We start from the raw sequence: 72,089 nt of genomic DNA on the forward strand, positions 1-72,089 counted from the left end.
GTAGAGTGACCCAGGGGTCCCTGTAATGCTAATTCCCATTGTCCGTAGGGTGACCCCTTTCACTACTTTTGTCAAGCAATGAACGCAGGCAGTTATCAAGTTGTTCTGTGATAGGAGGTAAGCAAGTTGTTAGGTTAGCTTGGATGTCGTGCATTAGTTTGGTTCTGTTTATCATACGGAGATTTTTCTTAGTAGCACATAAAGGTGGAGGGTTGGGGACTGATACATCAAGATGGCATATAATGCAGAGGTGATCTAATGCAAGGTCATGGGATACCAGGGAGGACCGTAGAATGTTATCATCAGGTGTATGAAGAATCCAGTCTAAAATGTAACCATGTTTATGGGATGGTTGGTTAAATGATTGTTTGAGGTTGAAAACATTAATGGAATCTATGAGTTTTGATGTATTTGGGTTTCCGGGACAGTCAAAGTGACAGTTGAAATTTCCAAGAATAATCAGGTTGCCGCCTATCGAATTTCCATAGTCCAGGAGATTCGGAAACTGCTCCAAAAAGAGAGAGTCAGCCAGCTTGTTTTTTCTACTAGGAGGAGGGCGGTATAGGCAGAAAAAAATGGACTGACCTTTGCTCCAGTGTGAGTGTGGTTTGGACTAGTTCAAACGATGTGTGGTCGAAATTGAATGGTGTGGTGTGGTTAAGACGTTTTTTTCATGGAGTTCTTTGTGATGACAGCAATTCCACCACCGCGAGAATTACGGGGGAACGACTTGATGGAGTAACCAGTGGGTGTTAGATCCACACACTTGGGCTCATCGCCTGATGTTTTTAGCCATGTTTCTGTCAGGAAAAAGATGTCAATATTCTGTTCGTTGATAAAATTATATATTTCTGTGCGCTTTTCTGGTGGTCCTACTTAATGGGCATTGAATAATGCAATATGCAGAGGTATCTCTTGGATAGTTGACATAAAGGTTGACGAATTAATTGGGATTTGAATTAGGTTATCTAAATTAACGGTCGAACTTGTTTTAATTTGTTGAGCCGAATTAAGGGAGATAACCGGAATTCTTCTTCCTGTTCTACGCCGGCATGCTTTGAAACAACGTTTCTTTTTCCGCTTCTGTTTACATTTAGGTAATGATGAATGTAGTCCTAGTTCGTTTAGTCTAGAGCACAATGTAGTGTGGAGAGCCAAGGAGTGATCATTTAAAGCAATTAATGGGGGTCCATCGTAGCATAAACGGGTTGACTGGCGAGTATCACGTGATGGCGGTTTGTTCAAAAACAGTGGAGCAAGACAGCTGAGAAAAAGTCTAATTGTTCTCATTTCCAAAATAAAGAGATGAAGAAACACATAAGAATTTAAAGCCAATACATAATGAACATAATAACGAAGATGAAAACAGGCAACAAGCACATATATCGTGAAAACGGCACTAAAAAACGGAACAGCAGCTTCAAGCCGGTTAAGCGATAGCGGTCATCTTGTTTCTTATCATCTTAATGACTAATTGTGGAAAGAACATATTTATACTGAATTCGATGCACACTAAATGCAATATCTTTTCTTATAACATCGTTATTATCTGTCGAACTGTTATGATCAACAGGTTTACAACAGAAACTGGTCACTCGCGAAGAGGACAAGGTGATTGTCATATATCCTTTTGATGAATTAAACCTATGGTTAGAGTTACTGCTTGATGTCTCTTGAGACTACTACTGTCTCTCTGGTTCATGACAGCAACACACACAAAGGCGTATAATAGAAACAATACCTTACTTAAACAGGATAATACATTTTGATGATAAACATAGATATATCATCATGGGTGACTGTGCAGTCGTGGACCTCTAGGATGAAATGTCTCTGAGTGTATGCAGGTTCTGTGGTGTTTTACAATATGGACAATAAAGTTAATGTGTTTCAAATCAGCTATTTTATTTCGAATGAATTGAAAGTAGAAATTGCATTTTCTTTGAAAAAGAAGAAAGGAATCAAACTTTAAATGAGATCTGATTTTTCATTTTAATGCAGTTTGCGTACGGTCGGTGATGCTACGTGTTTACATTGTCAAACAAAAAGTACTGTCATTATAAAGACAACCCTACATTTTTATTTTTATTTATTCATCTCATGTCTGCCTGATCTGAGTAAATTAATTTCGAGGTAAGTTTTCTTCTGATTCAGTTAGCAATCTTATCACTTTTGTAGTACGTTTCCTCGCGAATCAGTAAGCAATGTTATCACGTTTTGAGGTACGTTTCCTGTGACTCAATAAGCTATCTAATCACGGAGTTAAGGTTTCTTGTGATTCATGATGATTTACTTTGATGTATTATGTGGTATCATCTGCATCTTAATCTACTCTCATTTGTCATGGATATTCCATAGTCTGCTAAGAGTTTAAATTCTACACTAGACAGATTTCCATGTCCATCACATACTCACTGAGGTGCACTGTAATAATGTGCATTGTTACACAGACGTTCCTAAATTGCTATAAAAAATTGCACCTAGCATCACCTCATCTTTTATCCCTCAAAGTCGTCTTTCTGGTTCTTTCAATGCTGCTAATGTATTTAAATACTCGTGCATTTGTGTGTGTGTGTGTGCGTGTATATATATATATATATATATATATATATATATATATATATATATATATATATATATATATAGTGTGTGTGTGTGTGTCCAGGATATATTTCTATTTGTGTTCACATTAATCCTAAAAATATGAACTATTTTGTTCCAACGTGATGGTACTTTCTATCCCTATATTAATTAGGACTACTATAGTAATATATAATTAACATGCCAGTTTGGTTAATTTGGAGGTTGTTGTTTTTTTTTTTAAATTTAAATATCTATAGAAGCATACAGGTTCCTTTCACATTCATTAAAACAAAGGCGATACAAATACATGCTTTATTTTATTTTTCTTTAACATTTCACGTATATGAAGCAAAGATTTCTTTAAACTTTAGATAAAAATAATCTAAAGTCGACTACGTTTTGAATTTGACATTATGCATATTAATGCCTATGTAAGAAAGTCTTAAGAGCATAAATTTACCTTAAGACAGAGTCATCTCCCTTGACCAATTTCGCTTGATTTCTTGCAGTATTATTTATCATGTGTAAGTAGGTTTAATTTCTTAGCTTGTATGCGGCAATTGTCTTCGTAGTCTGGCTGGTCCATATGCGTGAGCTCTATAAGAATTACCTTTCCTGATGTCCTGATGTCCCTCTGTCTCTTCGTTCATACTTCTTGCATCCCTTACCATCGTTAGGTATTGTTTGGCAGATTGAATTACTATCACACGTAGATGCGCATTTAAATGTTCCTTGTTTTTAAGTCCAACCTGAAGGAAGTGATTGACATTGATATAGGACGTTTACAACTACAGTAAATCCTTGTAAGCAGCATTGCTCAAGAACCATTCAAACTATTCTGATGGAATTTTGAAATTTATTATTAATTTTGCCTTATCTATTTTGGATACAGTTAAAACCTCTGACAATTAACTTCATATTTTAACAGGCAATGTTCCTGGTAACCGGCAAAGCTAGAGAACTATTTAATATACTCCGAAGTAATTTGGCATGAATATTGACTCACATACAGTTTACATGTGTCTTTTTGATGGTTTAGTTTCGTCTGTGCCATTTAGTATATGCTCCTGTCGGGTATATTCTTGTATTTAAATGGAAATTTGGAATGCTGTTTGCATCTAGCATTGCTCAAAAACCATTCAAAATATTCTGATCGAATTTGGTACTACATCGTCTCTTAGGCTTAGATGTGCATTTTACAGGTTTTGTCTTCTCTGCATTAATTGAAACTCATATCTGTGTATGGGACGTTCCTTGAGATCAGTACCTCTTATTCTCCATTTTGGACAGAGTTATGACCCACCTTGTTGTCTTTATATTTACAGGAGGCCATGCTTTTTATGAGGCTTTAGTGTAGTTGGACTTAAATCATTCCACGTCATCATGTAGAAAACTCATGACGCCTGAACGCCCATAATCTTCAATTTTGGTTTTCCAAAAGATGCACTTTTGTTTATCGCACTAAAGAGCAAAGTGAACTGGGCAGGGTCTTTTGTAATGCACCCATCGTTAATATCGCTTGATTAATTCGTGAATTATTATTCTAGTTTGATCCAGTAACATCTAGAATAGTGATAGATAGAGAAAACTGTATTTCAAATTACTCGAAATTGTTTCCCATATTTGTCTTCACAGTTCAGACTGGTCCAGTGATTTTTAATTTGATTTTCAATTTTCTCGTATTGAAATGCACGCACTAAATACGATCATGCGCTCTCAGTATACTTTGTACTTGCATTATATGGATTCTTCGTCTTAGCTGCAGATGGATCATACACCAGTGAGAATTTTGTAATGTTCACAACTTTCATTTTTTTCTTCCTTATATTTTTTTTTCATTTTGTGCTTAATTTAATTTGTTTCAAAGTGAATCTTGCATTTGAAAACAAATTTACTTCAACCATGGACTTGGTCAGAGTAAAACTACAACGATTTTGGTATATGCTGTAAAACAAATTCAAGCCGAGTGGGATTGAATCTAATGGAAACACCAAACACAATTACATCTTTTAGATTTTTATGTATAATGCTTTTGTAAATTATGAATGAATCCGACACATCGCGTATGCTCATAATTATCGACAATGGATATAACAAAATGATACACTCAAAGTTCAATAATGGATATAAGAACATGATATAGTTCCTAAACAGAACTGATCATCGCAAGGACTTTCAACAGATGAACACAGTTAATCCCGTATGTCAACGGATATGATCAACGTATAAAACCATCATCAAATATGATCAATATATAGTATTATAAAGAAGTATTGTTGACATGTGGATGCATAAATAGGATATGATCGATGTATAATATTTATGAATTAGTTTGATTGATGTATGATTTTTCAACTTTATCACGTGGCGTTTATTTGACGATCACGCGATGTTTCCGGTTTCACAATTCGAATATCATTCTTCGTATTTGCAAACTTGATAAGTAAAAAGGTATGGAGGTGAATCAACCCCATATTTCAATTATGTAGTTTATATACGTATAGGATGTATATTATGATTTACATTATTAAAATTTGTCTATTTTGTATTTATGTCGGAAGTATTTCTGAGCTGTATTTTTACACTGCCAATATATCTTACTAATATTGTTAAGTGTCTTATTTGTGTTACTTGCATACTACAATGACACGTCTTCATATACCATGTGGGTGATTTATGACATGTCTTTTATCTTCCATGTCGGTGATTTATATTATATTTTCATATTTCCTGTTAGTAATTTATGCGAATTCTTTATGTATTGCGTTCAAGTTCTTAATTGTGTCTTCACAACTGTAAAATTCATCTTTGCGAATAACAGATTTTATTTGATAACTCTCTTAAAAAGAATAGAGTTCAATTGATAACAATTTGCAATTAATATATTTCATTCGATAACACACTGTGCAAGAGATTTTATTTGACAACACACTTTGCAGTGAACATATTTCATTTGATGACACACTGTGCAATGAACAGATTTCATTTGATAACATTGACGTCAAGCTGGTTACCTATTCCTTATTCCCGATTGAATAATTCGATCACATTTGTCTGTACGAGTTTAAGTCACTCGTTTAAGTAATAAAAGTCACTGATTTTAACTGTTGATATCTTTTATACGTTGTTCGAGTAATGAAGAACAACGTGTACATGTAATAAATGGTTCGCATGTTAATTATATTAATGCTGTGCGTTAATGTCAGGAGTATTATCAATGATTTAGTACCTAGTTAAACCTGATAGTCTAATCGCAGGTGGCTTGCTGGTTCGGCTGTCATTGTATTAGGATGTCGCTTGTGTAGATCCGGACAGTCTCGCTGTTATACCAAATAATCAGTATGAACTAAACGGGCAAGTAAGATACGTGATTCAGTTCAAGAAAATAACTATTCTCCTGTATAGAGTTGGAGAAAACATCATCTGCTGGCTTGTATTTTTCCCTGTGTTGGGAGACATAATTCAGTATTGTGTGAACACGTATTTGCTCCCCGTGTGCGTGCAGATTTCCATCACGTGTGGACAGACATAATTCAGTCCTGTGTAGATATATATTGTATAATCTGTGTCGTTGCATGTATCTATACTACGTGGAACTGCATAATTCAGTCCCATGGGGACCAGTATTGTTTCTGTTTTGGGTGCATACATCTGTCCTGTGTAGACGACTATTACACGACTGTCCTGTTATAGCCATTTTTATTCACTATGTGCGTGAAGACTAGGGTTTGGAGCAAGATGAATTTTCGTAAACATATAACCTTAAATATTATTGCCTTTGAAGGACTGACTCGTACCAATAAAACTTAGTTTGAATTATGTGGTGATTTGATATAATAGTTGTTTATTGAATAAAGAGTAAAAAGTTGTTGCAGATTAAATATTAATAACATGTTTGTATGAAGTTGTTGCAAAATCTCTCGTACACATCCATAGACAGGCCTATCCTAAACTGCAATGGTCAAAATGTAAGAATGAAAATCAGTGTATTAAAAATGTTGAAATTTAATGTAAGATACAGGTAAAACAGCATAGGCAAACCTTTCGTTAAAATGAAGCATATCTGATAAACACACATCATGATAATGAATAATAATGACAGTACTGCATAGCGACATCTAAATCAAACATTCAGTACTTCTTTAATTGACATACTTGTGACTAATTCAACGAAGAAGCATGTGGCAACACAACAGGAAACAAATGATTTCGCAGATGGCAACACAACAGGAAACACGTGATTTCATGCTATTTCTTTATTGTCAGTGCATTTTAGTATTTCTTCCGCCATCTTGGATTTATCCAAGGTATCGGTCATTCAACGGTGCATGATAGGTCTCATGTGCGGAACATCATGGGAGGCCAAGATACCAGACTAGAAGTTATGAATGCTCGAACATTTTTTCATTCGTAACCTCTCGGTCAGTCTTCCAGTCCATTCAAACATCGAAATGGCTGAAGTAGTCTAAATACATATTGGATTTCTTATTTTTTGTGCAGAGAAATTTCTGGCGAACAAAATGTATATTTTTTCTGTAAATTACTTCTCCGGCATATTTGCTAGTCATGTTTTTGTGTCGAATAGACGACCGAGTTAGTTCCGAATTTATGAGAACATGAAAAAGCTGCTGGTCTCTCACACAAAAGACTCGACAACCGAAGTATTCCAATCAGCATAGGCAATTTTTCATTTGCAATAACATAAGATAGCATATTTTTAAGAAAACGTTTACTTAGTTCAGTTTTGCTACCAGGACATAGATTAGACTGACCTTGGCAATGAATCATAACAAGTAAAGTAAACGGGTCAAGTGTTTGGATATTTTTTGTAAGACTCTTGAGATACATACTTTTCCACCAATCTGGTTGACATTGGGATAATATCCAAAATTTGGATAGCAAATCGCCAGATAGCAGAGGCGTTTACTTAATGACGACAGTGCAGGGTGTACGTAAGATGTAATAAAAGGTTGTGTTATGTATATTTGATTTAATTATATCTGATATAATCTATATATTTATTTCAATTTAATTGTTTGTTTGTCAGTTTTAATTCTTTTTATTTTTTATTACATGCTATTATAATGTAAATTTATTCACTGGAGATGATGCTTTTTCCGGAAAATAGTTTGACCTTGACTGTTCTTTTTATAAACAACAGGTGTTGATCTAGATCCTGACCTTTATTCAAAATTAGTAGCAAACACGTAAATAAGTTCTATTTTTATTTTAAAATGATTGGTTGTTGTCGAGGTCATGACGGAACTACGTGTTTAAGATGTAAACATTTTTTTCTTAGAGTAAAATGATTGGTTTTCGTCAGGGCCACACTGGGTGTACGTGATATTTAACAATTGCCTAATTTCTATGCGGTTCTGGAACATGATCACGTGATCCCCTTTTTGCGTTTTAGAGTACGATATAACCTTTGTTTTGAAGAGATATTCTTAGTTAGCTGGGCTCTTACACTGGAGTTGCATGTTGTGCTGTTTAGAGTTATTACAAATTACTTGGATTGGAGTTACTTTAAGTTAGATTCAAAAGGATGAGTTCTTTTTTCCTGGAAAATAAATGTGCTCATGTGAAATTGTTGAACAGTGATAGTTTTTATAAAAATGTATTTGGATTTCCAAAACCGGAGTGATAATTCTTGTTTCTACAAGACTTCAACGCTACAGGCTACATCATACGTCATCGTCTACCATCTTGGATTCTTCGTCGTGATTCGAACTTGAAATCAGTAGAACATTTTGTTATTAGGACTTCTAAAATTTTATTCGTGGATTATTCTTGGATTATTTATGGATTTGATTCTATAAAACCGTAACTTCATATTGTTTCACTTCAACAGAATTTTTCCTGGGAAATAAATTATTGTATTTTTCAAAGCTTGTTGTTTTCACTCTTTCTTGTGTTACTGTTTATTCGAGCCTAAACACGTAACAGTTGCATTATTACAATAGACAGTTGATTATTAACTGATCCACGGATCCGACCTGCAACGTAAAATTTAATAAATAATTATTATATTCATCTTGAAATAAGATGTTTCTTTTTTAAGGAGTCTTCATTTCTACAAAAATAAGTACTACTTCCTCTGCATGTGATGAACGATTCTTCCCCTTCACGATTTAATAGTCCCACAGAACTGCATTTATGATTTTGTTAATCCTGTTTTCCGGTTTTTTTTGTGTGGTTTTTTATAAGAATTTTTTTTTTTTTTTTTTTTGGGGGGGGGGAGGAATGTATATTTTGTTTTGTTTGGGTTTTTTTTTTTTTCTGTATGGCAAAATCGATCTTTCAAATTCACGATAAAATCCCCAAAAGTTTGCAGGGGAAGTGAAAAAGAAATTTTGTAAAAAGCTCAACACTCCCAGTTCGTCCAGGTTATAAATCTCTCTCTCTCTCTCTCTCTCTCTCTCTCTCTTAACCAAACATTCAGTCGAATACCTATGAAACTGATTACGTACATACCTTGACAGGCGATCATACGATACATTAAGAAAAAAGAACAGACATTTGGTAAACGTTTATGGTGCAATGATAAATGTTGAATACATGACAAGGAAGTACAGTCTAGTTACTTTCCATTCTTTCTTCACAGTAATAAAATAAATTTACAAAATCGCACGTCTGACTCAGTAATATGATAAACATATGGAGCACAAACTTGTTGTATGTTTAAAATTAAACTGCATGTTTAGCCAGACATTTATTGCAGATGGTATACCGAATTGTCAAAAATATAAGATATCCGAAACACGAGTTTTCTCTTTTACTCGTATGGCTTCAGATGATTAAGAACAAGGAAACTGAAATATACTAAGGTAAGCATTTAGTTGTAAGGAGTCTGCGTGTGTACGTAGACAGAGCAATGACAACGAATACGACTCAGATCAGTACATTTTGCATTAAATATTACACCATTTGACAACATTACAAATATACAGCCTTGTGGACCCCACTTAATTTCCAGGATATACATACTGTGTCTACCTGAAGGTAGAATAAAGTTCCTCTCAGATGTCAGCTGGAAAAAATTAAATAAAGAAACAAAAAAAAAATTTGGTTCCACTGGGGCTCGAACCCAGGACCTTCTGCGTGTAAAGCAGACGTGATAACCACTACACTATGGAACCATTCATTATTTTAGGTCCTAAATAAATTATATCAACATTTATTCGTATGTTTTCTCACTGAATAATTGAACACAAGCATTAGCAATAAGAAATATTATTACAACTTTTCAGGTAAGTTTACAAACAATGCAGTTTTATCAAACCAATCAAGCAAGTTTGTTTTTTTTTTCTTTTTCTCCAGACTGGTTTTATATAGTCTGGCTGACAAACTGACAAGTCAAAATCATAGGCCGGTAAGTGGTCGTTTATTGTCTTGATTATAGTTTCATCAAATAGCAGAGTGCATAATAGTCCTACATGTAAGACATAGCACATTTTGATTTTGTTTAGGTGCTATGTCTTACTATCCAAATAAAGGCCTTGTATAGTGTGTTCCGATGTCGTTAACATCGGAATAAGTAATCAAAGTTTCAGGAATATCTCACACACTTGGCAGCCTATATCGACATTTTCCCACTAATTTATGTGTAATTAATATACTTACTGTGCTATCTTTATCCTGGTGGAATGAAAATATGACACTAGCAAATGGATGCATTTTCACGTTCCGTTGACATACATTTGAATTTGTTGCAATGCGACGGTAGTCGAGGCATGTCGAAGTAAGTTCAAGTAGGTTCATGTTGGGGATCTGTTTCTTGAACGAAACGAACTGTTACTTAAAGTTCCAATAGGCATAATATATTTTTTATTCGTTTCGTTAAAAAATAATATTTCAACTTAACCCAATTTCGGCATTTGATCGCTTTCCAGCCAACTGAAATGTAGGCCAAAGAAACTTGAAAACGGGTCCATTTCTTTTGTGAGAATTTGAATTTATTAGAGAAAAGGCATCAGAGTAAGTAAAGTCTGACTAAAACATTATAACTTTACTTTGTAGAAAAGCGTCGTTATTTTAGTTGTCAGTTGTGTGAAATATTCCTGAAAATTTGACTTTCGTAACGATGTTAGTCGACATCAAAACACACTACACAGCGCCGTTAGTTAGGCTGTAAGACCCTGAAGCCCACAACATAAATATCAGCGTCAGGTCTTACAAGTAGGACTAAGTAAGTAAGGGTGAACAAAAGGAGCAGGGGACACTAATGGGCGGGGTAACTCTGTGGTCCCACGAGCAACTGAAGCGTAACGCAGTTGTCAGCAAATTGCCTCAGCGGTCGTTAATGTGCATCTTACATGTAATATATTTAGGAACCACACTTAATAACATCAGGCATCTTTCAAAACCGATCTCTTCCATTTGGGATTGTGGGCTAAATTATAAGATTTACTGACCAATTTTTTTAGTATAGGGGGCAGGGTCCAGTTTTTATGTACAAATTTAATGCCGCAATCAGCGACATACTATAAAAAAAATCAAATATACAAGTGAGGTGAAAAAGGTCCATATTTTTAGATACCTATATTAAAACAAAGCATAAGAATATTATCGACTTGAACATAGCAGAAGAAGTTTATGCACACCAACCCCATTTTTGACTGCATGTGGTGCTCACAGTGCAAACACATGCCCATTCTCTGGATAAAAATTTTAAAAAACATTGTCTACTAAACAGCTTGTTGCAATTCAGAATAGTTGTCATCCAAGCCGTTTTTGAGATATTTTACTTTCCTTGAACCCACGTGTCTACTGCTATGGGAGGCTAGCTCTTCTTCCTAGTGGACTATTAGTATTTCACTATTAAGAAGAGCAACTATGGAAGGTGTACATGCCTGACATCAGTTTCAAGAACAACACAAGCCCGAAACACCTAGTTCACAATATATCCATATCTATAAATAGTAAACAATAATAGCTGAAAAATTCACACCATAGCCTTAAGTTAAGAAATTTGCCAGGGGCCTTTTACAAAACTGTACACTGCCACCTTAACGACGTGCAAAATCTTCGGACCTCCGAAGATGAAGATCTGACAACGGAAATGCTGCAATGAGCATGGGCAATGTTACGTTTTGCAGAACATTAACAGTTTCACGAGTACTTTTACTTAGTTCAGATTACAATTAAGACATATATTTGACTGACCTAAGAAAGTCATCAGGACAAAACAAAATAAACTAGAAATAAATGAGAAAAGCGTCTGGAAAAATTAGTTTAGACTTAATATATAACGTATCTCTCAAGCTGGTCAGCGTAGAGATAATATTCAAAACTGCAAATTATATTTTAAGATAACATTGGTACATACTTAGCGGCCATGGTGCATGTAGTGTTCAGCACGATGTCAATTAGCCCAGCCTCCACTGGGCACTTGCCAGTGATGTGTCGTGAAGGATACTGAGTTGCAGTTAATGTTTAATTGTATAGTAGATTTGGAACAAACTGAACGTAAGCTCCTTTGACTGTGATTCCTTATTTACAGTCCCTTTAGGGTTCGTTACATTTATAGAACATTAAAATGGCAACGGCGATGAGATTACATCGGATTAAACAAAACATACATTAACAGTTAACAATCATTACATGCACTAGCGCTTTACATCTGACGATCTCTGGATAAACATATTGTGACAATGGCAGCAACAAGCCTTCACGATTTTGCGATAATTCAGAATCACAGGAGAGATCTACATCGGAATTAAATGGAAACATTATATCATGAAGATAGACGATTTGTTCGTTGCTACGAACATTTAAAGCAAGAGAGGAAAAATATCCCTTGCTTCGCTATGCGTAAATGAAGTGTTTGAACTTTACAATTCAGGGGCGCCTGAGCAGTTTTGAGATTGGGTCGGCGACGGACAGGAGGTGGGGGTAAGTGCGGGGGGGGGGGGGGGGGAGGGGGTGTATGCTGGTGGAGGGATCAACCCCTGTGGAATTTTATAAATTATCACATGAAATGGAGCATTTCATAGCATTCTAAGCATATTCGAATTCAACTTAATCGGTTCATTTTCTTTATTTGATTTAATACATAAAGCCATGAAACATTGATTTAAAACTCTAATTAAAACAATACATTTACGTTAGTACATTAGCATTTCACTTTTGATTCATTTACAATAACACCAACGTCCATATTGCCCGTAGCCTGTCTGTACATGTATATCGTTATAAATGCGTTAAATCGTTCCTGAATCATGCTGTTGCGTAGATATGTTTTTGTTCTTCGTAACACGGAAAACGATCTTTCACTTGTGGCATTTGTAGCTGGCATTAATAAGATCAGTTTCAGCAAAGTCACTACTTCTGAGAAGAGTTGGCGAGAGGCTGGTTTCATCTCTTGTATCATTTGAACAATATTCTACATAGTGAGTCTATTCACATCCTTAACTTCACTTTTGAAGTGAACTTTCAATTACTGTAGCGTTGTTTGCAAGTTTGATCTTATCAAACTTGTTTTTGTAGAAGGCAACGATTTAGTCTATATCAGTGGCGTCACCTGTGTTGGTGGCACCCAGTGCGGTAACTCATGGGGTCACCCCCATGGACTTCCTTCCTGCACAGAAATTGAAAACTTTTATAGATATTCATGTGCGGTAACTCATGGTGTCACCCCCATGGACCTCCTTCCCGCATAAAAATTCGAAAAATTTATAGACAGTCATTTTGGTGTCACCCCCCTCTGATGGTGTAACCCGGTGCGGTCCGCACCCCACCCCCACCCCCCGCACCCCCAGTGACGTCACTGGTCCATATCGTAATTGAACGTTGCATCGTCGGTAACACATTTCAAAAGCAAGTTTTGTATTTATTTTTCTCATAATTTAAACCTATTATAATAGATAAAAAATTATGGACGTTTGCCAGGATAAAATTATAAAAACCAGGAATGGAGTTTAAAACCGTCAGCTTTAAATGAACGGTGATCTGTATTATTTTTCCCAAAAGAGCACTTCGGGAAATTGAAGTTGAGCGGTTTGTTCTTTTTATGTGGGGGCCCTTCGCAAGCTCCTAGCTATGTTAGCTAGTAACCGTTGAGGAGTTCCCTATTACGGCCGAAATTTATAAAGGCTTTCATATGTTGATGCGTCCCCTAATGTCTGAGGTGTTGTTTTACAAAGAAAATCAAAAAGAATTTAGATACAATTTACTTAAATGCATTTTTAATTGTGGTTTATCTATTTTGCTGAATTTTTTATTGGCCAGTAGTTGTCAGGAAACCTGGTCTCAGGTTCCCCAAATTTCCTTCCCCTGTTCAAATTGTTTGAAACTGAAGAGGTCGTACTCCCTTCCACAGGCACATGCCATAGGCCGGTTTCCTTCTTCTGATTTTCCCTGGTTTAGTGATCTTGACCGAAAGCTCTGCCTACTGTGCTATATGTTGTATGCTGTAATCTGTGTAATGACTGGCCTTTAAGCCAAATTCAGATAGGGATTTCCTTTTTGTATATATTTAAAATTTGAGGATAATAGGCCGGAACTTTTTCTTAGTCATACTCATGTGGTTGTTTTGATTTCTTCTCATTTATCTCTATGTACATTTTGTTTTTCCAGTTTATTTGTTTATTTGTTTTATTCATTTTTGCTCCTTTAATTGAATGACAATTTTCTGTGAAAGAAGACAAAATCAGGCAAAGAAAAATAAAATAAAAATTAAAGTAAAGCCTACCATGTGTCTTTGTTATGAGCATGCACTGTACGTATGTTATTGTCTCTCAGTTCACCCATAGTGATCTCTTGTTCCCATACGCTCCTCTCAAAATATAGGCACGAAGGAAGGTTAGTGATCTAATCAAATAGGCAAAAGGATATAAGAGGAAAGAAAAGAGGACAAACACTATTTTCTCTCCATTATATAGTGAGAGTTTGATTTGGGAGAGAATATGCTTAAAAATTTTAAGCTTATTTTCTTGTCTCTCTGTTTTCAGTTTATGTGTGGTTACTATGTGGGAAACGTTTATTCTTTTGTTATTGTATATCTGGCCCCTTGATCTGCGTGTTTTAGTGTCCACATACAGCGGGTTTAGGTTTTCTCCCGCTCCTTCATAAGCCAGTCGTTTGTTGTTGGTTTTTTTTGGGTGATAATTAGGTGTTATACTATAGATATAAGGCGTAAAGGAAGATATCATGCTTCAGTATTTTTATTTATATATATTTTCTTATTTCTTTATTCTTCTAGTGGCTATCTGAATAGTCCTCCACCACAGATCTGGACATGTAAGAGACGGGTCCCCAGCCCCCGCTCAGGCTGGAACCACCCCCTAAGTAGGGTGGTGTACTGGATCCCATTTCCTACAGAGGTCTTATATCAGTGGTGGAGTCGTTCATGATCATATTGTCTTAGTTCGGTCTCTTTTTTCAAGTATTATTACTTGTCCACAGCTTAGCACAGTTTGGGATACGAAGTCAGTTGTTTGTTGGGGCAAGTCTTTATTACGTCGTCTATCTGGATATAAAAGATTGTGTTTATGCTCTCTTCCTTACGAATTTTTAGTGAGTCTCTCTCTCTCTGCTTTGTTTTTGGAACTTTGCGTCATGACATGTCTTTTTGTCAATTCCTCCACTTTGCACAGCGGACATTTCGGCATTCTTTTAATCATATGACGATTTCCCCCGTTAGCCAAGCATCATGTAGTTACTTTAGAAGCATCTCATCATGGCCCAGTTCTTCCAGCTTCTTTCCATAATACTTGGCTGTAACTCCATTGAACTTTAATAATTGTGTTTTTTGTAAGATCGTCTCTTATTATATCGTATAAATTTGTATCACATTTCTCCTCGCTTACATTTTTATTCTTTCTGACTTTCATAACTATTTGCTTGATACATTGGAATCGTCTGGGTAATTCAAGTAATTTGGTTAGATTGTCGTTCTTATATATAGTCGGTCTATTTTTTTTAGGATAAAAGCTATCCAGTATACATATAATGCTTCCCATGCATGTTTGGGATCGCAATTTAATTTCTTTCTTCTATTTATGATATTGTCATTTTTTATACATCATATATTCGTAATATGTATCCCTCCCTGTTCCGTTTCCCCAAATAAATATTCTTCGGGTAGGCAATGCTGTTTACTTCCGCCCCCCACCCAAAGATAGCTTAATATTTACTTATCCAATTGGTCAAGCCACTTATCCTCAAGGTTAATTCGGACTACCCATGTAAACATAGTCAGTGCAATTTAAAGAATGAATCATCATTTTAGATTTCAATGCAAGATCAAATTAATGTAGTCTTTTATGTCAGAATGGTACTAATTTTCTTTTATCTCCAAGACAAAGGGCACGTGAGCGCCAGTTTAATAGAACAATGATGTCTTCACTCCCTTACCTATCGTCGGTCAATCTATTCGTGTACATTGCTCACTTCCAATTACCCAATAACTGGTGATGCATTGTTTAACACGTCGCATGCACTGGCCGTTTTCCAGTAACGACCGTCATCACCAAACTGACAAATAACATGTCATATTTGTGCATATTTCCTGTTGATTTGTACCAGATAATTAGTGGATTTTAAGGATAGATTTTTTTCTTGCCGAACTTGTGTGGCGGCGACTGCCGCCCCAGTTCCGACGCCTCTGCAATTCTTTATCAAACGACGAAATGGAGGGCTACGACGCAGTGAGAACAGTCCTTAATGAGTAATTCAATGCAAAACGAATGGAAAACACAGAAAGTACCCAAGAAAAATATGTAAAACTCTTGAAGGGAACATGTATGACTTCAGAAGGTCTGCAAAACATCGTTTATTCCCAGGATTTCCAATCAATGGAACACTTATTAGAGGCACAACAAAAACAAGAAAAAAAAATATACGGAAATTAGGAACGTAAGTGTTATATATTTTTCCTGATAGCAATTTTTTCTGGCTTCATCTGAGAAGTGCACACGATGGGAAATTGCATGATAATGATAATTAGTTAGTTAATGTTCAACTTTTATCAACCTGCAAATCGACATAAAAGAAATGGCATACACCTATAGGTCATATATATCTAGGTATAAATATAAGACTTTGATCTTTCGTAATCACCATCTATTTGCACTTTACCATCTTTGTCCAGGTCGGTTGGCATCCGTTTTAGCCTCGAGAGACGATGGAAGTGCCCCCATGAGAGATGTCCCGGTTGGTGGTTGTGCAGCATCTGCTGTGGTTATGGAGCCCAACACGGGAGTGGCAGTCCTTGCTGCACTTGCTGCACATGAAGGTTGAGTCTGGTGTGGGTTGGAACTGCTTCTTCTTCCTTTGAGATTGCTTTTCATCAGCTAGCAAGCGTAGCTTGTCCTCGCCGACTTTCAGACCAGTCATCAGAGCGTGTCACCACTGGACCTGTCTAGAGCAAGCTCTTTCCAGGTGTTGACACCAATGTCAAGGATTTTCATGTCGCGTTTGCAGACATCCTTGAAGCAGATATGTGACTGTCCGATCGACCTTTTGTCAGAGGCAAGTTTCGAATAAAGAAGGTCTTTGGGGATCCGTCCGTCATCCATCCGACATACAGGGACCAGCTATCTGATGCGACGTTGGCGGAGTAGTGTGACGATGCTGGGATCATGGCACGTTCAAGCACCTCGTTGTTTGTCTTTCGATCTCTCCAGGTGATCCCGAGTATGCGTGTGAGACATCGCATGTGAAAGGCGCTCAGTCTTTTTTCTTGTGAGGCGTACAGGGTCCATGTTTCACTGATGTAGCATAGAGCGTGAGGTTTTTGGTGATGGTAGAGCCGAGGTACGTGAACTGAATGACTGCCTCAAGTTCGTAGTTGTTGATGATAATGCTTGGGGGTCCGCGTCCTGAGCCATCACGTTGGTTTTCTTGAGGCTGATGATCAACCTATTTCCAAGTAGTATTCAATATTTTCTTCGGTATGTCATTGGTATCATTATATTCCACTTCTTATTCCACTTTCAAGCATTAAGGACATGTCATGGTCTGTTCAAAGTTCATGTTCTGCACCTATCCCAGGTACACTGTACAAATATGCATGGTCTAGCTTGCAAATGTTTGTTCTGGGGTATTTATGTAAGAAATTCTTGGCTGACCATCTCTATGGAAATCCCACTTTCTTACAGCCGATCTTTATCTAAACAGTACGATAGAACATAGTACTCCGTAAATGACTATTTCCTTAGGTTCTTTTACTAATATTTACTACTATTGTGTCACACGGTTCTCTGAGAATTTCTCTCACATGGCATCAGTTCCACCATGAAGTATTCCTTACGTACAACGTGTGTTCATACGTTCACATGGACAATTTGACTTGTATTCTGCGCGAAGATTTTAAACATTATGATGATTGCAGAGCTGATGTGCATTTATGTTGCTGGTAGACTGTATTTGATCAAGGTTAAGAAGATGGCTTTCTATAGACAATGTGATTGTCTACATTTATTAAAGATGTTAATATATTGTTTGATGCCATTATCAGTTTATTTAATTTGTTTGGTTCATCTAAATTTCATATTATCTTTTAAACATCTCAAAAGATCTACAAGCTGATTTTGGGTTCATTAAAACAATAGCCAAACCAATAGATGCTTTATTTTGATTTGTTTTACATTTTAAATTTTCTCCCGCGTTTCTTAGATTTGTTGAAAATTCTAGTCATAAATAATCTACATCGACTGCGTTTATAATTGGCATTATGAATACTACTGTCTTGGTAAGTAAATCTTAATTTGGGTAGCAGCACCCTAAAAGATTTATCTCCGTTGACCAATTTCGCTTGCTTTTTATAGCATTATTTATGATGCGTAGAATGGTTTGATATTCTTCGTTTCTGCTGGTAACTGCTTGTAATCACCAAAGCGCTGCAGCCTTTTTCATAATTGGATGCAATTTGGCAGATGGGATGCACGTTACATATATATGTGCCTTGAAAGGGTTCTTTCTTTTATCCAGGTCTAACCTGGACAGAGTCATTGCTCTCGATGTGTGAATTTGTACATCGTCACCGCAGCAGATCCTTGTCACCATCCGACATATTCTGACGGGATTTAATATGGATATTGCCTCTTAGACTTAGATTTACCATTTTGGGTTTTGCCTTGTCAACTCCATTTTGAATACAGTTATGACCCCGGATGGTTAACTTCATATTCCGAAACACTTTGATGTGAACATTGCCTTACACATAATTACATATGCGACTTCTGGTGCTTAGCCTCGTTTATACCATTTTGGATATGCCCCTCGTGGCGCATCTTCTTGTCTTCATGTGGAAACTTGGAATGTTGTTTTCAATCAGTATATCTCAAATACCGTTAATAATATTCTGATTGAATTCGACAAGTTTTGTACCGTCTGCGTTAATTTATATGTCAGCATTTATATTTCTCCATGGGATGCTGTTTATAATCAACACAGCTCAAGAACCATTCGACATATTATGTAAATTGATGTGAACTTTGTTGTACAGCCTTGTGTGACTTGTCAACTCTGTTTTATAGGCTTGTGTGACTTGTCAACTCTGTTACGTGGTTAGGCTCTAATAAACAGTAACTAAAAAAAAAGAGAGTGAAAACAACAAGCTTTGAAAAAAGTAACAAAAAATTTACTTTCCTGGAAAAACAATGTAAAAAATAGAACCTACAGTTTTAAGGCTCAAATCCAAAATTATTCCAAGAATAATCCAAGAATTAAATTTTAGAAGTCCTAGTAATGAAATATTCTAATGAATTCAAGTTAGAGTCCCGACGAAAAATCTAAAATGGAAGGCGATGACGTATGAAATAAAAAATAAAAAGATTTTAAAACTTACAAACAATTAAATTATCAAATATACATAACAACTCCACCATGGAAAGAGGTGTCTCTTTTTGTCTTTATATGTACATGGGATCTTGGTTTTATTGATGAGACTTGGTGGAGTTAGACATTAATCATTATACGTCATCATTTAGTCATGATCTGTGAATTCCCATCTTCTCCTAACTCTGGTTTCCCAAACACGTTTTCTGTGTTCTGCACTACAAAACAAACTGATTGAGAGAGGCCCCACACGTTTTCCTTTGCTCGGCACTACAGAGCAAACTGATTGAGAGGGCCCCACACGTTTTCCTGTGTTTGGCACTACAGCGAAAACTGATTTGATATAGAACACAATTAACTTTACTTTATGTTCTCTACATTTGTTTCTCAATACTGACCTTTCCACTGTGTGACAATCAATGCAAATCATATGTTAATCTAAAATACCTTCAAAGATGACTTCACGGTGAAGTTCTTGTCAAAGGTTGACCTGCATTGTTTTGTGAGTCTGGACTGTCAACAGAGCAGCATGTAAACAGAATACAGATTTCACTCCTGGATCATCACCAAGGCCTTATTATTCATTGTGCTCTGTCGCCGAAATACACAAGGAAAACAACATCCTGAGCTCATATTCTCAAGAATAAACAATTACCTTTAAATCCATACCAAAAAATGCATAAATAGAACTCTTCTATCACCAAAAAATGAGAGGAAAAAATGTTCTAAAAATAGACTAGAACTAGATTCGTGGGTACTGAACTGGAAGTATTAATTGTGACCTGATTCCGATTGAGAGAGGCCCCACACGTTTTCCTTTGCTCGGCACTACAGAGCAAACTGATGGAGAGGGCCCCACACGTTTTCCAGTGTTCGGCACTACAGAGCAAACTGATTGAGAGAGGCCCACACGCTTTCCTGTGTTCGGCTCTACAGAGCAAACTGATTGAGAGGGAGTGCACTCATTGCTAACAGCTCTTAATTAATTACATTAAAGTTTGACTGGTCCAAGTAACATTTAGTGTACCTGATACAAAGAGAACTATGATTCAGATTTATTGAAATTTCTCCCAGGTTTGATTTACAATCTACTGTTTAAGTACTGTTCGATTTAGTTTTCAATGGTCTCGTATCGTAATGCACGCACAAAATTATCAAGTATTCTCAATATACTAAGTAATTGTATATGTGTGTGTGTGTGTGTGTGTGTTTGTGTGTGTGTGTGTGAGAGAGAGAGAGAGAGAGAGAGCGTGTACAACCTCTAATTGGTTCACTCTCCGTTTCGCAAAATAAGCCTTCCTGGAAAATCGCAAAATAACCAAGTTTGAGACAGCACCCTCTCTGCTGCTATAAATCAAACCATTATTATATTAATAATGGCACACATCGGAAAACCATATTCCGCTAGATTAGCACGAGAGCGTCTAGGAGCAATCAAAAAATTTCTTCCTGTTCGTGATTCTGTAAGACAAAAACTTCAAGAACGTCCAGAAGCACAAGCTGAATTTGCTACGGGTACATAACAGTTATTTAAGCCCATTAGTAGTGAAGTGGGGCACCCTACGTACAATGGGAATTAGCATTACAGGGACCCCTGGGTCACTCTACGTACAATGGAAATTTAACATGGCGAAAAATCGTGGGTCACTCTACGTACAAGGGGAATTTAACATGGGAATAAATCGTGGGTCACTCTACGTACAAGGGGAATTTAACATGGGAATAAATCGTGGGTCAATCTAGCGTCAAGGGAAATTGAATATAGGATTTTTTTTAAAAAATAAAAAAAAAATAAAAAAATTTTTTTAAAAAGGGGTAGGCAATTCAAAAGACTATCTCTTTTCGAGAAATATGGCTGGCCCTGAAAAGGGCCTTTGGGTTTTATGTTAATGTATTCATTAACATAAATGGCACCGCATTGGTCTTCTTCTTGTTCTTAGGCTACGTCTCACTGTTGGTCCGTACATCAGCACTCTTTTTAGGCATCCTTGTCTTTCGACGTAGATCCTACGTATCCACAGGCTGGTGTTTGTCCTGTGGACAACGGTCCACTTCGATCGGACATACATGAGCAAGTCTGTCCGAAACATCATGGAAGACACAAGGGTGGATGACTCAACTGTAGTCCACATCTTGAAGCGACGAGAACAGGTGAATCAATGCAGTCAACGGCGCTTATTTATAGGGACAGAAAGGATTGAAACGGATTGAGTTCATTTACCAATCCGAACACGCGTTACAGAATTCAGTCAGCTCGCATCCAATCCGAAGAGAGCAGTCTGTGACGTCACGTAGTCAGTATAGATTCGCTAGCGCTTGTGTGCAGTCAATCTATGCGACAGTGATTCAACATGACGGAAACTCAGAAAACGATCCAGTAGGGTGCACCAGCAGGGGAGACTGCCCAAGGGAACCCGGACTTACTTTCAGAAGAGGTGAATTGGGATTTTGTGGATTTTCTCTCCTCGCAAGAATTTGTTCCGGAACCTTCGTTACTTTCTTCATTACCGCAAGTGGAGAATTTTAGACAGAGACAGAAAGAAGAATTGGAGAAATTTATACAACGACAAAAGGAAGCGGAACAGACTTTTCTCCTACAGCAACAGCAACAAGAAGAAGAGGTAAGAAAAAAACAACAGCAACAACAGCAAGAAGAAGTAGCAGCAAAGAAACAAGAGGGTGAAAATCAAACGGTCACGGTACTGTTGGACATTTTAGCGGAGTTAAGAAGTCTGAAACAAATGTATCAGACTTCTTTATCACGACCGAAGAGAATACGACCTTCCCGAGCTAAACACGTCAACCCTGTGACTAAGCCTACCGTACCACCCTTAGTGATTTCAACCCAATCATTATCATCATCAACATTACGCAGTCCAGAAGTAGGCCTTGGCCGTGGCAAAGGCTTAAGGCAGTTAAAATTGATTGCTTAAACTCACCCCTACACCATGAAGAAAAAGGCCCTTTTCAGGGCCACCCACATTTCTCGAAAAGAAATACAATTTCAATTTGCCAATAACTCAAAAAAAAACTCACCCATGTTACCCTTTTAATACGTGTCTGTGTATGAGTGCGTGAGTGTAGCTTCTTATTTTAAAATCACAACTCAAAGACACTTACCTTATATCATTCATTTATTCTTTTCTCCATTTTTTTACAATCCAATTCACAATTTATAACACAACACTTTAATAAAAAGTTCATTAATTTCTTCTTTTCTCCTTCTTTAGTCTCTCTGTTTTTTGAATTTCTTCACCGTCACACTCTTTTCCTCTTCTTCCTCCTCGCTTTCTTCCCTTCTTCTTTTTTTCTCCTGTTTCTTTTTCTTCACCTGTCTTCTTTCTTCCTCAGAAGAATCCCTCTCTTCTTCTGAAGAATTCCTCTCTTCTTCTGACTCCTCTTGTTTCTTTTTTGGGCAATCTGGAGACCAATGTCCTTTTTCTTTACAATAATAACAGGTATCTTGACTTTTGTCTCTTTTATCCCCTGTTTTTTTTCTTTTTTGACGGTCTGGACACTCTGAAGACCAATGCCCTTTCTTCTGACAGATATAGCAAGTATCTTGACTTTTATCTCTAAAGGAAGGAGAGTAGTCCGTAGGCTGGTCTGAAGAGAATTTTCTAATGACCCCTCGCAAAGCTCTGACGAAACGTTCCATCTGGTCAGTCTCTTCCATCGTTGTGCTCGGCTCGAGAGTGAAATGAATAGTGAAAGGACAAGACACACACCCTTTTATATACGCTGGTCTGCTATGACTATAAAGTAGTTTATGGTGTTTGAACTTGAGTCATTTGACTTTTTGCTTTCAAGATGAAACGATCCCATTCATTCGAGAAGAAAGAAGAAGAAAGTAAGAGGCAGAAACTTGATCTATCGCCTCGTACATGGGCTGAGATCTTGGCACAAATTCATGCCAGTGATTTTGAAGAGGACATGAGTGAACCAGAATCCGAACCCTCTAAACCAAGTTCATCACCCTTAGTTAACCCTGAAAATTACTATTCCATTCGAGAGACGGAAAAGCGCTCCTCTAGAAAATTTAGAACCACGGCTTACAAATACACGGTGAAGTTTAAAGATTTCAAGGCTGAAGTGCCGTTAGAGAAAGCAGAAGGGTTCATCACTGAGGTGTGGGATTCTTTGCTCACTGCACTCAAGCGACAATGTCAACCCAAAGAAGACGATCGCTTGAGACTTTCCATACAACACGACGGTTTGAAATCCCCTGTTTGGATCGAGTTTAGCACCCCTGCAGAATTGACTGCTTCCAAAGTCATGGACAAGATTCAACACGTACAACAATCTAATGATCAGTTTGACATCACCGATGGAAAAGCCACACTGGACATGACCCACGTCTCTCCTCCTCAAGGGACTGGACGCAAAAAGATGTTATTGGTGGACGACCTTCGCAACACCAAAACGAGTCTCGTCCGAATTAACAACCCTCATGACCAGATGTGTTTAGCCCGTGCCATCGTGGTGGGACGAACCTATGCCAACAAGAACGACACGGTAGAATGGAAAAGAACCTGGAACACTATTCAACGTTCCGACCGAGCCAAACAACGAAACGAAGCAGAACTCCTGTTACAACAAGCCGGACTGCCCAAAGACACACCCTGTGGCATTCCCGAGATGCAAAAATTGCAAGATGTCCTAGCTCCACGATACACCTTGAAAGTGCACCCTCAAGAAATGCGCGGACCTCTATTGTTTCGAGGCCAAGATTTTAAGGACGGAAAATACATTCACCTTTATCATCACGATGACCATTTCGATACCATTACCAGTATCACTGGATTCCTGAGATATGTTTATTATTGTGAGAAATGTGACTATGGTTATAATAATCGAGAGCAACACAAACATTGTGGATGGAAATGCTCAGGATGTTTGGCCTCTCCACCCTGTCTGAGCGAAGAACCAGTGCCTTGTTCAACTTGTCTGCGCACGTTTGTCAGCCCTACCTGTTACCAACAACATCTGAAGACGCAAGGTTCACAGAAGAAATGCGCTTGTCAACTGCTGAGATTGTGCCCTACGTGTGGACAAGGCATACTTACCAATAATGCCAAGGCACACGTATGTCGAGGAAAGAAAAAATGTCACATTTGTCACCACATCGTGGACTTGGAACACCAATGCTACGTGCAAAAATACCAACCCTCACCAGAGAAAGAGGACGGTCACAAGAAGAAAGGCAATTTCATCTTTTTCGATTTCGAATGCATGCAAGAGACCGGCATTCACATTCCTAATTTTTGCGTGGCTCATCGAGCGTGCGAGAAGTGCATTCAAGAACCTATCTTCAGTCATTGCCCTCACTGCAGCAAGATTCCTGGAGGACGTGAAAAAATCTTTCGGGGACCGAACACGTTAGCCGATTTTGCACAATGGGTCTTAGACCCCATCGACAAGACGTGGAGCCAAGAGGACATCGAACGTTACGGAGATTGTCATCGTCATGCCACGGTGATGGCTCACAATTTCTCCGGATACGATGGACAGTTTCTTTTGAGGTACTATACGGAACAAGGCACCGAGCGTCCTAAAGTGACTTTGAACGGAGCCAAAATCATTTTCATGCAAGTGGGACAAGTACAGTTTAAAGATTCGATGAGCTATTTGGCCATGCCTTTGAGTCGAATGCCTAAAACGTTTGGAATGACAGAAATGGCTAAAGGGTACTTTCCACACTTTTTCAATACGGAAGCCAATCAACACGCCGTTCTACCCCATTTACCTGAGGCTCACTATTACGACCCCGACAACATGCGTACCGAACAACGAGAAGCTTTCTACGCTTGGTACCAGGCTCACGCTTCGGACCCTTTCGACTTTCAGGAAGAAATGCTAAAGTATTGTCGTTCCGACGTGGACATTTTACGGCGTTGCTGTGGGAAATTTCGAGAACTGTTCATGGAACACGGAGGGGTCGATCCTTTGAAAGAAGCTTGCACCATTGCCAAAGCGTGTTCCTTAGTGTATCGACAACGATTCATGCCTGAAAACACCGTGGCTGTCATCAGTCCTCAAACGACCCACTTTGTCAAACGTCAATACTCGGTCAAAGCCCTACGTTGGTTACATTACTTGTGCGACAAGGAAGACAAGTGGATTCAGCATGCCCGCAACGGAGGGGGCGAAAAGACCATCGGAACATATTCGGTAGATGGCTGGGACTTAGAAAACCCCAAGATCGTGTACGAGTTTAACGGTTGCTTATTTCACGGATGTCCCGTCTGTTACCCTGACCGTGGTACTAAAAATCAGTTTTTGCAACGAACCATGGAAGACTTGTACCAGGACACTTGTCAGCGACGCCTAAAGTTAGAACAGGAAGGATACCAAGTGGTGGAAATGTGGGAACACGAGTACGATCACCGTATGAAAACCGATCCCGAGTTTAAACGTCTCGTGGAAAGTTACCAGTTCATGGACCCGCTGAACCCGAGGGATAGTTTGTACGGAGGAAGGACCAATGCCACCTGTTTGCTGTACCAAGCCGACGAAGAGAAAGGAGAAGAAATCAAATACTTGGACGTGTGTTCGCTGTATCCCTACGTGTGCAAATATTGTCGTTTTCCCGTAGGGCACCCACAATTGCTGACGGAACACATCGACCTGAAAAACATTCGACAATACGAAGGCTTGATCAAGTGCAAAGTTTTGCCTCCCACCAACCTCTACCATCCCGTCTTACCTCACCATTGTCAAGGCAAACTGATGTTTCCCTTGTGCCGTACTTGTGCCGAAACGTGCAACCAAGACCAACCTTGTCATCACACCCAGGAAGAACGGGCCTTGACGGGAACCTGGGTCAGCGTAGAATTGTTCAAAGCTCTGGACATGGGATACCAACTGTTAGAAGTGTACGAAATTTGTCACTTTCCCAAGACACAACAATACCACAAGGGTGACCCTACTCAGAAAGGCATTTTCGCCGACTACGTGGATGCCTTTTTGAAACTGAAGCAAGAAGCCAGCGGCTATCCTTCCTGGTGTCACACTCCCGAAGACCAAATACAATTCAAAGAGAAATACCGGGAACAAGAAGGCATCACTTTAGACCACATCGAGAAAAACGAAGGCAGGCGATCGTTTGCCAAAGTGATGTTAAATTGCTTGTGGGGTAAAATGGCACAACGACCGTGTTTACCCAAGACGGAATATTTGACAGAACCTTCCCGCTACTTCCAGATGATTCATGATAAAACCAAATACATGAAACACGTGGACGTCGTTCGAGAGAATTTAATCTTGGTCAATTACGAAGAAGATCTGGACTTTGTACAAGACGACCCTTTTGGAAATGTCATCATTGCGGCTTACGTGACAGCCCATGCTCGCTTAAAATTGTACGAAGCTTTAGAACTGTTAGAAGAACGCGTCCTGTACTTTGACACGGACAGTTGCATTTACATCCATCACCCGATTCAACATCACCCTAACATCGAAGGAGACCGTTTAGGAGCCTGGACAGACGAACATCCCGACGACAAGATTCTAAGTTTCGTCAGTGGCGGTCCCAAAAATTACGGCTACGAATACCGTGACAAACAAGGAGAAGTGCACACGACGTGCAAAGTGAAAGGACTGACTCTGAATTATCGTACCAGTCGAGTGGTCAACTTTGGGGTATTGAAAGAAGCCTTGCAATCGGGAGAGGATGGAAACTTTAAAGTGACCACCTACCAACCGAACAAGATTGTACGTTTACCCACTCACCACATCGTCAGTCGGCCCTTGGAAAAAGTCTATCAAATCGTGTACCAGAAGCGAGTTCGACTTCCCAATCATTTCACCTTACCGTATGGACACGTTGGTATAAAACATTGGTTGTAAGAGGATAGTTACCCCACCAGAAAGATGACTTCGCCACAGCAAGAATCGAGTGAGAAACCCGATGAGAACTCCAAGTTCAAACCCTACCATTTTCCAGTCTTCTTACCTGACTATTGTGATTGTGCCCGTCGATTGGACACGTTTCAGAAATGGCCTACGAATAGGGAAGGATTACCTTCTTCGCATGTTTTAGCTAGAACAGGATTTGTCTACTTGGGACCTGAGTCAGGATTGGGATACGAGGTACAGTGTTTCGCTTGCGGACTGAAGTTACGAATGGATCTATGTATCTATAAAGATTCAGCTATTCTGGAGCATACTCGATGGTCTCCGCACTGCCCTTACCTTTCTATGGCCTTTCCACCCATCACACTACGGTACAATGTTGACGGTACCTTAGAGACGGTACCTTCCAGAACAGGACATAAAAAACGTAAAAAAGGAAAGATGTACAAGTTGGAGACTGCATTGAGACTAGTATAAAAAAGGGGCTATGGTCAAGATCGATAGTTCATTGTGACTACCAAGACCGAGCGAACAAGATGAATACTTTGAAAAAGACATCGTTTCAGTTTGGGGATTGTAAAAAAGTTGTATCTTCCTCTAGTGTGACTAATATTGGATGGATAAGACCCATGCATTGCGACGGAAAATGTCCGGAAGGAAACTGCGATTGTCCATGTGGTTACCATTGTAATTGCGTAACGGAGTTTGCAGACGAGTGCGATTGTGAGCCTTGCGATGGGACCGATGCTGTACCTTGTGACCTGAGCGATGCCGTAAAGCATCATGGGAACTTTAGTGCCCCTACCCCTGTCATGGAAAGTGATGCTGTGCGTGTCAAACCTGTGGGATGCGAAAGCGATGCTGCTCGTCCTCTTGGACATTTTACTGGGTTTCGTTTTAAAGGGGAATGTCGACCTTCACGTTTACCTCCCTACGGATGTCATCCAGCCCTGAGCAAACTCCTACCCATTTCACTCAACCCTCATCGAAACGAACCTGTGAAAAACGAATATTCGTTTCCTGTGCGTTCGTCGGAATACTGCGACTTTGAAAATCGTCTTCAATCGTTCAAAGGAAAATGGCCAAAGTATCTGGGAGGACCGACCCCCGAAGAATTAGCCAGAGCCGGATTTTTCTACTTGGGCGAAGGAGATAAAGTCAAGTGCTTCAGTTGCGGTGTGTCACTTCACCACTGGGAACCGCAAGATTCGGCCTACGTAGAACATGCTCGATGGTCACCGAATTGTCATTACTTACCTTTAGTGGGACCGAGACATTGAAGTAACTTCTTACCATAATCATCTGTTCATGGATACTTTACAAGAGAACATTTGTGCTTTGCCTGTGGAGTTGAGAGAACGCATTTACCGAGAGCTGGTCAAAATACAAGTGAAACGTAAAGAACAATTGCATCCGATACGTCACCGGTGTTTGAACCACTGGTACCTGAAGGCTATACAAGGACTGATTCAATTGAAAGTGTTCCATTGGACAGACATTGATCAACGACCTCCTGGTTATAAAAAGGAATGGTTTGGTATTGACGATTCTATTTACTACATTGTAAACGTATTGCATCGAATTCCAGAGGAAGAGTTAACGAATTACCAACATCTTTCACACAATGTCAACTTGGTGAAAGAGGAAACTTCTGAACGAATTGTAATGTGTAGATTAGTGACTCAACGATTTAAATTCGACACTGAAGTGAAACCATGTTTGTGCAAAGAGTACATTTCTTGTGTCAGACCAAAGAGGATTTAGTATGACCTATTCATGGATACTTTACAAGAGAACATTCGTGCTTTGCCTGTGGAGTTGAGAGAACGCATTTACCGAGAGCTGGTGAAAATACAAGTGAAACGTAAAGAACAATTGCATCCGATACGTCACCAGATCTTTAACCACTGGTACTTGAATGGTATAAAAGAACTGATTCGTCAGAAATTCTTTCAATGGTCAGACATTGTTCAAAACTTTGAGGTCGCTAATGATCGACATGTTCATGATTATGGTTACTTCGAGATTCACCTACAGCAATACATTGAGGAAGACAAGTTAAAGGATTACCAACATATTTTACGTGGAATCTACTTAGAGGAAGAGGAAACACCTAAACGAACTCTGACGTTTCGGTTACAGTATGCAAGATTTAGATTCCCTACTGGAGAACGAAGATCTCTGGCTAGAAAGTACGTCTATTGCATCCGAAAAAAAGAGAATATAAAAAGAGGCTGCCATGCCACGGTTTATGTCACATGTCATCCAACAGATTCCGTGGAAGGAACTCAATGACCATATTCAAACCGTGGATCATTACCATCAATTATTACAAGAACTGTATCCATTCAATTTTGGACGACAAGTGGTGTGTGTCTTAGTGACTTGTTTTCTGGGATTTCGTTTACCAGCCGATTCTTTGTGGACTCTTTACGATCAGTACTTACCACCTCCATGGCCTTAAATGGTCACGAAAAACTCCTTTTGCTCAAAGCCTTGCGTTTTCATCTGGATACTTCTCGACCTCAACAGGAAAAAAAGATTCGTCAACTTTTAGCGACCCAAGACGTGTATGACGATGTGTGTGTAGCTTGTGACTTACACCCTCATTGGACAGATGTTCGTGATTGGAAAAAGGGGGGTTTTGAGGCTTGGACCCAAGAAGTGGCCCAGTATGCACAAGAGTTGTTCAAGGAAAAAAGTTACTTTTCAACCTGTGTTAGTGACGGTGCCAGAAGAACCCGTCACCGAGAACAACCACTCGCTTCAGGACAGGACTGTCATGGACATGCCTGAAAGGTCATTCCGGGAGGACACTTGTGTGACAATACCTCATGTAGAGACTGTAAGAACATTACACACTGTCCCTAGGACATCTTGGTTAACCAAAACATGTTGTACAGACACTTGTTTATATTCCACTTTGATCGCTTTGCTGTGTTTTATATTCCTGTACATCACTATTTGGGTTGTATGTATTTTTGTCTTTCGTGTTCATATTTGAAACATTCAATAAACGTGTTCTGAAAAAGTATATAAACTCTTGTCTTGTTTGTTTTTTCGTGTCACAAGTGACATTTCTCATACCATGGCTACCTCTGCTGTCTCTGCTCCCTCTTCCTCTACTGTCAAAGTCATCGACGAACACTTAGATCGTGCCAGTTGGGAGGCTTTGTATCTTCGCCATCCCTTTAACATGCTCATTGCTGGACCTAGCGGTTCAGGCAAAACCGAATTCGTCAAACGTTTGATCGAACATAAACATCATTTGATCGATCGGCCCCCTCAACGGATCGTGTGGTGTTACAAAGAGTGGCAATCGGCGTACAGCCTCTTGCGAGAAAGTCAAGGCGATTCCATCGTGTTTGTGGAAGGCATTCCTAAAGAAGACGACGGCATCGTCTCTGACTCCCGTCTAACCCATTTGGTCATTTTCGACGACATGTTAGGAGAAGACGAAGAAGAAATTAAATTGTGGTTTACGCGCAAAGGGCATCACCGTAATGCCAGTGTCGTTTACATCACCCAAAATTTGTTTCAACAAAGTAAAGCCCATCGCACCATCAGTCTCAATGCGCATTACGTGGTCTTGTTTAAAAGCCCTCGAGATAAATCGCAAGTGCAAGTCTTAGCCAAACAGTTAGGAACGCCTTGGCTGACTCAGGCGTACGACGATGCCACTCAAACGCCACACGCCTATTTACTCGTCGATTTGAAACCTACGACCCCCGAGGATTTGCGATTTCGTACCCACTTGTTTCACCACTGGTGCCAAGACGGAGGGCCTGTCCTGTACACGTCTCCGTCCTCGACTTCATTTCACTCCCCATGAAAAAAAATCTATAAAAACCTCAGACCCTTTTTCGTCTGTCTCACACAGTGTGAACATGACGTCCCTTCAGTCGCATCTTCCCGTCAAATTGATTCGTGCCTTGTATGGCATCAGCCGAGAAAAAGATCCACAAACACGAGCCCGTGTCTTAGAAGCTAGTCTCAAAGAAGTCTTACGATGGTTCACGGTGACGGCACGTCAATTACTCCAAGGAATCATTCAGATTCCTCATCAAACCCAACGCTTTTTCGATCGAAACAAAGTCGCTTTGGTCCAACTGGCCGATCCCCGCATCGACACTCAAACCAAAAAACAAATCATTTTGAAACCTGGAGGGAGCGGTACTCTAGGAGGGGTCATCATTCGCTCACTCTTAAGATGGGATCCTAATGCCCCCAAAGTTATCCCCAAGACAAAAGTCCAACGAAGCCCCAAGAAGAAAAAGAAAAAGACCAGGTCCCCAAGAAGAATAACTTCTCCAGTGGCAGGACCCTCCTCTTACCAGACACCACCACCATCACCCCGGAAAAAGAAAAGAAGCCCCCAGAAAAAGAAACAGAGAAAAAGTCCCCAGAAAAAGAAAAGTCCACAGAAGAAGAAGAAAACTAGTCGCAAGAGAGGCACTTCGGCCAGGACGCAACCTTACACTCGCAAGCCACGACCTGCCACAGCGTCTCCGGCAGCCTCACGTTTGTCCACTTCTCCGTTGATGTCACCAGGAACTGAAGAGTACTTGGAGACGTTGATCACACCAAGAACTTCTCCGTTGATGACCCCCAAAAGAACTTCCCCAGTGGCAGGACCTTCCAATTTAGCGGCAGTGGCTGCTGCTCACAAAGTACCTTCTCCCAAAATCAAAGTCCATGAAAGATCGGGCATGTTACAAAGTTTACTGGATTTGTCCAAGCAAGAACTGGCTCGATTTAGTCCGTTACGTACCCCTGCACGACGTGTCATGCCTGTCCTCAAACTGATAAAACGTAAAGACAATCAGTGGCGACGAGTTCCAGTATAAAAAGACCTGTGACCAAGTCGGGGGTATCAGTGAACTTGTAAAAGATGTCACCTCCAAGAAGCCACAAAAGAAAGAGACAAAGGCAGACGCGTCATCCGACAAAGCGCTTAGCCAAGCATCGACGTTACCCTAAAAAAAGACACAGTCGTTCCAAGAAAAAGAGGCGTCAACAAAGGGGAGGATTCCTTGGCGATTTTCGGAAAAACATTGTCACCTTTATGACAAAGCGATAGTCCCAGAAAAAAAAGATAAAAGGGTGTGCGTTAAGTCATCGACGTTAGTGTCTGTTCGGTGAATGTCCCGGAACCCACAAGCAAAAAATGTCACCCTCCAGAAAACCCCAAGGAAAAAAAAGGAAAGGACTGCCACCACGTTTAGCCAAACATGGGGACCTGTTATCTGTCCTGTCCAAAGCTTCTCCACCCCTACGAAAAAAACTCATTCAAACGGCCTCCAAAGAGGTCATCGATACCGTGTGCGAATGTTGTTTGAACGTTTTGAAAGGCACGATCCCTTTGTCCAAACACCAGAAACAATGCTTAGGCAAACATCGTCACGTTCTTCGGAAAATGGTTCAAAAGAAAATTCCCATTCGTCAAAAAAAGAAGATGTTGGTCCAACGTGGAGGCATTTTACCTCTCTTGTTAGGCCCCATACTAAAAGGAGTCTTGGGAACCATGTTGGGAGGACTGATGGGAGCAAGATAAAAAGGCCTTCGGAAGTCCCAAGATCTCAGAATTCATCCCTGACAACCCCATGGAAGGACGAAAACTAGCTTTAGTGCCTTACAAACGATGGATGGAATACCATCGGTGGCAAGAACAACGCACCCCGCATTTACCTCCCAATCCCAATTTGAGCGAAATGTCCCAGTTACAACACGAATTGCAGTCCTTGATGGATCGCCAAGATTTGTCCGAAACAGAAAAATCGCAAAAGTACGGTCAACTCTTGCAACGATTGCAACTCTTTCACCAGAAAGCTTTAGACGAAACAGCTCTACCCACTCTGAAAGATTTTAAGACCTTGATGAAAAGTCCAGCACCATCACCAGTACCAGTACCAGTACCAGTGGTCAAGACAGAAAAAGGAGAAGAAGAAGAGGAAGGGTTTCTAACTCCACCAGAAAAAGTACGCAAGTTAACAACACCACCTACCTCCAGAATTGGATGGATTAAAAAGATGATGGCCACCCCTTCTTCATCACAAGAGAAAAAGAAAGTGAAGACAGAAGTGAAGACAGAAGTGAAACAAGAACAGATATCCCCTGCACAGACATCCTCCTCCTCTTCGACACCTATTGCTGGTCGCACACGCAAAGCCTTGCAATCCAAGAAAATACCCCAAGAGAAAAAGAGTAGCCTCTTCCAAGAGTGGGTGCCTTATTAACACATCAACCAACACAAAAAATGGAAAAAGTCTTAGCCAGCATTTACTACGATCCCTCCCATCCTGCAGGTTACGCAGGAGTTCAAAAATTGTATCGTGCTGCCAAAACTCGACTGAAAAGTCTCCGTTTACCTCAAGTGCAACGATGGTTACAAGAACAAGCTACCTACACTTTACACAAACCCATTCGACGCAAGTTTGCCAGAAGTCGCACCCGAGTGGAAGGCATCGATCATCAATGGCAAGCCGATTTAGCCGATGTCTCTCATTTGGCCAGCTACAATCGCGGCTACAAATATTTGTTTTGTGTCATCGACGTCTTTTCCAAATTTGCCTGGGTCGTGCCCTTGACTTCCAAATCGAGCAGCGAGTTAGTGCGAGCCCTGCAACGGGTGTTGAAACAAAGCGGTCGTCGCCCTCTTCGATGGCAAACGGACAAAGGCACCGAATTTCTGAACCAAGCTTTCCAAAAAGAATTAAAGAAACGTGACATTCATTTTTTTACCACCGAGAATCCCGAAACCAAAGCCAGTATCGTGGAACGTTTTCAACGTACTTTGAAAGAACGCATGTGGAAATATTTTACGCATCACCACACTCTGAAGTACATCGACATCTTACCGCACCTGGTGCAAGCGTACAACCAATCTTACCATCGAAGCATCGGACGTGCCCCGCAAGACGTGACTCCCGACAACGAAGTGCTGGTGTTCGAGCGCCTGTTCGGTACGTCCCCGACGAGGGCTGTCCCCAAGAAAAGTGGAGAGTTGACCGTGGGAGATTGGGTGCGCATTGGCAAAACCAAACGCACTTTCGACAAAGGTTACTTACCTAACTGGACGACCGAACTGTTTCGCGTCACTGGACGAGTACATGGCCGTCATCCTGCCGTCTATAAATTGGAAGACATGAACGGAGAAGTACTCAAAGGAACGTTTTATTTGCCCGAGTTACAACGTGTCACCAAAAAAGAAGACGACGTGTACGACATCGAAAGCATTCTCGAACGCAGAACCCGTAAAGTGGGCAAACGACGTGTCAAAGAAGTCAAAGTACGTTGGAAAGGATATCCACCCAGTTTCGATTCTTGGATCGACGCTTCGCAAGTCATCGACTATAAAAAGAAGAAGTGACCATCATGCCCTTTCACACAGCAGCAGACGCAGCTACGTCGACCAGTCCTTCTTCCCCTAGTTCTTCTGTGCAAGATTTACAAAAACAACCCTTGTGGGTGTGGTGTGGAGAACGTGTGCCTAAAACGCAAATCGTCTTTTTCTGCCAAATCTTCGTGGTGTATTGTGTCATCGGGGCAGCCATCGCCAATTTGAGTTTGCAACAAGGAGACAAACAATTGTGGACCATTTTATTGAGCAGTTGCATCGGTTACCTGCTTCCCAATCCCTCCCTGAAATTCTCCTCGAACGGGAACGTTGTGTCCAGTGCCAGTGCCAGTCACCACTCCAACAACCACAACCAGAACCCCATTTTGGGCGGAGACACACCTCTGACATCCACTAATATTCCCTCGGACAGCCACAGAACTCTGGAATTATGAGTCACCAAAACCAATTTTACTTAACCTTACCCAGTGACAGTTCCATGGAGGTGTTTCCCCACAACACGTTGTGCTGTTACACGGCCAAATTACCTCAGGCCATCCCCTTAGATCACGAAGCCCATTGGGAAGTGGCTTTAGTGGAAATCATTCACCCGACCCAAGTCCTCAATGTCATTCCCAATCAAAATTTTTTTAATGTGGAAGTTCATGACGAGTCATTGCAACAGGAGTTGAATAAGAAAGTCACGTATGACAATAAAATCTATAATGAGAAAACTCAAAAATGGACCTACCACTTTTTAATTCCCCCAGGTTATTATTTCAGTGGTCAACATTTGGTCAACGTCATAGCTGCCAAGTTTAATGGCGTGTTTGGGAAAGCTTTGGAGCATGCCAAAATAAGTGTCACCATGGAGTACCACAAAGTAGCTCGTCGCTTCTCGATGAGATTTGAGCGGAGTAAAATCATGTCCATTTTATTTTGTCCTGAATTGTTTGACATGTTGGGCGGAGACATGAACCTGAGAATGAGCATACTCAAGAACAACGAATTACCCATCGTTTACGACAACGAGTCTTTTAGCAAGTTATTTCGTACCCCAGTAGAACTGAACCAAGGACTGAATTTGATGTTCGTGTACTCCGATGTGGTGGAATACAACGTGGTGGGACACACCTCCGTGCCGTTACTGCGTGTCATTCCTTTCAAAGTGGATTCTGCCGCAAACGCTGACGAGGAAGGTGGAAACACTTACCACGTTCACCGCGAATTTGTCCATCCTCATTATTTGCCGGTCAGCAAGTCGTATTTGGACACGGTCAACATTACTATAAAAGGAGATTTGGGACAAAATATTCCATTCACCAAAGGAAAAGTCACGGTGAAACTCCATTTTCGAAAACGGTTCTCTCACGATTCGTAAGCAAGTCATGTATCCAGTGTACCAAGGGGTTGCACGACAGCGAGGACACGGTTTAGGAGATATGTTAAAATCGGCCTTTCGTTCGGTGGCCCCGGTGTTGAAACCGATGGTGACACGCGGATTGCACGCCTTGAAAGATGCGGCACTGACGCAAGGCAAAGAATTTCTCCAAAATGTCATCATCGACAAACAAAACCCTAAAGAAGCCTTCATGAGGGCAGGCAAAAATGTCCTGCTGCAAACGGGTAAAGACATTTTAGGCCGACGAGACACACCTATAAATGCCCTGCACGCTACCGAGTCAGGCATTCAGCAAGGACAAGGCAGAAAGAGACGACGAAGAAAACACCCTTTCACCAGACTTCAAGCTAGAAAAGCCAAGAAAAGAAGAACCGTTCGAGACTTAGACGTTTTCGATTATTGAGACACAGAAAAAATGATGCACCGAGAGTCATGTGCTTGTTCCAAGACGGAACTGGATATGTTTGCCATGCCCCCCACCATGATGACGATGCAAGAATCCCAGTGGGTGGAATTTCATCCCGTCTCCTCTTTGACGGATTCCGCTCCCATCGAGTTCGAAATCAAAGGACAACCCGAAGATTACATCGATCTGAATAGCAGTTACCTGTATTTGAAAGTCAAAGTGATCAAAACTGACAACACCAATCCTGGAGCCAATGATAGGGTAGCGCCCGTCAACAATTTCATGCATTCCTTGTTCAGCGAAGTGGACTTGTACTTGAATAACAAACTGGTCAGCAGCAGCATGGATACTTACCCATATCGTGCCTACTTGGAAAATCTCTTGACGTACGGAAAAGAAGCCAAGAATACTCATCTGGATGCTTGCGTGGTATGGAAACCTGACACGGCAGGTGCAGGCACGTTTAGCGACACAGCCCTGACAGAAGATGACAATCCTCACAATGTGGGGTTTAACACACGTAGAACTAAAATTTTGCAAGGACGTAGTTTAGAACTGATGGATCGTTTGCATTTGGACATGTGGTTACAAGAAAAGTATTTACTGAACGGAGTTGATATTCGCCTGAGACTGAATCGTAGCACTGCCGCTTTCCATTTGATGGCCCATGCCAACGAATACAAAACTGTTATCCAAGAAGCCAGACTTTACGTACGCCGTGTGGAAGTATTACCTAAAGTGGGAAACGACATCAGTCAGACGTTGAGCAGAACGACCGCCAAGTATCCCATAAGACGTGTGGAAGTGAAAACGTTCACCATTCCTGTTGGACAGCGATCCATGATCGAAGATCATCTGTTCCAAGGACAGTTACCCAAGCGTTTGATCGTTGGTATCGTCAGGAATTCAGCTTTCAATGGACTTCATAACGAAAATCCTTTTGAGTTTCGACACTCTAGCGTGTCCAAAATCGAAGTCAGTCGTGACGGCAAGACCTTGTGTACACGACCCTTTGAGCCTAACTTTGCCCAGAACAATTACTTGAGATCGTACTTGTCCCTGTACGAAGCCACCGGACAGTTAGGAACCAATACCAGTCACGGTATTACGTACGAAGATTATGCAGGAGGCTATGCTTTGTGGGCCTTTGATTTCACTCCAGACCAAGGCAGCGACGAGGGACATTTCCACCCTATAAAATCTGGCCAGATTCGTGTGGAAATTCAGTTTGCAAATCGAGACCCTGCTGATCCAACGTTGAACGTGATCCTGTATGCAGAATTTGACAATACGATAGAAATCAACAGTTTGAGAGAAGTCATTCTAGATTACTAGAAGCCATGGAAGACTGTTATCCCTCTTTACCTAGTGAAGAAACTTTGGACATGAAATGTGAGGAGACCGTGGAAGGAGAATCCCAAGACAAAGACGAAGAAATTGTCATGATGAAGTCGAGATGGCCAGAACAAGAAGCCCATTTAGTCTCCTGTTTTGCCAAACACTTGGTCGACAAAATGACGGAATTGATCAAGAAAAATTGTTATGGATGTCAAAACGATCATCCCAGTCAAATTCAACACGATAAATGCCTGATGTTGAGTCAAGAAGAAAAATTGGACGAGTATCTGGACGAAGCTTGGAGTCTCATCTCAAACAAAGACGTGTTGCACCAGTGGTATAAAGACTTGCGTGAACATTCTTGTCCACCATTAACCACTCAAGAGATCCATCGTATCGAAGCTCTCCTGAATCAGAGTGAGGAAACAGAACGAATAACCGTTTATTCGTCAGACATTTTCAAGCAAAAAGTCAGGATCGAATTGACGACTTATTATTACCTGTGAAGAAGAAAAAAACACAAATCAATGGATACCTGGGAACTTTATTACCTTTTGAACCACAGTTCGTATACGGCTTCTTGGAATCCTGTCGTCTGTGCTAAAGATGAACTCCCTCATCGCAAACCTAAAGACCATCAAGCTTACGTGATCAACACGGACGAAAGTCATCTCCCAGGAACCCACTGGGTAGCCGTCTACTTTCCTCAAGAAGGATGTGTGGAATATTTCGATTCGTACGGATTGCCCCCTTTGGAAGACGATATCATCGACTTTATGAGAAGAAATGCTCAAACCACCCGATTCAATAACGTGAAATTACAAGGCACAGATTCCTTGGTGTGTGGACAGTACTGTGTGTATTTTCTGCATCATCGCAGCCTGGGCTATTCCTTAGAACATTTAGTGACTCATTTCGATCCTCGTTCTTCTGCTAGAAATGATGTGAAAGTAGATCGATGGTTTTGTGACCATTATGCTTATCTTTTGTCTCAAGCTAGGAAACGTAGTGTCCATCAATGGCCTAATGATTTCCAACAGTGGAAATCACAATTTCATTCACAACGTTGTCAGCCCTGTTCAAAGTAGTTAGTATTTGAAGAAAAAAATGTTTGTGATTTGAAAAAAATTGTTTGATGTTATAGTGTTGGATTATTGTTAAAAATGTTAGAAATGTTGTTGTTTAGTGTTAAGTGATTTTTGAATAAAAAATGTTGTGTTTTGAAAAAATGCTTTTGTCTTTTGTTTAGCTATAAGAATGTTGAATTGATGCTCTTTCATTTCTTACTATCCCTCTCATGACAATCACTGAACGTTGCGGCTCGAAAACCGTGTGGGGGATGTTTTCCTTCACGTCCGCGCTTTCACTTTAAGAACCGGGGTTGTTTCCAGTCTAACCATCCATTGTCGACTCATCCTCCTACGAAGATGTGCTCCAAACTAGCTAAGCTCAACGAAGCCTACGTGAATTTGCATAGGGTCAGACACAGTCTGATACCGAAGCCAGAACAAATAGAGAATGTGAGAATGTTAAAAATCACTGAAGACCTGATAGAAGAGCTCTTCAGAGAAGAAGTGAACAGGGAGAAAGAAGAATGGACGGAGAAGTACAGACTTCAAAAACAGCAACAACAACAACAACAACAGCAGCAGCAACCTGAACCTGACAGAGGCTTTGTCGATTGCCGTATCGACACCAAAGAGTTCTTCTTCTCTTTCCGAAGAAGCAGACCTATCGCCAGAAAGTCTATCCTCAGAGGACATCGCATTCTTAGAAACTAAAAAAGAATGCCATAGCAAACAAAAAAACAGCCCTTTTCAGGGCTACCCCAATACTCTAGAAAAGAAGTAACGATCGATTTGCCAATGTGTGTGTGTGTGTAGGTAGAGTAGTGTGAAAATAAACACTAACTCTTTTTAAAAATGTGAGGGTATGTGTTGGTGTGTTTGTAAGAGCTCAAGTAAGTTGGTGTGGATAGTAGATTAAAATGATATCTTTTCTTAGTGTTTGAGGTGTATATTTGGAGTTAGATTGAATTGCTTTGCGTATGTGGATAGTCTATTGAAGTGATTTATAAAAAAATTTTAAAATAGTGATGGGTAGCATAAAAAAGTGAGTGAGTGTTTCTTTTAGGTCCGCGCGTTGTTGTTGTTGTTTCTTGGTCATGATCTAGGTAAGATGAATTTTATGTTATTAGGGGGATGTTTTCCTTCACGTCCGCGCTTTCAGTATAAATTGAAACTCGTTCGGCAGTCCAGCTACCCTTGTTGATTGATCAACACAGCCAGAAGAATGACTAGCAGAATAGTGAAACTGTTAGAACTCCAGATGCACCTGGAATATGCCAGGCGGATAGTAAACGAACTATCAGCGGAGGCTATCGTAGAAGAAGCAAGAATAAAGAAGGAAGAAGAGGAGAGGAGACAGAGGGAAGAGGAGGAAAAGAAAAGAGAAGAGATGATGTCGTTTAATATTCCTGAAACAGAGGATTGGGGTGCTGAAGCGAATCATCCTCCCTCTGCGCTCCCCAGAAGAAAGGTGAAAGAAGACTGGGGAAGAAGATGCGTGTGCGGCGCCAGGCCAGGAAGGTGCAACCATTAGATAGGTGCATCTGGAGTTTAAAAAAAACAGCCCTTTTCAGGGCTACCCCAATACTCTAGAAAAGAAATAACGATCAATTTGCCAATGTGTGTAGGTAGAGTAGTGTGTATATAAACACTAACTCTTATTTTAGATAGTGTGAGGGTATGAGTTTGTGTGTTTGTGTGTTTGTGTTTGTAAGAGCTCAGGTATGTTAGTGTGAATAGTAGATTATGGGTTTCTTAGCGTATGTGAAGAGTATAGTTAGGGTTTTATTATATGAAATGAGAAAGTAGGGGGATGTTTTCCTTCACGTTCGCGCGATGTTGGGTCATAATCTAGGTAAGATCCATTTTATGTTTTAGGGGGATGTTTTCCTTCACGTTCGCGCTTTTCGTATAAGAAGCCACAGTGCTCGTTGTTCAAACCATTCTGCAAAGAATACAAAGAAGATGGCTTCTAACCAAATGGACAAAATGGAAAAATTGCAAAACGTCCTCGACAATTTAGGAATGATAGAGCAAATGTTGGTTAACCTAAACGAGGATCACTATTCATATAGTCCCCATCGAGTGAAGATGGAGATAAACAATTTACGAAAAATGAAGGTAATCATCAGTGATCTGTTGAAAGAAATAAAGGAGGAGAAGGAGGATGAAGAGGAAAAGATAAGAATAAGAACATGGAACGAAAAAATTGAAAAGAAGAGGAAAATGAGAAGAGGAAGAAAGAAGAGGAGGAGGAGGAAGAGAAGAAAGAAGAGAAGGAGAAAAAAAAGAAGAGAAAGAGTGTTGGAGATAAAATAAGAAGTTGGTGGAGGAAAAGAAGAAATTAGAAGAAGAAAACCCAAAGGCCCTTTTCAGGGCCCCCATATATCTCGAAAAGAGATAGCCTTTCCATTGCCTACCCCTTTTTAAAAAAAATTTTTTTATTTTTTTTATTTTTAAAAAAAAATCCTATATTCAATTTCCCTTGACGCTAGATTGACCCACGATTTATTCCCATGTTAAATTCCCCTTGTACGTAGAGTGACCCACGATTTATTCCCATGTTAAATTCCCCTTGTACGTAGAGTGACCCACGATTTTTCGCCATGTTAAATTTCCATTGTACGTAGAGTGACCCAGGGGTCCCTGTAATGCTAATTCCCATTGTACGTAGGGTGCCCCACTTCACTACTCCCATTATAGCGGTTACTGAAAAAGCTATATGGGGAGATATTAAGGATGAAGAGGAGAGGAAGAAGGGTATTCTTCCAGTATTAAAACAAACCGCTGCGCAGACTAAAAAATAGCAGAGAGAAATAAAAAAACAAAAAAGACTTTACGAGAACTTCCAACTGATATAGCTGCAGCTCAACCTCCAACCGTCGGCGAAGAAATACTTGAAGGTACTGGCAAAATTCGTACTGAAGTCGCCGACGTAAGACAAGAACTTGTATCTAAATCAATAAGAGAAAATATTGAACTGATTGCAAGATTTAAGGAAGGTTTTGTCGAAGATATTAGAAATACTAAAGGAGAAAAATTACCTGGAAAAATATTAATTAGTATGTTTAATAAATCTAGTATTTTAAAACCCGGTTCTGAAAAAGTAAATGATGATAATCTTATTAAATGGATATATCGCATATATAGAAACAAAAAACAAGCCAGAGATGATGATTTGGAATACAGAATTCTTTTTGAAGAAGTACAGAGACTTTATAAAAAATAAACTGAAAAAATAGAACAACAGCAGTTACAGATAGAACAACAACAATCTTCTCCACCGCAGCAAACGTTGATGTCAGAACTTAAAAATTCAAAGGAAGAAAGATCACCCTTAAGACTATTTTAGAAAAGCACGGCAGCAACAGAAGAAGGAGCAACCGGAAGTGGTTTGGGAAGTGGTCTTGTTTGTTCTAACAATATCTTTGATGACGTGCAACGGATAGAAGTTCTCATAGGAGGAAAGCAAGCTGGAAATAACTCACCAGAAAAAATTAATGAAGCAGCTGATATCTGTCGACGATTACTTCAAAGTGGTTTCATGGATATTGATATTTACCGAGAACTTATTGATGATCTCGTTGATGATTATCATAGTGACTAATTGTCACAGTGATTAGATAAATAAATAATTAAATAAAAATGATCGAACACAATTCTCATCGTAGACCAATCATGGTCAGGATGGTAAATTCACGATTAGCAGTATATAGGATGACTTACGGAAATGGACTTGGTGATGTGGTTAGGGATTTATTCACGAGGATAGCCCCCAAAGCAATGCCAATTGCAAAACAATTATCGATGAAAGCCATGGATATTATTCGTGATAAAGCTCCTGGTGCTATTGGTGATCTTACTGGTATAGCATTCTTGGCAATCAATGACAGACGAGCACGATTAATACGACGAAAACCACCACCAGTAAAATTGCCCAGTACTGAAGTTATGCCCGCAAATGTCAGTAAAACAATAAATCAAGCAGCAAATCAAAAACTAGCAGCCTTGATGAATCAAGGGACTGAACAAATAAATACAAGTCTGATATCAGGAAGTGGTCTTTGTTTTAGAAGATAACAAATTATAATAAAATGTTTAAACGTGAATACGACACAGCGTTTGACATAGACGAACCGGTTCTTAAAAATGAACCAGTGCGTGATTTTCAGTATTATTCCTATGACGCACGAAATCCAAATCAGCAAGGACGAATAGAATTACAGGTTCAAGATACAAGTAGATATTTCTTACCAACTGAAGCATTTATTGAAGTAGACGGTGAAATTATAAAAACAGATGATACAGCATACGGAGGTAATGTTTAAGTCGGTTTTGTTAATAATGGAATTATGGCCTTGTTTGAAAGTGCTACGTATATGATTGACGGAAAAAATATTGAATCGATTCAAAATAATGTTGATGTAGCTACAACAATAGTGGGTTTGGCAAGATATTCTGATGATTATACGAGATCAGCTGGTCCATCAATAATGTTTGCTAAGGACACTTATGATTTTCCTAGCAATGATCAATATAATATAAGACGGCCAAGAAACAACGCCGATGTATGGCCGGTGGTTCATGGTGTTAATAGCGAATTTAATTTAGGATTTACAACGCGTAAATTAATGTTGAGTGGTGATCGTAGAAGATTTTCATGTGCAATTCCGTTGTCACACATATTTGGATTTTGTAGAGATGTTAGAAAAGTAATTTTTGGAGCAAAACATACAGTTGTGCTTTTTAGAAAAGCTGCTGACGATGATGCTATCTGGCGACCTGTGGTTGATGCTGGTAAAGTAATACTAACAAAACTTTCATTGTGGATGCCGGTAATGACTCCGGCAATTGCTGAAGAACAGCGATTACTTTCTTTTATGAATCAAGGTGGTAAATCGTTGTTATCATGGTTTACAGTAACCACAGATAGTGTTCAAAGTAGAATTAATGGTTTATTTACATGGCATATAGCATTGCAGCAGGGGGTTTCTGCACCACGATATATTTTCGTTGCTTTTCAAGATACTGCACGATTAAACTCACAAACACGGAGTCATATGATATTTGATAAACTCGGTGTTTCTGAAGTTTCCTTAAGAATAAACGGATATCAAGAGCCATCTGAAAATATACTGTTAGATTTTAATACTAATGTTGCACGCGTATATCATCGTTTGACTCAATATCTAGGACGTGATCTAAATATAGATACTGGCTTACAAATATCACAATTAGATTTTACAACATATTATCCAATCTATTACTTTTCACTGGAACATCTTGATTTAGTTAGACAATCTGTCGTTGATATACACTTTCGAGCTAATGTAACAGCCCCTCATTGCTGCAGCTGGTCCACCAGTTGTTATAGAGATTACAGAGCAATCGCAGTTATCATCAGCGATAAAACAATGTTACTTGAAGGTGTTGGTTGGCGAATGAGAGTTATTGATGCACCAGTAGAAAACATGTAGACAATCAGACCAACCGCGTTAATTATAAAAATGTCATATAGTCACGTTAATGTCACTCTGACTCCCGGTCAGGTGAAAAAATTACAATAAAAAAACGCGAGCGCATGCGGGACAAAAATAACATTGAAGCGAGAACAAATTGCTAGTGGTGGTCCAAACAAATTATCGTTCACTAAAACTCGACTAAAACATTTGAATAAGGCGCAAAATGCAAAAACGGGAGTTCAACTTGATTTCGCTCCAAGTGCCATAACAGACACGGTTAAAACCGGTGGCATATTTCCACTTCTCGCAGCAATACCATCATTAATTGCTGCTGCTGCACCAGCTGTCGCAAAAGCATCAGCGTTAGGCGCTGTTGGAACCGCTGCTGGGATGGCATTAAAGAAAGCAACTGGGAAGGGATATAAAAAAGGAGCGAGTCTAAGACTTCCAGGAAGTCTGCCCTCATGGTACCCAAAACGTTTTTAACAGAAGCAGCGCGTCTCGCACCGATGTCAAATTTTGATTTACTCGATGCTGCTAAGTAACTTAAAATAAAAAATTTCAGAGGTGTTTTTATGCGAGATCAATTACCGAGCCAACCGAATACCAAAGAAGCAGGAATTATTATTCTTGATAACAGCGATGGTCCAGGAACTCATTGGATTGCTTACGCGATTGGTCCACCTGGAATTGTTTATTTCGATTCGTATGGGTTAGCACCGCCAGTTGAATTTCTAAAATACATCAGCGAATTTTAAATTCCAGTTTGGTACTCAACGCTACCAACACAAACATTAACCGATCCACCAATATGTGGCCGTGAAGTAATTAATGTACTTGACGCGTTATCAAAATCAACCAAACCACCTCACAAAGTCGTGCACGAGTATACCGCAGCAAAATTTAACATTTTAAACAACCCTTAAAGATAATATGGTTGATATTTACGGAAGATCTCTCAGCGAAAGTAAAGGCAAAAAACAAGATATTGAGTTATCAAAATATGCGACCAAAGATGAAATCGATAATCTTTTAACCCTGTCCGGGATAGACCCAGATGAGGTTGTTGTTTTTCAGGACCGATATGGCAAGCTAAAAACCAGCAATATCAAATGGAATGACATAGTTCGCGACGAGTACTCGGTGCGGTCACGGATAACATCCCTGTGTTTACTGACAGCGGAAAAATCAGAGATTCAAGTATATCATTTACAACCATCAGATATGAAATCACAAAAAGTGATGCTAATCGTTTAAAAAATACCGGTGACACAATGACAGGTGAACTCAACATGAGCGGAAATAAAATAATGGTGTTAAGAGATCCAACATCCGGCAAAGATTCCGCAACAAAAACATATGTTGAAGTTAACTACAGCACCGTTGATGGTAAATTATCCACGTTGCGGGCCGAGTATGATGTTCACGTAAGCACGTTTACAAATCTCCGTAGAAACTTTAGAAAAATTAATGAAACCGCAGAGGAATTCTTTGGTACCCCGCTCACCGTTGACACAAAACTCTCCGATATAAAAAAAACAAAACATCGGATACGATTAAAAAAACACTCGAAGATGTCGTAAGTGGAATTCCTGAGATTGTTAACAAAATTAGTCTGATTGAAATTCCACCCGGAGTAACTCCCGGGCATATTACCAACATAGTATACACGTTGTCATCCGGGTTCGCAACAGGGTCAAAACAAAATAATACTATCAAACATACCGCAACGGTTAATGGTGTGTATAGGCTGTCTGTGTTCAGTGCTGCAAAATTTGAGATATTTACAACGTATCCATGGCGTCATTCAACTGATAAATTTTCTGGAGTTGTGTCTGTCATATTAAATAGCGGAACCGAAGAAACATTTTTTTCTGGAAGCAGCTGATAAGAAATTAACCGCAATATCTTACTGTTGGTGTTTGGAGTTTGTAGCTGAAACACCTCAATTGGTTACTGCGTAAAATAATAATGGCCTTAACGGAGTTAAGGACGACGTCAAACACAGCGTCAACAAAACATTAAATGTTCAACAATATAAATACGATCAAATACGCGAATGGCAATCAGAGTTAAAAACCATCATTGACCAGTATACGTTAAAAGTAAAAAAAATACAAGCGGCGTGTAGTTGCTTTGGATGCTATAGTTTATTCAGTATCTGCCTTAGTTGCGTCCACCGGGGTAGTATTATCAGCGCTAACGCCAGTAACAACTGCAGTAGCAGTAGCAATATGCGTTTCATCGTCAGCTACTATCGCTGGTGTTTTTAATATTATAGCGAAAAAGATATCAACGTGTACGAGCACAAAACTCAACGACGCAGTTGTAAAATTAAAAAAGGCCACAGCCGCGTACGCGAAATTATCGTCGCTAATATCATCAAGCCTCAATGAAGATAAAATATCAGATTCTGAATTCGCGTTAATGGTTCAGATATACAATGAAGTAAACGATATTTTTCAGTGAGGAACAAATAAACCCGCCAAAGACAAGGAATTAAGTAATTAATTCATTAATAAATGACAGAACTACTTCTGCAAGCCGCCCCGCCAACGATAACAGTAAGCTTTACCGGACCTGAGATCACAGTCACACAGTTATACCACGATGTTAACCCGAAATACAAACAACATTTACTTTACATAAAAAATGCAAGTTGGGTAGTTATTTTAGCTTCAGCGATAATAAGGACTATATGCAGTGGAAATTTGTTGTCGAACGAACTAAAGAAGGAACTGATTCTATATCTATTCAGTTATATCAAATTATTGAATACTTTAGAGAAATTAATCAAGAACATAAAACACATCTACAGCGACTACGACAGAGTTTCCACAATCACAACAAAATCATTAAGCTAATTGAAATATTAAATCAACTTGTATCTGACATGGAATCTCTTAACCAGCGAGCAATTCAAGCAATAATCGATTACACTGATGACATAAATCACTGTAAACAACGATTTTTAATTGCATATTCGATAACAGAAGCTGATCTCGTAAATTTTAAACTTCCTGGATATAACGCCGCCGAGTTAAGAAAATCAGTCAACGATGAAATACTCGCACGGTACAAAACACTATCGCGTCCAATTATTTTTCGATACAACGATAACTTAAGTGTATCTGTGGAAATCGTTATATCAAGCAACCATTTGAAATAAAATGAAAATAATAATGACAGAACTACTTCAGCAGATAGCCGCAAATACAACTCCGACAAGAACAACAATGATAACAGTAAGCTCAACCAAGCCTGAATTCAGTATTAATTTTCCAACTGCGATTCGGGTAAGCGAGATCGCGTTAGCACAGTTGCGAGTATATACAGCTGGTCAAATATCAGATCAAAATCATTTGGTGGATTACCAGCAAATAATTCGTTTGTGTTTGCAAATAAAAATAAACCTGATGGTACACCCGACTGGAACGTTGTTGGAATATCAGATCGAAGAAATCAATGAGGAATTAGCGCGTAGAATAAAAGAATATCACAGGAAAGGAATCCAAGATAGCAATAACCGTTCAGAAACCAACGCTGTCATCTGCAATGGAGATAAAGTCTCCCGACTACGCCGTGGATATATATCAGTCATCGATCAGAACAGTATTAGGATGGCCTGAAATTCCACCTGAAGTAACACCACCACCACCTGAACCAAAAAATCTGATTATACCACGGACAAACAATTATACCACGATGTTACCCCATCATACAAAAATCATTTACTTGATATAAAAAATTCAACATATTCAGTGTTGACCGGTTAACTTACCTTTATTAACAAAGACGATGTAACTTGGCATATTGTTCAGGAACATCTCGGTTATGGAGTATTTAAATATGCAAATATTCGCCTAGATGAAATTATTGCATACTTTAAAATTATTAACCAGGAACACAAACGACAACAAGAGCGACTACGGCAAAGCTCCCAAGAATATCTTTTTGATATAACAAGTTCACGCAGCGAAATCATTAAACAAATTAAAATATTAAATCAGCTTGTATCTGATATGAAAGATATTAACTATCGAATAATTCAGGTAGCAGTTAATACTAATGGGATAGACCGCAAACAACGATTTTTAACTGCATATTCGGTAACAGAACCTGAACTGCCAAATTTTAAATTTCCCGGGTATAACGCAGACGAACTGCAAAAATACACTGACAAAATCATCGATGAGTTCTATTCTGAAATACTCGCTGCATGGAGAAAAACACTACCACCGGCAACTGTTCTCCGATACAACAATAATCAACACGGAGAGGGCCGACATGTATCTCCGGAAATCGTAAATATAACCCATGTGGTCGCGGTCAATCTTGTGTGTGATGTAATTGATGGAAGTTACAGCACGGACACAACACTATCAAGTCAAGCGCAGCAAGGCTTTATTCTTTATTCATTCACACCGAAAGAACCACCCGGACATCTGATTGTACAAGAACCGATCAATCCGGTCTATCTACGATGTCAGAACCCTGTGTTATCAAGAATACATTTCAAACTAACTGACCAGTCCGGCCACTTGCTGGATTTAAGGATTGAGACGATAAGTATAAATTTATATGTAAAATCATAAGATTTCCATTCGTGAAAAACATATGATTCCAAGGAAATAGTACAAAAAATAATTCTCCGTTTTTGATAAAATCAGCGAGGTGGATTGACAAATACTCTTCAGATTTCAGTAAAATTTTATAAGAAATTTAGTTTTTACTGAAATTTGCTAGATTTACACGATTTTGACTACCTATTAACCTATCAGAATTGAGAAATCAATCGATTTACACTATTTTGACTACCTTATTACCATTCAGAATTAACAAATTCGACAGATTTTTCAGTAAAAAAGAAATTTATTATAATATTTTACTGAAACCTGTCAGTGGCTAAGGACAAGGGAAAAAATAATCCTCCTGACAGAGTCAGGGACATACTTTCATTTTATTTCCACGAATAAGTCTATCTTTCATTTCATTTCCGGATATAATCTTTCTTAGTTGCCTCCTTCTAGAATTAATTCTCTTTTTTGCCTCATATTCACTAGATAATTCTGATCTAATGTTTTCAATGGCCCGAGAGAGATTGACAAATTCCTTTACCCCTTCTTCTTCTACTGTAGCCAGCGACTGACACATCGCCATCTGAATCTTCTTTATAAATCTGTACTGAGATGGTAGCGTGTATGCTCCTTCCTCCTTTCGCCCTTGCAATGTTTCAAATTCAGAAATAATTTTTTTCAGGATTTAGTTCATTAGATAAATTTATGCCGTCGCGCTCTAATATTTTAATAGCAGAAATTAGATCGTTGATATTTTCGTAATTCATTATTTAGTATATTATATATACCGAATATTATATATTTAAAAGAATTTTTTTTTACACCATTATGTGAACCTCTAGGTTGTCATATAACATCCTAGCAAGTCCAGAATGGTGTTTTTTTTACACTAAAGACGATACAACTCCATATGAACTCCTAGACTGCCTTATGACATTCTAGCAGGCTCAGAAGCACGAAAACACAACCCCCATATGAACCCCTAACCTGTCAAACAACATTCTAGAAGGTTCAGGAGGGCGTGTTTGCTAGCGAAACATTACCTATGTGAACTCCTAGCTTACCAAATGATATACTAGCGGGTTCACAGGAATACATCTAAGGACAACACAACATGTAGTATATATTACGACGGCACAATACCCATATGAGCTCCTAGATTGCCTTATGACATTCTGGAGGGCTCAACGAATACATATAATCTTAATTTTAACTTATCCTAAGGACAGCACAACATGTACTTTTTAACTATAACTTAATTGTAAGGACAGCACAACATGTAGATATATAACGACGGCACAGTCCGATATGAGTCCCTAGATTGCATTATGATATTCTAGTAGGTTGGACGGGTAACATGTAATCTTAATTCTAACTTATCCTAAGGACAGCACAACATGTACTTTTTAACTATAACTTAATTCTAAGGACAACACAGACAGATACGGGGTTATTTTCTACGCGCAACAGATTTGCAACCACTCCCCCAAATCAACCCCGGGAGGTGCAAAATAGCACCTCCATGTGGTGACATGGCGGAAAGGTGTGTTTGTTGTTGAGTTTCGAAAACCCCAATAAGAAAATGGGGTCGTGTAGTATATAAGCTGACTGATACTTGGAAATTCAAGGATAGCTCACGCAATTGGCGTGGCTCTTTTGCTGTTTTGTATTTTGTTTCTTAAATGTAATCGCAGGAAAAATATAGATAGCCCAGAAAACTAGACGGATTGAGCAAAACAAGTATATTGTCTGTGAAAAAAATATTATTTATCTTAAATAAACGATTACACCTACCCGAGTTGACACCCCTTGATTTTATCAACGGGAAGTAATCATATACTTTCGTGTTAACTAGTAAGGGTATTCTGAAATCAAGGACAGAGAATTATTGACCCCACAATAGAGAAACTATGAGACGGATACGCCACGAAATCATATGTTTCAGACAGTTACTTTTGGATTGCAAGAGAATAATACAACTTGAATTTAGTTCTGCTTAACGGTCAGATTTATTTATTTTCTGGATAATAGGAAATGGTGTGTATTTGTGCAATCTTCTGAAAGTTAGCGGAGAGCTCTTTCATCGACTTTTACACAATCGCGGCAGAGTTATCTCCGTTATCTATATCTAACACTATTGGGACACAGGAGAACAAAATTTATTTGTATCTTTTTGAGTACGCCGATTTGTATATTATATTTGCGACTTTTAATACTGAAGGTATGCAGATGTCAAAATACTTACCAGCCGCGTTCATTGATTGAAATATTATTTCTTCGCCACTCTCTAAATTTATGGATACAACTGCTTTCCTAGTAATTGTTTTACATCATCCAGTATTTCCGAATACAAAATTTTCGCGTTGTATAATAGCTTGAAGATTCTGTAAATTATTATTAAGTTTATTTCCATCAATATGATCGATCACAAGACCGTCTTTGATCTCCCTTAAAAAAACTTCGAATACAAATCTATGATTGTAATATATCTTTTTCCCAACATTAAATCTAAGATAACCAGTATTATTAACTATACCAACTGGTTGTTTACGCTGGCAGTGTCTGACTGTACCATCACGAGATACTTCATAATTCTTGATGATGGGATGTGGGACAAATTCTTTCTGCTTCATATGTAATATTATTTGTCTAAATTATAATTTATCTTCAAATCTTGTTATATAGTCTTTAGGGATTCTTATCATATTAACGTTTTAATTCTCTATATCGTTTATCGCCACACTGCACACATAGCTGTGTTTTATCTCTAACTCCAGCACCACACCGTAAGCAGGGTTTTGGACCTAGACTGCCTCTCTTTACACTTTGCGAATGTTGTCCGCAGAATTCATTTACGCAAAACGCGTATTTGTACGTCTTACGACGTATAGTATCATGTGGTAAAAATAAAATATCAGCCTGATGAACTTCATTAGGAACGCTGACATCAAAATGTGCAACGTGAATTCGTTAAGGTGGTGGTAGATACATTTGCCATATTGCCTGTCGTGCTAACCAAGTTTCAGCAGTAACACGTTTGACTTTTGCTGCTTCGGCGAGTTTACTAATCGCTGCTCTACCTTTCCAGTATCCTTTTGGAGAATAATAAATCGATTCCATTATAATAATAATGGTTCATTAATACCAGCGCCTAGCACTAGTTTACCTTTCAACGCGGATCTCACCAACCAATTAGCTAATGATTCCTTGAAAGATTTATTCGTAATGGAATTTAGCGCATGAATTAATTTTACATCTGCTATATGTCTATGCTGGAGATCTTTACTTTTATAAGCTACATTATTAGCATGACACTCTTTATCAATATCATTTATCGGATATTCACCATGTCTTGGTTGATCTTGATTATCAAGTCTGATACCAAGTCTGGTTCCAGGACCGCAATAATTATATCCTGGGAGATGTTTTTTTCCTGGGTATTTAACCCACGGAGTCCCTGGTAACTTTGTTAATTTTGCGGCAATATCAACTCCTCGTTTTTTTTTAATAATAATATTTGGCTTTGGCTTTGACTTTGGCTTTGGTTTGTCACCTGACTGCCCGGGAATAAATTAAAATTTTTTTGTACCGCATCGTTCACAGTTACCTGTAACTGCTGATTTGTTATTTTTTTTGTAATAGTTGTTAGATCACTTGTTGGGGTATGCGCCCTGCATTTCACACAATATAAATCCATATTTATTTATCTTGTATATACCATGAATGTAATTGATTTTTCTGCAACACGAAAACAAGAACCGGTCAAGCATCATGCAGCGATACCAAATTCTGTTCGTATGATCATAATTGTACCATCTGGAAGTGGCAAGACGCAACTGTTACTTAATTTGATAATGAGATGGCTCAGGTGGGGTAAGTTGTATTTGATTGCTCCGTCTGTAGATGACCAGCGGTGCTATGATGTACTTAAGGATTTTAATGAAAATGCAAAATAGTTAAATGAAAACGGAGGCGATGTTATTTAATTTATCACTGATATCGATGATGCACCATCTGTAGACGATCTTGATGGGTTTATTAACAATTTAGTCGTGTACGATGATCTAATGCTGGACAGACAGTCCAATCCAACTAGAATATTTTCTCTAGGTAGACACAAAAACACTGATGTGATTGATGTAACCCAGCGATATAAACAAATTCCTAAAGTGATCAGGGATAATTGTAATATTCTTGCTATGTTTAACGGAGATGATACTCACTCGTTAAGAAATATTCATCAGACCTGGTGTAGCGGTGATATGGACATAATTAAGTTTAGAAATTTATTTAGTCAAGCTCAGTTATCCCCACATGGATTTATAACAATAAACTTATATGATCCTCGAACACGAAACCGAGTCGGTCTTGATACAATTTTTGGATAATAGCAGCAGAGAGGGTGCTGCCTCCAAACTTGGCACCGACGTGATCGAGTATTTTCCTGAGATTTTTCGCGATCAGAAAAACGCATCAGCGATAGGTTTGGTAAGTCAATTAGAGTTTATTAAATACATTGATAGGGTTGTCTTATACTGGATACTGAGACAATCGCGATTTTTTGTTGTTGCGATTTTTCAGGAAGGCTTACTTTGCGAAACGGAGAGTGAACCAGTTAGAGGTTGTTCACCCTCTATGTTGCTGAGAGAGAGAGAGATGACATTCGTTCAGCGTACCATATATACCTATCGAAAAATCTCCTGAGCTTTTTAGTTACAATATTAGTTACAATGTAGTCTCTCTTGCTGAATGATCCATCTTGTTTAAGAATGTGCTTTTTAGTACTCTTGAATAATGTGCTTTTTGGTACTCTGCAGTTGTTTGAATGGAAGATTTTCTAAAACACTGAACAGTTTCTCAGGTTGGTAGAGCATTGGACTTGTAATCCAAGTCGTGAATTCATTGCACGCCCAGGTCACGCCAGGTCGACTACCTCGTTGTGTGCATCGGAAAAGCACTTAGTTCCTAATTCTAGAACATTATATAGTTGATAATGCGTTGGAAGTGCCTTAAAAAATGTCCACAAAAGAAACCTTTTCTCTCCATTTGGTAAAGTCAACTGTCAATCAGTATCACTTTCATCTGTAGGTAATACAAAGAGAAATAACTATATAGTATCTTGGGTCAAATTGTCTCTGTTCAGACTCGTAGTTCAGATTAGATCTGAATTTCTCAATTGTTTTGTGTATGTGTGTTTGTGTGTCTATGTTTTTCTAGAAGTATCCAGCATATATAAACTGTATAAACAGCATATATAAATTGTATAAACAGCATATATAAACTGTATAAACAGCATATATAAACTGTATAAACAGCATACATAAACTGTATAAACAGCATATATAAACTGTATAAAGCGAACAGTTTACCAAAATCCACTTAAAATCTACATATTTGTTTAAGCCCGAATTTAATGCCTTCTTCAATACTTTTTTCCCCTAGTAAACCGAAACCTCTCAACTCAGAATATCGAAACAAATTTCGATTCCAAATTTCAATTTTACGCTGAAAACCCCCAGAAAACCGAAACGTACTTCAATCCTGGCAAATTACGAACCCAAATACTGTAGTGGTCTGATCTATGAGATGAAGACCCTGAAAATGTCCCAAGGGCGCCCAGTTATTTAGCACAAGCCCGACGCAGATCAAGGCTCATAATAGGTTAATCTGAAATTTTTTCACCATGCAAAAGAGACAGTTTTTAAGGCGAATAGGTTGGCCATTTAACAAAAAGATTATGTCATTTGTGTAAATGACCTAATGACATTTTTGCCGAGTTTTGTTTGTTTTGTTTTTGTTTGATTTGGGGTGTTTGTTATGTTTTTGTTTAAATTAAATATCACATTTTGTTAACCAATTTCGAGGCGTTTCCGAAAGAGACAGACAAGGCAGTATTTTAAAAATCAGATTCACTCAAATGACCTACCATGAACTTTTAGATTTTATACAGAGATTAAAAATCTTCGCGATTGCTAAGGATGAGCGTTGTTGCCACACCATAAGAAATGGAGTTGTTAACACAAGCCATATAGTTAAAGACAGATATAAGAAAAGAAACAAAGTAAACAATGTTCTATACCTTTCTAAAGCGAATCCCTTGAACTGTATGTTGTCAATCCTACTTTTAACAGACTTGTATTAAAGTTAAAAAGTATCACATTCTTCCGATGTTTCTTGCGAAGAACATTGTATTTTTGTGTGGAATCTCTCTCTCTCTCTCTCTCGTCACAAATGCACGTACATGTGCAACATCCTCAGTAAATCGAAAACTTATATTAACCGAAACAAATTGTGGAGGGTGTCCAAAGGGGTTTCGGTTTTTTAGTGATTTCACATTGTATGTATATTTAAATATGTATGTTTAAGTACTGATTATCCGATTTTCATGAGATTGAACGATCCCGTGTGTGTGTGTGTGTGTGTGTGGGTGTGTGTTTGTGTGTGTGTGTCGGTGATATGGATTTTTAACGTAGCTTTAAAAAAAATCAGTGATATCGCTACAATATCTGCAGTGTGGCAGATTATATCGCCCCTAATGTCTAGCAGACATGTAGCATGATGTCTCACCCATCACATTATCGTGACTCCAGGTCGACTAGTCCTAAAACTAACATCTTTATATTGAGCGCCTTATGATGCAGCTGCTAGTACCAAGGTTCGAATCCGCGACCTCCCGCATCTGAGGCGGACGCTCTAACCACTTTGACCACGGTAGAGATTGTTATGAAATAAGAATAAATGAAATAAGAATAAATAAATAAATAACAAAAAGATAAATAAATATATAAAAACAGATAAAAAAATTAAATAAAGTTAAATAAATATAATTAATAAATAAATCATAAATAATTATTTTAGATAATAATTAATAGTTAATGCATATTAAATAATAAATAAATAAATATGTTCTCATCAAGGTTTCTATTTTATTTTTTTGTTTGTTTAACGTTTTCACGTGTAAAACATAAGAAATTATACAGTCTCATGGAAGGTAAGTTGTTTATTTATATTAATATTTTGTACTACGCATCAAACGTACAATATGATTCCACTGGGGCTCGAAACCAGGACCTTCTGCGTGTAAAGCAGATGTGATAACCACTACACTATGGAACCACTACACTACAGATCCATTTGTATGATTTTATCTTGGCAAAGTAGATATGAATAGAATCTATGTTGGGATTTGGACCGAGACAATAAAATCCCAGTCAAAGGGTTATATTATTTGTCTATGCCTCGGTGGGAGACAAATAATATAACCCTATGACTGGGATTTCGTCGTCTCGGCACGAACACCAACATAGATTATATTTCTCACCCACTTTTTTCCAATAAAACACAAATAACCCTGCACCGTTGCAATTTAATACATTCAAAACAGTGTATTCATTAGGTACTATTACTGCTTCTCACTCTATATAAATGTTATCTGGTTTTGAATCTTTTATGAAAATCTGAATAATTATCTAACTGGAATCTAGCTATATATGCCGCCCTTAGAAAAGGAAAGAAAAAAACCAAAACGTTACAATTACTGTGTTGGAAGTATTGAGCAATGAGCGTCTAGAGCCATATGCTTTAGTTTATACTGCGTATTACGATGAATATGTCGATGAGGACAATGGGATGAGAAAATAGAAACATAAACTTATTTAACATTATTACTTTATTATCACATTTAACCGATGGATATCATATGAAATTGACAATAAATAATTAATACTTTTTATATGGCAACTTTCAACTTTCACCAGTTCAAATTTGTAAAACGTCGTATTGTAGGCAACAGTACGATACTAAGCAGTACAGTACGTTTACTGGGTACAGTTCTAACGAAGCGTGTTGTGACATCAGGACATTTATAATTCATGGCTTTCTTGGAAACATATTTTCTGTCATGGAAATATTGCAATTGTTGTTATCACTAGTGCAAAGATAGCTACATGGAAATCTTGTGGAATAGCACGTGGACTGGTGCATGAACTACTCTGGTTGGTAAGTGCAGTAGTGTTTATTTGCAATCGCATATCATATTTGATTCGATTGGGGATGATTGTGTGTGTTTGACAAAGTTAGAAGAAACAAGATTGACATAGCACATTTCTGGTGTTTGCCGGCTTTGCAGTAGCGCTTGAGAGAGTTTGGTTTTGTGTGGTTAGTGCTGTGTATTGCCTATGTGGCTGGAGCTCTATCAAATAGCTCGACTTAGTGTGTGCGCGCGTGTCTGTGTGTGTTTGTGTAAATATTTCGTATTATCAGAATTGGAGAGACCGTAAGTTGTTTTATGAATGAATTTTTTTTGTCAAATATTTGTTGTAGTTGTTGTTGGATTTTATAACAACTCAGTCAGGCTCAGCTGAAGACATCAAAAATTTCTTTTTAAAAGTTGTTCCTAGGACGTGGACACAATGACTGAGATAACAGGTCTGAGATAACTTGACTGAGATAGGAAAAATAAGGTTAGAAAAACAGGCAGATTTCTCTGCTGCATGGGTGAAAAATATTGGCATATTAGAATCACAATGCCTGAAAATAACGTTCTTGGGTCATCTCGCAATATCTCGACGCAAGTGTCACGTACGTACGCCCTAATTTGCAAGAAAAAGTACCCCGTTAAAAAAAATAGAATAATGTTAGTTTAAATTAAAACAAGAACACAATATAATAATTATATTTGAAATTAAAATAACAAAATTATACAATGATGCTTTTTAAAAATAGAATACAATTACTCTAGAGTCCCTCTCTCTCTCTCTCTCTCTCTCTCTCGTCACACATGCACGTACATGTGCAATATCCTCAGTAAACCGAAGACTTCTATTAACCGACACATGGGGGGGGTCCCAAGGGGTTTCGGTTTTGAACGATTTCACTGTGTATGTATATTTATATCTATATGTCTTTGTATTGACTGTTCGATTTTGATAAGATTGAGCGATTTCTGATCCCCAATGGGATTGTTATGAAATGAGAATAAATGAAATAAGGATAAGCGGTGGAAAAAGTAAGCGAATAATAATAATAATAATAATAATAATAATGAACGCATAAATAACAAATGATAAATATTAATGTTTTTTTTTATATATAAATAAGAGTATTTAAAAGAAAAATACCTGCCACCGAGCCATGATACATATCCATACATCATGCGGTACAAAAAGATGTTAATAATAATAATAATAATAATAATAATGATAATGATAAAATAAATTACAAAATGATAAATAATTAAATAAATTTAAACAAATGATAATAAATATATAAATGATGAATAAAATTTTTAAAGTAAATAATTTACAGTAATTGCTACATAATAATACATAATATATAAATAAATAATTTTAGATGATGATGAATATTTAAGGCATACTAAATGGATAAAATTTGTTTGTCTTTAACGTCTTTACTGATAGAACATAATAAATTATTCTGTCTTGTGGAAAGTAAGTTGTTTAGTGTTATTATTAATAGTTTGAGTCATGCATCATAATTGTAATATGGTTCCACTGGGGCTCGAAACCACGACCTTCTACATCGTAGCATCTCTGATCATCAACTGACGGAGCTACTAAATACAACTTATCCCACTTGAGCCATCTCATTATTAAATTAAGCAGCAATTGTGTCTTACCAGACCCAGATGGACCTATGATAATTGCTCTGATATAATTCGCTAGCACTGGATGATGTTTGACTGGTTCATGCTTTCGTATCTCTGAGAAATTAATGATATCCATGTTATACAAATATAATAAATAATATGGATCTATTGTGTGTAAAATGTAGAGAATCCACCCCTACATATGGAGTAACAACAATCATGACAAAACATAAAAAGCGTGCACTTACAGGCAAATGTGTGAAATGTGGTTATATTTTTGTTGTTGTTTCCCTGACAAAAAATAGGTGGTGATATAGCTACTTCATTAGGAAAATTACCAGGAACTCCATGGGCTAAATACCAAGGAGAAAAACATCTGCCAGGATATAGTTAGTGTGGTCCTGGAACCAGACCTGATATCCGACTCGATAAACAAGATCAACGAAGACCTGGTGAATATCTGATAAATTAAATTGATAAAGCGTGTAATATTCATGATGTAGCCTATAAAAGTACAGATTTAAAACAAAGACAGATTGCAGATATGAAATTAATTCATGCATTAAATTCTATAAAAAAAATAATCTTTCAGAGAATCATTAGCTAAGTGGTTAGTAAGATCCGCGATGAAAGGTAAGCTAGCATTGGGCTGGTAATTAATCAACCGATTATTATTATTATTATAATGGAATCGATTTATTATAGCCAAATACAATATTGTAAAGGTAGAGCTGCAATTAGTAAACTCGCTGATGCAGCAAATGTTACAAGTGTTGTTGCTGCAGATTGGTTAGAACGACAGGCAATATGGCAAATTATCTACCGACGCCTAAACAAATCGAGTACGCACATTTTGATGTCAGCGTTCCAAATGAAGTTCATCAGGCGGAGATATTAATTTTACCATACGATAATATTAAAATTGGAAGACGTCAATACGCATACAAATGCGCGTTAACTATCGTTGACGTTGCAAGTAGATATAAAGAAGTAGATCCGTTAGTAACTAAAACAGCTATTGAAGTTGCTTCTGCGTTTGAACGAATTTATCGGAGAGGATCTGGACCACAAGTTGGTATACGATGGCCACATCTACTACAGGTTGTTCCTGGCAAGGAAGTTCTTGGTGCAGTATCGTCGTTGATGAAAAAACATAATGTCGAAATTAGACGAAGACATACCGCAATTCATCGTGATCAGGCAATTGTTGAGCGATTTAATCGAACACTTGCTGAGAGGTTATTTGGATATCAATATTCAAAGGAAATAATTAAGAAAGAGATGAGATCTAGTGAATGGGTTACAAGAATATCAAGTGTGATAGCTGCATTATACAATGAAATTACTCGTGCCACTGCTATGAAACCCGTAAATGCAATCACACAAACATATACCCATACAACGACATTACTTTTCAAAACAACCAGTATTAGGTAATGTGACTGTAAGATACTTATATGAACCCGGTGGGTGAACTGAAGGTGGTAAAAAAAGAGCGAATGATCCTATTTGGAGTGTAACTACACATAACATTTCCAGCGTAGTAAGATCCACGTGTAGACCTGCAATATACAGATTAGATTCAACTGCACCTCAACGATGATTTCTACGGGAACAATTGCAAGTAATTCCTGAAGATACACAATTACCACCGTCTTCACTTAACTAGCACCCCGACGTCGATTATATTCAAGACAGGTAAGCAGCACATTTTCACGTGTGTGACCAAGATCACTATCTCTTCTATCTACGGTAAGTTGTGTTGGATTATTATTTGAATACTGCCGCAACATTACTATCTTACAGCTCGCAGAATTATTATTATGTGGTTATTTTAATCTAATGATAAATTCAGCGTCAAGATCAAAGTCGCACTTATTTTATTTATCACATTATTTATAACTAATTTTTTCTTACTATATCATCACTAACAACTTCGTTATTGGTGGCATCAGTTTCTGTAAAATCTACAACAACCCTCCGCAACTGAGATATTCTTCTGACTCGAGACACTGCGAGATAAACTAAGTTTGACTATTCGGTACGATCGTCAACGATCCAAATAACTGTATCAGAGATGGTTAATCTTTATGATGAATGGATCGTCATTGCGTATCCTAACGTCCACGGATATTTGTCCATTTTCAGTGCATGCTCAATAGCACTGACATCAACTAAAACAATATCATTTAATACAATATTTGGTTTCGTCCTTGACTCTGTCAAGGGTCCTGGTATATCAGCGTCAATATTCTGTTGTCGATTATCTGCTGGTCGATAACACAAGCGTACAGGCAATTCTGAAAATTTCTCTCGTTGTAACTGAAATAATTTCTGCTGAACTATCTTTTTACTTGCAACTATTAAGTCACTTGGTCTCCACCTATCCCAAAAATCATTTATACGAGTTTCTGAAATTATCTCAAGCATTATTTCAAACTGAATTTTATTCGGTTGTAGTCTGATTAATTTCTTAAAATCTCTTTATTCTGGATGAAGCGTTCTATGATCATCAGTTATCTCCTCACACTAATCTACAAACGTATTTTACCCATTCGTGCGGAGACAATCCAACAAAAGGTGGTGGATGACCATGATCTCCACACATAACCACAGCTGTATTCTTCAACAATAACCAATCGAGAAATATTTTTAATATATCTTTAGATACTGTGCATACTTCATCCCAAATGATGATCCTTGGAATATATTTCTCGCCCATTCGATCAGGAGTCCATGCGTCCCCTTTCCATCGGAAGAAAATATGATAAGTACATGATTTTACTTATCGTTCGCTCACATCTCTTGCTAGTCTGTGTGTAGGTGTTAAAACAACCATATCAACTGAACTCTGCCGAATTAATTCAATAACACGAGTTGTTTTACCAGAACTACCTGGTCCATTTAGATAAACAGTCTTATGTCTAGTCTTGGGATCATAAACAGATGGTGCTGATGATAATTTTGATGTTTGATTATTTAAAAAAAATATCTTTGATTTCAACGTCGGCGGATTCAGAATAATTATGTAACATTTCTAGGTTTATTCTCCATTCGCTTCATGATACATATTAAGTAGTACTTATATAAAATTGAGTCAGCAATTCTGAATATTTTCTTTTCATATAGAATGAATCCGTAGCAACTCTGACCGCGGTGTCATGAAATATGTTCATAATCGGTAACAAATTTATCGAAATATACGCGAGCATTAGGATCTTAAATGAATAAACTGCGGTGACTCGTCATCATAGTCACCAACAAGTGTACCTAATCGTCTTCCGTTAGAAAAGTAAGCGTTTTTTCGACTTACAAATATATTTCTCTTCGTTGCATCAGCAATTATAAAATCGAGTTCAACGTCGTCTTTAATTAATCTTGTATAATATCGTTTATCATCATATTGCCCTCCGTGGGTAAATTTACCGATTACTCTTCTACCAAGATCTTTTGCGGTTTTATTTTCTTCATCAGTTTTATCAGAATAATACATTTGTTGTGGTAACAAAACTTCGGTTTGCTTCCGATATTATATAATTGCTCCACTTACAACCAACGATAATAATATTTTTGAATCAAGCATATATCGTAATAAAACTATTACAGCCCACTTCCTTTCTGAAAAGTGTCTATCAAACCAGACATAACAGATTTGATGAAGACATTTAGCAAATTCGACTGACTCTATACAAGCGAATCCAGTCAGGTTAAATCCGGTAATGGTCCATTTATCGCAACTCTGGTCATCTCATGTGTTGGATGTCCAAAACGCTTAAAATATCCATGACATTCACCCATTCCAAGAAAACTTCCTGGATAACACGCTGGCATATCAACCGAGATAACGTCGTTATGATTGTAAAAGAATTCCACAATCCGCCGTGTCCATATTCACAGCAGCTTAGCTGCACGTCTTCAAGAAAATCAAATCAAGTTGGCTTCCACGAATTTTTTTCTCTTGCAATGTGACCAGCAACTGACGGAACGGTGAAACAATTATTTAGTAATTGTTATATATTGCCAGTCTGTGATGAAAATTTCTGGGCAAGATTTTTCATTTCTTCTTGGAGAGATTCTGAACGATAACTGTCTCCTCTAGGTCGTACAAATTGATCATAGGTTTCATTATCGGAACTTGAAAACAACCACACGGATACATGATCGCTTTTACTTATTTCGTTAACAAAATCAAATATATCACCGTCATAAAATCTTACCGTTCGATTTCGTGGAAATATTGTTACTGCATTAGTCTACGCGTGCGCGTTATGATCAACGATATTTATCTGAAGACCCCAATTTTTGATAATGTTTCGAATCGTGTAAAATCTCTCCTATTATCGTTTTAGTATTATTGGGAATTTTAGCGTTTTTTCTAACTTAGCGACATCATTTATTGTAGCTCCCTTATCCTTGCCTGATTCAGCCAAACACCGATCAATTTAATTCGTAGATCAGTTAAAACATTTGCACGTATCGCATTTGTGAAATGTTCCGTTACTCGTTCGGCTACACAATTTATTTTCGAAAATTTCATCGGCGCTAAATCATAAACGCTTGGATTATCATTCAGCGGATATATCCCATAAATGACCGTGGTTACAGGATACGCTCGTGTTAAATACGGTTTGTCAATACCAGTCAATATTCCTGGTTTGGAATTTTTTTTACTCAATATAGCATTTTTCATTAGCAAGAACAGGGTCGCGTTTGCCACGGATAATCCAAGTATCATTGTCTATTTCGGCTAATACGATAAATTTTATTCTTTGAACAGCTCTTGCTTGGGTAAGTCAGGTGTTCTTCTGTCAAGATCAAATCTAGATTTAGAAGGTTTGATTTTAGATAATATCTCAAACTCCTCCATATTATAATTAAGGCAAATATACATATTTAAATTGGAGTATTATATATATATATATATATATATATATATATATATATATATATATATATATATATATATATATATATATATATATATATATATATATATATATATATATATATATATATATATATATATATATGATTCAAACAGAATATATTCAAGTGGTTAATGATAGGTTCTACAACACCTTGTAACAAAGCCGGTATGAATGAATTCTGCGGACATCATTCACAAAGTGTACGGAGGAGGAGTTTAGGACCAAAACCGTGTTTACCATGTGGTGTTGGAGTTAGAGAAACATAGTTGTGTGTACAGTGTGGTGGTAAAAAATACAGAGAGATGAAGCGATATTGTGATTAAAAAAATAGCGACAATAATGACAACGTTATTAGAAACGCTGAAAAAGAAATATAGCAAGATTTTCATAATAATGATTAAGACAAATACTATTTTATATAAATGGAGCAAAAAGAATTTGTTAAACATCCTATCATCGAAAATTACGAAGCATTTCGTGATATTAACATTAGATATTGTCGACTAAAAAACAAGTCGGTGCTGTCAATAATACTGGTTATCTAAAATTTAGTGCTGGAAAGAAAATATATTACTGTCACCGATTTATATTCGAATGTTTCAACGGACCAATCGAAAAGGGTCTTGTGACTGTTCATATTGATGGAAAAAACTTAATAATGATTTGCATAATTTACTAACTATCACGCAGTCAGAATTCTTCACGTGGAAATACAGGGAGATGTAAAACAATTGCAAGGAGGGTGATTAGGTCTGTAAATACAGAGACTGGTGAAGAAATAATATTTCCATCGATAAATGCAGCTGGCTGACATTTTGATATTAACCCGCGCTCGGTACAAAATGTAGCAAATTCTATAACCAAATCGGCGTTTTCGCAGAAGTATAAATAAAAAATATAATTTCTTTATTGTTAAGGGAGATAACTCTGTCGGTGATACGTAACGCGGTTAGAGTTACCTCGCCGGTATTTTAAATATTAATATTTTTTTTGGTTTATTTTCTCTCCTTCGGAACAACAAGGAAATCGGCGTTACAAATAATGTATTTTCGAAGATATACAATGGTATCTTACTTCAGAGAATGACTCTATCGTAAGGCAGGGCAATTTTAATGTTTTATGACCTTGTCTATAACAAAGTCCTTGGCAGCGTCAAGGGGGAATAACTCTGTTAGATAAGGTAGAGCCTACAATTTTATAAAATAATTTTATTTATTGATGAACAATGTATTTTTGGTTGTTTTTTGTAAAAAAGTATTATCGTTATTTTTCTTAATGAGTCAGGTTCTTGCTTCACCTAGATTTTGTCAGCGATGAAAATTAAGTAAAAAGAAGTGTACAAACAGCTAATAAGCCACGCCTATTGCATGAGCTATTTTTGTATTTCCAAGTATTAGTTGGCTTATATAGCATGGGACCTGTTTAATCATTGGGTCCCACCCTAAATTGCTCGATTCAACAGACAAGCACACACTCCCGCCATGTCACCTCGTTATGGATTCTCTTTTGCACTCTCCCGTGGTTGATTATGGGGAGTTTGCAAAAATTGGTCGAACGTAGAGAAGGCCCTTGTTCCGTCCTTATAATTAAGTTAAGTATCGTCCTTAGAATTAAGATTTTATATATTTTAAATACGCTACTATATGTACCGTCCTTAGGATTAAGATTGTATATACTGTAAATATTTGAAGTTCTGAGCCTGCTAGAATGTCGTTGGGCTATCTAGGGATTCACATAAGAGTTATATTGTATAAATATTTCGTGACCTCTGAGCCTGCTAGAATGTCATTTGGCAATCTAGGGATTCACATGGGCGTTGTTCCGTCCTTAGATCGACTGTAAATATATCACTCTCTGAGCCTGCTAGAATGTCGCTGGGCAATCTAGTGGTTGTGTTGTGTGAATATTTTTTTAATTTTAAATATATAATTATTATATAATGAACTATGAAAATATCAATTATATTATTTCTGCAATTAAAAAATGAAAACTTGACGGCATATACATATTTGATGAACTAAATCCTAAATAAATATTTGTGATTTTGAATCATTACAAGAGCGTAAATTCCAAGATGGATATACACTACCAGCGGAGTACAAATTCATTAAGTAAATTCAACAAGCTATGTTCAAATTCTTGACTTTGGTCGAGGTAACAGAAGTGGATGAATTCGTATCACTTTCACGCGCGATCGAAAAAAATTAGATCGGAACTGTGTCACGAATACGAAACAAAAACAAATTATGAACACAAGTATGAGACAATTAAGACAAGATTATGTCAAATCGTGAAAATACGGTCGGTGAGTATAGTAATGAAAAGTACGATATTTTGTGTCGGGTGAAATGTCATCAGTTATTCTGAGGTTTCTACCGTGGGGCCATCAAATTAACGAAAAAGCAGTTAAAAATAATATACTTATTTGATTCGACCTTGTTAATACTTGTTATGTAAACAAAATTCTTGTTTTTGATGAGATGATATTTTTTGTTCAGAATTTGACAATATTTTTTAGCCCATCAAAGTCAATACAAGAATGCGCATAATTCTGAATCTGATCTCTATCATACGTAATCATAGTAATATGCTCTCGCTGCAGTTTATTTAATAGTTCCTGCGTCAACAAAAAATTTTCATTGCCGTATTCATCAATAATTATATTAACACTAAATTGTTCTGTATTGACTTGGGACGGTATCATTATTGTTCTGACGACATTTTCAAGTAGTACGTGTTTGTCGTTTATAAAAACTCTCACATGTTGGAACATTATTTAATACCTCTTGATTTAATTTGTAAAACACTTTTCACGATTAAAGATAGTTACGATCACGGTCATACTCATCGTACATATAAATTTATATTCAGAATTTCATACCTTAAATCAAGCAAGTGGCCGGTCCGGTCAGTTAGATTAAAATGTATCCTTGATAATAGCGGATTATAACATCTTAGATAGACATGATTTATCGGTTCTTGCATGATCAAATATCCGGGAGGTACTTGAGGCGTAGAAGTATAAAGATTATCTCCTTGCTGAGCTTGATTTGATTTTTAAGATCTGTTTGATAACTGCTATCAATTGCATAACATACAAGACTGACTACGATCTTTGAAGTCATGTTTACAATTTCCAGGCGAAATATGGCGGCCTTCGCCATATCTTTCATTGTTGTATCGGAGAAAACTTGCCGGTATATTTATTTTTTCCACTCTTCAAGTATTTTTGGTAAATATTCATCGATGATATCTTGACTGATTTCTTTAACGTGTTAGCGTTATATCCAAGAATATTGAATGTCGATAGATCTGCTTCTGTTATTTATTGACAAAAAATGCTGTTTTTCCCCTAATTTAGGTACCGCCTGTTTAATGCTATGATGAACGGTTTCTAGGTCAAATACAATCAGGTTTAATATTTCTATCTGCGTGATGATTTCGTTTGTAGATGTCACTTCCGCGATAGCACACGTGGAAAGATACTCGTCGAAACGCTGACACAAAGTGTTTCGTTGCTGCTTGTGTTCACGATTAATATCGTCAAAAGTAGTCGTGATATCTTTCCCAAGATATGGCCTTTTTGGTTTTCCGTACATCCACCATAATACATCTATGCCAGCTTGTAAATATTCATCGTTCTGTTTTGATTTGATATTTTTCCACAACGGATTGTTTTCATTTCCTGTAGTAATTCCCCAGTACGAGCGTTTATCCGAAGTAAAATCAGACCGTGTTGGCTAAGGTGTTGCAATATTCGCCGGTGGTTCTATTTCGGGCCATCCTAAAACGGTCCAATCGACGAAGAATAAATATCAACAACCTGATCTGGTGAATTTATTTCTATCGCGGCTGATAACCTCGGTTCGTGAACCGTTATAGCTATTTTTAATTCTCTTTTTTTTTTACAGATTTTATTCTGCGTTGAAATTCATCATTGATTTGTTCGATTTGATAACTGCCTGTCGGTATTCACACAATCTGCCAGTCGTGGTTCCATTGTCGAGATTTCTTTATGCAAATACAAGAGAATTGTTTGCTGGCAATCCGCCAAATGATTTTGATCTAATATTGGGCCAACTGTAATCTGCTCGTAATTGTGCAAGAGCTAGTCCTTTCACTGGAATTGCGGTTGGAAAAACAACGCTGAATTCAGGGTTGGTTGAGCTTACTGTTATCATCGTGGTTTTCAACGGTGATGTATTTGTGGCGATCTGCTGAGGTAATTCTGTCATTGGTTTTTAAATCCCCATGATTTAAATCATGGTGTTTAAAATCGGATTATCTAAATTCACTTTGTTGTAGATTTTAACCATCGCGTCAAATTCAGAATCTGATATCGCTCCGTCGTTAAGGCTTTATGATATCAACGAGGATTATTTAGAGTATGCTTGCGTCGCTATATGTAATTTTACTGCATAATTGATTAATTTTGCATTAGTGCATGTAGATATCATTTTTGCGATAATATTAAAAAGATCAGCAATCGTTGTTGATGCTGAAACACAAATTGTCACAACTGCGGCCGGTAGCACCGGCCCCAATGGTATCAACGCTGATAAGATTACACCGGTTCCGGCAATAACAGCAGACACTGAATAAACCACAACGTCGATAACAACTACACATCTACGATATTTTTTACTTTTACTGGATACTCGTCAACGATATCTTTTAGCTTTGTCTGTCATTCACGCACTTGATTGTACCTAAAATTCTGTACGTCTCCAACTAAGATGGTCGGGCTCATTATACTCTATTTAGTAATCAATTGAGGCGTTTCAGATACAAATTCCAGACACCACCAGTAGTACGCTGCGGTTAATTTTTATCAAATGATTCCAGTATAAACGTTTCTTTGTCATCGCAATTTAACACAGCAGATACGGTTTCAGAAAACTTATCTGTTGAATGACGCCAGGGATACGTAGTGTATATACTAAATTTTGCAGCCCTGAACAGTCTGTACACACCAGTGACTTCCACGGTATTAATTTGCTGTGACCATGTTGAGAATCCTGATGACACTTTGTATGCGTTGTTGGTAATCTGCGTGTGGAGAATTTTAATCAGATTAAATTTTTTTAACGATTTCGGAAATCCCACTTGTGACATCTTCTAGTTTTTTTTATAATCGTTTCAATATCTTAAATTGCTGTCTTAATACCATCGAGTTTTGCGTTAATATCAGAGCGTTTCACGTCAACAGTCAACGGGTGACAAAGAAATCATCAGTTTTTGAAAATTTATACGAGTATTTAAAAACATATTTACGTCATATTCAGCTCGTAACGTAAATAATTTAGGATATACGGTATTATATTTATTGTCTACCTATTTATTTTGCGGCATCTTCATCAGATGTTGTATCTCTTAAAACAACTATTTTATTTCTGTTCATGCTGAGTTCACCTGCCATTGTATCGCCGGTGGTCCGCAAACGATTAGCAACACTTTTAGCAATTTCATTTCTAATAGTGGCTACTGATATATTTGAGTCTCTGATTCTACCGCCGTCAGTAAATACTGGAATATTATCTGTAGTAGCATCTAGAACTCTACGAACTATGTCATTCCATTTGATATTGCTTGTTTTTAAAACACCGTATTTATCCTGAAAAATAACAACTTCATCTCGGTCAACTCCAGAGAGGTTCATTATATCAGCAAATTCATCTTAATTTGATAAATCTACGTCATCGAATTTTTTCTTGTCTTTGAACGAACAGGATCTTACGTAATTTTCTACCATTATTCTTTAAGATCTACATAAATCGCGCGGAGATGCCGCGTACTTGTATAATCATGCACGAGTTTGTGAGGTGGTAAAGTTGATTTTGATATAGCGTCGGAGTACAGCAATTGCTTCACGGCCGCATATTGGCGGATCGGTTATTATCTGTGTTGGTAATGTTGAATACCAGATAGGCGTTTTCAATTGATCTCACGTAATTCATAAATTCTTTTGGTGGATCCAACCCATACGAATCGAAATAAATAATTCCACGTGGATCAATCGCGTATGCCACCCAATGAGTGCCAACGCCGGTACTATTATCAAGATTAATAATGCTTATTTCAATATTGTTTGATTTGAGCATCAACTGATCGCGCATACAAATACCTATAATAATTTTTTATATTTAATTTCTTAGCAGCATCAACTAAATCAAAATTTGACATCGGTGAAACCGTCACCTGTGACACTAACGAATTGTTCCTGGAAGTCTCAGATCTTTTCAGTATCGATAATGAGTTCCTGGTAATCTTAGGCCCAATCCGTTCTCGGATCGCCCTCTTTTTTATTCCTTGTCCAGTTGCATTCTTTAATGCCATTTCAGCGGCAGTTGCAACAGCGCCTAACGCGGATGGCTTTTCAACGGCTGGAGCTTCAGCAGCCATCAACGCTGGTATCCGTGGTTACTGTTAACCATTACAACAATGATTGACCGGTTTGATCCATGAAAGACAACAATCGCTTATCTTCATTACCGGCATCCACAACGAAAGTTTTGTTAGTATTACTTTCCCGGCATTGCCCATAGGTCGCCAGATAGCGCCATCGTCGGTAGTCTTTCTTACATGAGCAACTGTATGCTAAGTTCCAAAGGTAACTTTTCTAACATTTCTACAAAATCCAAAGATGTGAGATAGTGGAATCGCGCATGAAAAACCTCAAAGATTTCGTCCCAAAATTGATCGACGCGTTGTAAATCCTAGGTTGAATTCTGGATTAGCACCATGAACCACCGGGTCTACGTCAGCGTCGGCGTTGGCGTCTGTGACTTTTTGGCCGTTTTATATTAAACTGTATATCACTAGGATGGTCAGAAGTGTCCTTCGCAAACATCATTGTGGGACCGGCTGATCTCATGTAGCCATCAGAGTATCTTGCTAAACCTATTATTGTTGTGGCAACGTCGACGTCTTTCTGAATTGTTTCAATATTTTTTTTCCATCGATCATATACGTAGCACTGTCAAAGAACGCCATGATGCCGTTATTGACAAAACCAATTCTAACTTCATCTGCATATGCAGTATCGTCTGTTTTTAATGTCTACTTGTATCATGGACTTGTGATTCGACTCGTTAACGCTGATTTGGTAGTTGTGCATCATAAGAATAAAATTGATAGTCGCGTACAGATTCATCCTCGAGAAATTGCGCATCCTTATGGAACGCTGGATCAGATATGCGCTTAAACATATTTATGATAATTAGCTTAGTCTAACACGAAATACCACTTCGGGAAACTCCTTTTCCTGCTATCAGACTTGAAGCTATATTTTTTCTGCTTCACCGAACAACTCTGCTAGTTTGTGACTTGTGGTTTGATTTATTATTTTACTGACATTTGCAGGCATAATTTCGGTGCTATATAATTTTACTGGTGGTTGCGGTCTGACAACTGTTTGTTTACGTATTAATCGTGCTAGTCTTTATTTGATTGTCGAAAACGCTTTACCGGCAACATCACCAACAGCACCAAAGCAGTTATCACGAACAGCCTAAGTAGCTTTCATTGATAATTGTTTTGCAACATGTGCTACTTTTGGAGATCACGTTCTGAATAATCCCTGAACAACATCACCAAGTCCATCTCCGTAAATCGCTTTGTAAGTTGGTAATCGTGAGTTTACTACTCTGACCTTTACAGGTCCACGTTGCGCATTATGTACGATAGTAGTAAGGTGGGCCACCCTAGGGACAATGGGAATTACCATTAAAAACACCCCTGGGCCACTCTAGGGACAATGGAAATTTAACATGGAGAAAAACGCTGGGCCACTCTAGGGACAATGGGAATTTAACATAGAGTTTGGGCTTGTCTAGGGACAAGGGAAATTGAACATGGGATTTTTTTAAAAAAAAAAAAATTAAAAAAAGGGGTTGACAATTGAAAGGCTATCTCTTTTCGAGAAATATGGCTGGCCCTGAAAAGGGCCTTTGGTTTTTCTTCTTCTTCTTCTTCTTCTTCTGCTTCTAATTTCTTCTTTTTCTCCACCAACTTCTTATTTTATCTCCTACACTCTTTCTCTTCTTTTCTTTCTTTTTTTCTCCTCCTCTTCTTTCTTCTTCTCTTCCTCCTCTTCTTTCTTCCTCTTCTCATTTTCTTCTTCTTTTTCAATTTTTTCGTTCCATTTGCGTATTCTTATCCTTTCCTCTTCATCCTCCTTCATCTCTTTCATGACACCACTTATCATGTCCTTTACCTTTCTTAAGTTATTAATTTCCATCTTTACACGATGGGGACTATAGGAATAGTGGTCTTCAACGAGTCTTATTAACATCTGCTCCATCATTCCTAAATTGTCCAAAACGTCTTGCAATGTTTGCATTTTGTCAATTTGGTTAGAAGCCATCTTCTTTGTAGAATGGTTTGAACGACGAATACTGTGGGTTCTTATAGTGAAAGCGCGTACGTGAAGGAAAACATCCCCCTAAAACATAAAATTGATCTTACCTAGATCATGACCCAACAACGCGCGGACGTGAAGGAAAACATCCCCTACTTTCTCATTTCATATAATAAAACCAAAACTATACTCTCCACATACGCTAATAAACAATAAATAAACCCATAATCTACTATTCACACAAACATACCTGAGCTCTTACAAACACTAACACACAAACACATACCCTCACATTTTTTAAAAAAGAGTTAGTCTTTATATTCACACTACTCTACCTACACACACTGGCAAATTAATAGTTATTTCTTTTCTAGAGTATTGGGTAGCC

At 38.2% G+C, this 72,089-nt stretch overlaps 2 non-coding genes across 2 annotated transcripts; both read right to left on the minus strand.

The window, feature by feature from the left end:
* Positions 1-9,649: 9,649 nt before the first annotated feature.
* Trnav-uac (transfer RNA valine (anticodon UAC)) lies at positions 9,650-9,722 on the minus strand. The gene has a single exon. It is a non-coding gene; the product is annotated as a tRNA-Val (tRNA).
* Positions 9,723-55,850: 46,128 nt separating this feature from the next.
* On the minus strand, positions 55,851-55,923 carry Trnav-uac (transfer RNA valine (anticodon UAC)). Its single transcript has one exon. It is a non-coding gene; the product is annotated as a tRNA-Val (tRNA).
* Between the last annotated feature and the right edge of the window lie 16,166 nt (positions 55,924-72,089).

This window comes from Sinohyriopsis cumingii, chromosome 12, assembly GCF_028554795.1.
Source record: "Sinohyriopsis cumingii isolate HCF-2022 chromosome 12, ASM2855479v2, whole genome shotgun sequence".
NCBI lineage: Eukaryota > Metazoa > Mollusca > Bivalvia > Unionida > Unionidae > Sinohyriopsis > Sinohyriopsis cumingii.